At 36.5% G+C, this 72,089-nt stretch overlaps 2 protein-coding genes, 1 long non-coding RNA gene and 1 pseudogene across 6 annotated transcripts; 3 read left to right on the forward strand and 1 right to left on the reverse strand.

Annotated features, from left to right (window-relative positions):
• The first annotated feature begins 6,881 nt into the window (after nt 1-6,881).
• On the forward strand, nt 6,882-48,074 carry LOC131529676 (GTPase IMAP family member 8-like). Of its 4 annotated transcripts, none has more exons than XM_058759493.1 (8): nt 6,882-7,287; nt 8,739-8,827; nt 9,056-9,112; nt 10,859-10,942; nt 42,811-43,090; nt 43,969-44,023; nt 45,096-45,695; nt 45,830-48,074. In XM_058759493.1, exons 7-8 carry the CDS (start codon nt 45,116-45,118, stop codon nt 46,690-46,692), a joined length of 1,443 nt encoding a protein of 480 aa, XP_058615476.1. In that variant the 5' UTR covers nt 6,882-7,287; nt 8,739-8,827; nt 9,056-9,112; nt 10,859-10,942; nt 42,811-43,090; nt 43,969-44,023; nt 45,096-45,115; the 3' UTR covers nt 46,693-48,074. The 4 variants fall into 4 exon arrangements, with proteins under 4 accessions (XP_058615476.1, XP_058615474.1, XP_058615475.1 ...); XM_058759491.1 differs by lacking the exons at nt 6,882-7,287; nt 42,811-43,090 and adding exons at nt 8,490-8,523; nt 26,888-27,062; XM_058759492.1 differs by lacking the exons at nt 6,882-7,287; nt 42,811-43,090 and adding an exon at nt 8,490-8,523.
• On the reverse strand, nt 36,539-42,818 carry LOC131529688 (uncharacterized). The gene is made up of 5 exons (XR_009268168.1): nt 41,804-42,818; nt 41,113-41,198; nt 40,672-40,766; nt 39,359-39,451; nt 36,539-38,608 (listed from the first exon to the last, which is right to left on the reverse strand). It is a non-coding gene; the product is annotated as an uncharacterized LOC131529688 (long non-coding RNA).
• Nucleotides 48,075-53,179: 5,105 nt separating the features above from the next.
• LOC131529686 (GTPase IMAP family member 4-like) lies at nt 53,180-56,498 on the forward strand. The gene is made up of 3 exons (XM_058759511.1): nt 53,180-53,571; nt 54,179-54,248; nt 54,352-56,498. Exons 2-3 carry the CDS (start codon nt 54,198-54,200, stop codon nt 55,315-55,317), a joined length of 1,017 nt encoding a protein of 338 aa, XP_058615494.1. The 5' UTR covers nt 53,180-53,571; nt 54,179-54,197; the 3' UTR covers nt 55,318-56,498.
• Nucleotides 56,499-67,276: 10,778 nt separating this feature from the next.
• Nucleotides 67,277-72,089, forward strand: part of LOC131529684 (GTPase IMAP family member 4-like) — a 6,672-nt pseudogene continuing 1,859 nt past the window's right edge.

Consider the following 72,089-nt stretch of genomic DNA (forward strand, 5'->3'; position numbering starts at 1 on the left):
AATAAATACCGGGGGTTATGTTTGTTTTCTTCTAGAAGAGACAAAAAGTAATCAGATCTAGCAGTTTTTAATACTTTTCTGTAGGATAGGGTACTTTCCCCGCCAAGCTATACGAAATACCTCTAGTTTTATTTTCACGGTGCCGGACAACTTTAAGCCCTGCATTTACACATATTACCTGGAAAGAAAACAATAAACTCCTAGTTTTTAAAGTACACACAGTATGTAGTTGCAGTGGAGCGGTCTGATCACTAGCCAGTGTTTGCTGCCTTTGGAAGAACTGACTGGCCAGCATCTGAAATCCTGCAAAGATGACAAAGCACCAATGAAACCTTTGGCCACACCCTGGTGGAAAAAGAAAAGTATATTTTAAGTTAAAAAAATGAAATGATGCCTTTTAAATCATTAACAATATATCAATATCATTTAATTAATTTGTGATGAAACAGAAGTGGCAAATTTCATTTTATTTTATTTTTTTTGCCACTAATCCATTCCACAATTCATTGCACAACAGGGAACATTGATGCTGACTGGATTTGTAATAGAACATGTACATTTCATGTTAAAAAGTGAAAAGTGAAAGTGATGTGACATGGCTAAGTATGGTAACCCATACTCGGAATTAGTGCTCTGCATTTATCCCATCCTAAGTGCACACACACACACACCATGAACACACACCTGGAGCAGTGGGCTAATTACAGGGCTAAGATACCTTAAATAACATAAAAGTAATATCAAAATATAACGGTCCTGCCTGTTGTTGATAAATACCAGTTGTGACGTACGTTTACAAATTGATTGATCTGTTGTCCCAGTGTTTACTGAGCCATGGTCTCTTTCCCAGCGCAGGGACTCGTGTGCACTATCTAGTGATTCACTACCTAGGGAACTGACTGAGACACTTTGAACGGCCTTGTGAAACGATTCGGTTGTTCATCTTCTTTCGGAACGACGAACATCTCTTTGCCGCGTAACGTTAATCCGCCCCGTTTGAAAAGATCACACTTGAATGACACGCTGGAAGAAAACAATCCCTGCGTCCCAATGTACATACTATCCACCCTATCTGCCCTAAATAGTACTGAAAATTACTAATATCACATAGAATTTAGGATGGAAATGCACATTGGGACGCAGGCAATGTCTCTCACTCTAAAGCACAGTTCATCAATGACCCAGCCAACATTTCCATGTGGGTCCCATGTAGGCTTTTGATGGGCTGCCACTTGGGCCCTGCATGGGCAACCCAAATGGGACCCGTACAATTTTGTCCATCGGCTCCACTTGGGCCCCATGTGTGTTAGCCCATAGGGGCACATGATGGGTCCATAGTGGGCTCTAAGTGGGGCCCATGTAGATTTTCATTATATGGGCCCACATGGGTCCCAAATGGGTTCTTAATAATTGGGGCCAAGGTGGGCCACATACAGAACCCTTATGGGGCCCAAATGGGTGGCCACTCTGAACCCATAAATGGCCCATATATGGGGATTTTGTGGGACCACAGTGGGTCGGAACTGGGCCCCATTTATATTTCTTTATTAATTCCTCTGGATAAAGTTAATGTGCTAATATGCAAAATCATCCTTCAAACCACTCCAACTCTTAAGTTAAAATGTTTTTTTTTTCTTTTTTTTCCCTCAAGTAGTTCCAAACCTGTATGAATTTCTTTGTTCTGTCCGAACACAAAGGAAGATATGTTGAAGAAAGTTTGTAACCAGGCTGTTTTGGGGTACAATTGACTTCCATAGTAGGAAAAAAAAATACTATGGAAGTCAATGGTGCCCCAGAACTGCTCTGTTTCCCACATTCTTCAGAATATCTTCCTTTATGTTCAGCAGAACAAAGACATTCATACAGGTTTGAAACTACTAGAATTTACTAGAAATTACTAGAATTTTCATTTTTGGGTGAACTATCCCTTTAAAAGGCATGTGTGGTTATAATTAAGCCATGTCAGTACTTTATCCCTTTAAGTGACAGTTTTGTCACATAGGGAAGTTATCACTAAAGGTAATATGAACAAGTTAAAGGTGACACTATTCAGTTAAGAAATGTAATTATGTGTAAAATGTTAGCCAAATTAAAAGTAACTTACTGGCAACAATTATCCAGTAGTTGCTGTATTTCATACCACTGTAAAACTAGGTATAGTAGTTTTAATTTTATAGTAGTTTTAAATTATATAAATTAATACTTTAATTTAGCAAGGATGCTTTAAATTGAACAAAAGTGATGATAAAGACATTTATAATGTTACCATAGATTTACATTTCCGATAAATGCTGTTCTTGAACTTTTTATTCATCAAAGAAACCTGAACAAAAATTCTACTCTGCTGTTTTCACAGGAATATATTACATTTTAACATATATTCAAATAGAAAGCAAATAGCATTGGTATAACAAAAATGATGCGACTGCAAGTGTTTTAAAGTTCACCTACCTCCTATTTTAAAGTATTCGTACAGCTTTTCGTCTTCACGAGTTTCCCCGCCAGTCTGCCAGCGCGCTGCGGGAGGAAAATACCAGTTAGCACCGCTTTACTGGGAAAGTGAACAAGTTCACAAGTAAACAAGTAAAATTTTGATTTTCCTGACTTACATGTGTGCATTTTAAGATGTTTTAAGGCTCATAAATTGGATAATAATATAGGTTTAAAACCAAGTCAGTGGGCAGCAGTAGCATCAATTATTTTTCAAGATTTTTCAACAGATTCTTAAGCATGAAAATCAGATTAAATATTGCAATGAATGATCCACTCTACAAACTGGAAATATAGAAGATATAGTTTGTTTATGAATTTAATAAAAAGTTATAATTATCCTGGTAGCCTTCAGTAAAATCAGGTGTCTAAAATGATTAAACATTATATATATATGATATATATATATATATATATATCAGTGGCGGCTGGTGATGGAAAAAGTAGGGGGGGCTGAGGGACAATGTGGTTTTAAAATTTTTATTTTAACAATTGAACAATTTCTGCTGTTTATTTATTACATTAACACCAAAGTAACGATTTAAAAACAAATAGCATCTAATGTAATTATTAAAGTATGAATTTAGAATGTCCTTGTAGATTTCAAATATTGTTCTTTCAAAGACAGAAAGATGTGCCAATTTGAGATTCATTGGAAACCAAGTCATACAAGGTGAACTTATAATTGCTGTAATTTGCGTCAATATTCAATAAACACAAAGAGGTAAATAGTCGCTGTTATTACATGGAGTAACCACTAGATGAAGAAGACTGTGCATTACCAATTGTAATGGTGAGCAAGTCAATAAAAAATGCTATACATTGTCTCCAGTGTTCACATCATGAATCGTACAGCAAACCACCTCTAAATCAAAATCCTCCAAGCACTCAGCATCTCCTCTGCTCCTCCAGAGACACAATATACAAAGTCGATGGCCATCATCCAACTGAGTAGCAATGTTAGCCTTCCCCAGCAACGCAAATTTCAGGCATTTGTCCATATGCATCTTTGTGTGTTCGTGTTTTTTTATTTTTTCCGAAAAATGTTTCATGTCCTGAACACCGTTTTCACACCAGGCTCGATCGGTTGCTGCAGTTTTAAAAAGCAAACAAGGGAAGCAAAACAGCGAGTTAGTTACTCCGCAGCCGGTTAGCCACGGCTTCCTAGTGTACCATGTCCGCGAAAAGCCTCTAGTATAAGACGCTTCCTTGTCTTTCACCTGCTGTCTGATGTTAATTTGTGGCTGGTCCGGTCCCATTTCTTTTATTTTTGGTTTTTCAGCCAGTGGTCTTCTTTCAAACGGAGTTTGAAGAAGAGATTGCACGGTCTCTTTCTCGTGTGACGCCGGCGCCATTGTCAACTCGAATCTCACTGCCACGTGACCACACCAAACTCATGTTATTCTCCGATGGGCGCAAAGGCAAAGCGCCCATCGGAGAATTATTACTGCGCGTCACTGATTGGTTGAATTGATCATATTTAGTGACGTTTTATAGCATATCAGCGCTCCATTGGTTAGATAGCGTGGGCGCCCTTTCTCGGCGCCCCGAGCATAAAACTACACATTTATGATGTTATGCGGCACATGATGAAGCTGGCAGACAAAAGCCAGCTTCATCATGTATATATATTTAAAATATATATATATTTTTTTTTTTTTTTCCCAATAAATTTAAACTGATTTTACATTTTATGGGCATTTTTACCTTTATATAAAGCCATTTTTTTTTCTAAAAGTGTCCATTATCTTTTGAGTCAAATTCTTACATGCAATCAGTTTAGAATAAGAATAAGACAATTAGGCTGATATCAAGCAAATGAAATCAACACAAGAGTCATCTGAAGTGGCATTTAGATGTATTTACACACTGTTTAATGCAGGACATAAATGCATTTAATCTGCAATTATAAATGCATAAATCATGTTTTGATATATTGATATTTGAAATGATTTAAAACTTTCAAGAAAGTTGAAATGTGAAATTAAAATCACCAGTAGGTGGCAGCAAACCACTGTTAATAAGTGAGTCATTGCGATTGAACCGAATCATTTAAACGGTTGATTCATTGAGGAACGAATCACCATCATGTTGCTCAGAGACGCAAAACAGTGCTGTGGCTGTGTTTGGAGTGATTTTTGTTGGCGAAATAGAGCAAAAACAGGCAATACGGCGCCTAAAACTTAAGTCTCTTAATTAACTTATTGTTTATTGAGCTGTTGTAAAAAATCAATATCACATTTGTAATCATGGTAATTTTTGGAGAAAAATGGCACTCTCCATATGAAATTGAGTAACTATGAAGTGGTATAAATATGCATTTTCTGCCGCCTTATCTTTAATTTGCGATCATTGTAAATGCATTTCATTAGACTGACTTCACGTAATGTATGCGTGCTCTCTGTCAGGGTGTTTTGAATGGTTTTTGCAAAATACTCAATGTCAAATCGCACATCGTTAAAACAACAATTACGGTATTATCGCAGACTATATATCGCACACCTCTACCACTGAGGCATCTCAGATGAGTTGATCTGTTATCTTGGCTTTTTATCCTTGTGGCACCAAAGCATAATTAATATTATGTAATTATTTTACAACTTCTGTTATTGGAAAAATACCTAGGTCCGGACCTCGGGGACCTCAATTACGGCCCTGTTGTCATGCCATAACCTATTTTTAATTCGACTGACTTTATATTTAATGTGAATTTAACATTGACATTTAATGTGAATAAAAACATTGTAAGTTAGGCTACAAATCATAACACTTTCATTGTACAGAAAGAGAGCAAAGAACAATCAAAGAACATTTTCACTGACAGTCTAGAGTTCAAGCACTCTCAAAAACTCCCATTAAAATCACTGAAGCCGTTTACACTATGAAATTAATATCTTACTTACATATTCGTAAACACATTTGCACTTTGTTTCTTACGAGAGAATTCGCCAGAAAGAGGTATTCAGTCAGCGAGCGATTGAAGAAAACGCATTTCAGCAATGACTCATCTGAATGCCTCTGATTGGTCATTGCATTCATAAGCTCAACAGAATTGTGTGTGATTGGTTATAATGCGCAGTGCTGCAAAAACGGGGCTGTCTCTGGCTAAGTGCCAGCCAGCGAATGCAGATTTGAATTTAGCAGTTGATGATAGATGCACTGAATGTCCAATCATGCCAGTGTGATTTTATTAAATATAGAAAATAATAATCGGCTACTTTTTGTCTTTTGGAAGCTGCATTCAAAATCCACTTGGCTCAAAAATCTGAGGGGGCACGTGAATGGGCTTTGAATAGGCATGATGCCTCTGACGTCAACAATGTCTTGCAGGCAATCCCGGTGCTCTGTGTTTGGATGTAAGAATCTGACTCTGCTTTAGCCTAGATTTAAACTGCTGATTTTGTCTGACAAGAGGAGAATGACACTATTTTGAAATACTATTTCTCTGTCTAAATACTGTAAAGCTGATATAAAGCCACCCAGCTTTATCAAGCTGATGTAAAGCTGCTTTGACACAATTTGCATTGTTAAATGCGCTATACAAATAATAGTGACTTCACTTGACATAGGAGTCTTCATTTTCTCCCAGCATCTAAGCTGCTGAGAACGCTGTGGATTGCTTTCATTTTTCAAGGTAATGCGCCTCAAAATCTACCTAAATACGTGTATCACTCCAGACTAGAGGTCTTCACGGCTCCACTTGGATCCAACCCGAGACCCGAGCGGGTTCAGGTCCAAAACTTCTCCGAGTGCCTTGGACACGGGTTGGGTTCGGTATTAGCAGCCTCGGGTCTCGGGTAATTTAAAATAAATGTGCTTTTCCCAAATGGACCCAATTAGACCCGAATTATTTTAAACTATCTCGGATGCATCACCTACTTGTGCGTTCATGTTAAGTTCATTTTTGAAAACGCACGTAAAAAAGGAACATACTTTGCAACCTCAGAAATCCATCTTATAGATGAGATCCATCAGGAAATCCACTCACTTCATTACGCTATGTCAATGCAAGGCTTTTCTTTTTTGTGTGCAGAAGCCGGAGATGAGGTAAATAACGTTGCAGACAAAACTAGCAAATCCATGATTTATTAACCTATTGATTTAATTTTTATGAAACTATCACGTTTAGGCTATATTTCAAATCCACTGGTTACAACTGAAAGCCAAACTCAGAAACAACATGTATCCATCAGGCAGGCAAAAATATAACAAATAGGCTAATAAGTAAATAAACTGAATGAAAGTAATGGAGCAGCGGCCAAATCAGTCAGCGGGACCCCGGGATTTTTCCGGACCGATGCACGGCTGCAGGCTGTGCACACTTCAATGCTGTTTACATTCGGGTTCAAAAATAAATGCGGTCGGGTCGACTCGGGTCTAATTTCACTGGGTCTGTCTCGGGTCGGGTTTATCTTTTTAAAAAAAAAAAAAAAAAATATGCACGTCGGGTTCAGGTAAGAAGTGATTTTAACTGATCAGCGCCGTGCTTGTTAGATTAGTTTGTGCTGTTCATAGCGCAAGATTAGTTCGGTAGCACAGTCGAGCGGATCAATGGACCGAGCGCGACCGTGCTACTGAACGAATCTTGCAAGCTCTGTAACATTGTGCTGTTTGGTCCCACTTTCAGTGCATTTGACTTCCCATATGTACGGCTGAACACCAGTTAGCTCGCTCTCAGTTAAGTTGCTTCCATCGGCTGTGTTTATTGCTGCAGATATGCAGTGCAGAGAGAGACACGTATACGCGACGCCCTCTTCTGGAGACGGGGCGGGAATATGCAGCTCATTTGCATTAAAGGTATACACTCCAAATCAGCTCGTTTTAGACACACCACAAAAATGACATTTTTCAGCTGTATAAATGATCTGTGGGGAATGTTGGGCTGAAACTTCACAGACACATTCTGGGGACACCCAAGACCAATATTACATCTTGTAAATAGTATTTACTCTTAGTATTAGGATATGACTACATGTTTTTTTGTTACAGCCGGTGATAATACATTACAAAACATCATCCCACTCCTCTACATCTACTTCTATCATTGCTTGGATTACAGCGTCACGCGCCTTCTTTTTTTAATGTGATTTTTCTCCAATAGGGGGGCGGAGCATATGGCAAATTATGCTACAGCACTTATATTATTGCACTGGTTGGCTATTAACTCTCAATCAATGCATTGGAGAATACAGTGACCATAAATAAAGAAACAAAGTTTCTTGTCAGATTTCCCTACACTGTAAAACCCAACAAGTTAGGGTAACACAAACCGTTTGAGTAAACCGATTGCCTTAAAAACCTGACAAGTTAGGTTAACTCTATGGGGTCGACGGTATTCCCGGCTATACCAGATTGTTTTTTTTGTTTGTTTTTTTTTAAGATCAGTGCACAATACTCTGCTGATTTTGTTCACAAAAATAAGTGTTAGAGCCATCCTTTTAAAGACTTTTCTTGACGACTTTACAAACTATAATATCCATAAGAAGGGCATTTCTATTTTTTTATAATACACAATGCATCATATATTCTCATTTTTTTAACAAAAGTTATAATGCATTATATTGCTACATTCATGATAATGGTATTCAATGCATTATATGGTCAAAAACATAAGATATTATACTTAGTAAAGAAATTTGATGAAAATGTTTTAATACTTTTTAATATATTTAAAGTTATAACAAATAAGTAGGCCTAAAATTCAGAAATATAAGTGTTTCCATAAGTGTTGATAATTTAATTAAAAGTAATTACGAATGTATAAAAATATTTAAATATTAAGAATAAATTATATATACACAATTAGCATTAAAAGTCTATGAATTAAAAACAAACTTTGATGTGCATATATAAGCCCGGCTCATTGAAGAGTTCTAAAGAACCGATTTGCGACATGACTCGAATCATTTCGAGTTTGATTAAAAAAAAAAAAAAAACTGCAGCGATTCAAATCTATTCATTCAAAAGAGATTCATTTGCAAACCGGAAGTTACTAAACAGTGAGCGCAAGGAGGGTAAACGTTCATCCATGAGGTAAGTCATTAACAGGTTTAGAAAATCAATATAAGCTTTTAACGTTTAACGTAGCGTTGGCGCAGACAGACATTTTTACGTCAGTCGACATCAAAATTGCTTCATCGAAATGTACCTTTTATCAGAAGCTTTTATATATATATATATGTGTGTGTGTGTGTGTGTGTGTGTGTATGTACATGTACATGGTTGCTCACTAAAATGTCTCTGTATAGCTGCCGAAACGAAAATATAAAAAATACCTGGAGCCTGGCAGTGGGTCCATCATACCAGACAAAGGCTTGAGAAGAAGTCTGGTTTTGAGGTAGCTATACATGTTTCTATTAATTATCCAAATAATAACTTCATATGAAATAAACATACCTATTTATGTTGGTCTCCATTTTATTAGGTGTTATTGTACAGCACATTGGTCAACCCTGCGTTGTTTTAATTGTGCTCTATAAATAAATTAAACAAAGAAAACAAAACAATGTAAGTTATAAACTGTTACAGTAGTGCATAATTTCAAAGTCCTTATATTGTTTTATAGGCAGGAGATCCATCATGGGCAAAAACCTCACATTCATACCAGACCCCTGCTGACATGGTACGGTACCCTTCTGAAGCTTCTTTGCTCCTAGAGTTTAGACTCAGAGGTAGCCAAAATTCTGGATTCATAATTTTTCATAATTATAATCTGTGTTGGGTAAATTACTAAAAAAAAAGTAATCAACTACAAATTACTAATTACTTCTTTAAAATTGTAATTTGATTACATTACTGATTACTGCATTTAAAAAGTAATCAGTAGGGGTGTGACCAGACACTTATCCCACAAGACGAGACAAGACACGAGACTGGGTTCACGAGAACGAGACGAGACGAGATTTTTTAGAATTAAAAAAAAAAAAAAAAATCCTCAATGATGAAATATATAGGAAAATAGTATTTTATTTAACTGAAAAACACAAAATGCAAAAAATGTAGGTGCATTTTGAAATCAACTTATACTTTATGAAATTAAACTTATATTTTAATGAATTATATGCAGTAATAAACAACATGTAAACTAGAGCTGCACGATTCTGGATAAATTGAGAATCACAATTTTTTATATAAATTCGAGATCACGATTCTCTTACAAAATAATGTAATTTACTAGTTGTTCTGACAAAAGGTTCATTGCTTAAGTCTCAATATATATATATATATATATATATATATATATATATATATATATATATATATATATATATATTCATATTCATTTGAACAAAGTTTAAAAAATCAATGGAGTCAGTGTCTCACTTCATAAAGACTTGTTTCACTATAGGAATCTCCTGAATGAATGATTCAATGTCAAATACATTTTTTAAATGGGTTGTCGCCACCTCCTGGCGGAAGATAAGCGTTACAATACAAGTGTTAAGATACATTCGTTTTGATCGCTACTGTAGAGAATAAGTGTTTATACCCAAACTATAAACTTGTATCCCAGTACTTCTGTTATTTAAATGTCTGTAACACAGAAATAATTATGTGTGGTTGAAAAGACTGTTTGTGTTGCTCTATCTGGATCAGCAGCAGCATGAATGCAGATTTGAATGTCTATAACACCTGTTTCACATCGTAAGCGTCAGTGGAGCGTGAGCAGCGCGTGTTTAGTCTGACAGCGTTCACATCGGAAGCGTGATGATGGTCGACCCTCTGATTCATCAACATCTCACGCTTCACTGACACTCGCGATGTGAAACAGTCTTAATAGACATAGCTGAATCATTCCCTGTGTGAAATCCATGCGGGCCAGATGTGGGCCGGATCTGGGCCGACACTGCTTGCTGTCTGGGTTGTCATTCAGGAATAAGATATCGTGGGTGTTTGAATCAAGATCGCTAGCGCAAATTTTAATGATTAATGGTGCAGCTCTAATGTAAATATTGCAAAATATTTTGCGAGGATATCGTCACATCCCTAGTAATCAGATTACTAATTAATTTACTTTCAAGTTACTTTTAACTTTATTTTCCAAGGTATCAAACCTAAAAAAATATTGTGACTTTCGGTTTGTCAAATGTTAGTCGAAAATGTCCATAGTTAATGTTATTAACTTCATCTGTGGTACTTCATACTAAGCATTACTTTGGAACCAGTTGGTAAAAAATAATGGAAAATTAATTTAGTTATGAGAAAAAAGGTCTGAAATAATTTGCTTGCAGATGACACTTTGTTTGGTATTTTGTTTTCGAATGCATGTAAATTCGTGGAGTGCAAGTGTCAAATTTCTTTTTAGACATACACAAAGAACGTCACATTTTAACAATTTAAAATTAATGTTTTTTTTTTTTTTTTTTAGGTGGAAGGCATGGAGACAAACACAGCGCTTTTGGTTACAGACCAGACCCGTTCAGATACAGATGAGTTGTCTTCGGATTCAGAGGTAGTTACACTATATCCCACTGATCTCTGTGTGATCATAAACTGCCATCAGGTGGTGAAGTGACAAAAATGATTCCCATCCGCAAAGAGGGCATTAATTACCAATTACCAATACCAATACTGTGACCTTAAATGCCCTAGTGTGCAAAGTGTAAGTCGGACAAGTTTAGTATAATGTTTACAGTTATTTTGCACAGGGTAAGTGAAATATTAAAAATCACTAAGATCAATGTGTCTACTGCACGCTAACAGACCAAGGTAATTTACCTAACTTAAAATATATACCTGTGTTTAGTCTTAAAATTTCACAATCAGTGCTACACTGTGATGATGATTCTACATAATATTTGTTCAAAGTCCCACTGATATGCTTTGAAAGTGCCTTGAGTTATTCAGTGTGTTAATGTAATTTCCACTGAAACAGGACGTTATGGACAATAGCGTTTCATTCATGTCACATAATTGTGTAATCCTCATCTACTTGTGGATTATACCCTATGTAAATCACATAGGATAATTAGTCAGAATTAGTCTAGAAATGAATCAAGAATATTAATGGCTTATCTGTGGTTTCATAGGTGCACTGTAAAAAGTGCTGTAAAATTTACAGTAACTTACTGGCAATTTTGGTTGCCAGTAAGACTGTAAATTTACAAGAGTACTGTAAATCAATAATTACAATTGTACTATAAAAATACAGCAAACTCTTGCATGCTGTAAAATTGTTATGATGGTGTGTAAACATTTGGTAAACTTATTTCATTTGAGTCCACTAAGAAGGAACATTTCTTAATATAAAACTGCAAACACTTAATTTGTAATAGTAAAGCTACTAAAAACATGACTTTAACTCAAATCGTTGCAGTTTATCATCAGCTATAGCACACATACATGTGTTAAAGCACTTAACAAAGAGATCATCACTGTATCAGCAACTCTACAGTTACTGTCTTTAAATAAAGCAACAGAACATCAGTGTTTGTGGCTCATCATTGACTGAAGCACAGGCTCTACTCTCCACCACAATGGTGACCCACAAAACTAAATTAAACCAACAGATCTCTCTTGTGCAAAATAATACAGTTCAGTTAAATATTTACTCTCCTTATAGATAACACCTGCTGTTAACAAGCGGAACCACTGAATGAAAGAGAAACAAGAACTACAACTGACTTCAGACACAGCCTTAGATGAACTCAACTGAAATACAAGACATCAATAAATCTCTCAAGATCTGATCAAACAACTCCACAAACAGCATTACCAGCTTCACACATTACAATTTGACCTTATTTCTGTCATATGTCTATGAAAATCATTTGAGAATTAACAGAAGTTTATTTGTTTTATTTGAAAACGTTTCGTTTGACCTCACCATTGTGGCAGTCAGGGTTTGCTTTAGTTGGGCTCTTGACCATCAAATTTTAATCTTAGTTTTTTTCTGGCTGCTGTAACTGTGTTTGTAGAGCACATTTGTTATAGCATAAAAAGCAAGGAAAATGTGTGATTATATGCTTGTGATTGACTATTGGTAATGCTATAATCATTATCTATTGGTATGATTCACTGATCTCATTCAGAGGCTGATCTTTAAGACATGGTGTGGATTTTTTTAGTTGTTAGTTTGGTGTTGTTTACAGCTGCTATATGAGATGACAAACTGCTACTGAAAAATTTTAAAAACATGTTATGCACAAAGCCTTTAGTACTACGGCAGCAATCAGACACACACAGACATCAAGAATCAGTGTATGAATCTCAACAATGGTGACAATCAAAAGCGTAATGCTGCAATTCATGCTGGGTACCAGCACAGTACAAAACTCACCCATGAATCCCAGCATGCATTGCAGCATGAATAAATTATGCCGCTGAATTGTCCACTTACTGTCTTTAATTCTTACTATGTGCTTTTATTTTTTTGTATTGAGTTTTAGTAGCATGTTTTGTGATATTCAGAGTTGATCTGTTTATTTATTTTGTTGATTGTCACCGTTGTTGAGATTCATACGCTGATTCTTGATGTCTGTGTGTGTCTAGTTGCTGCTGTAGTACTAAAAGTTTTGTGCATAAGACATTTTTAAAATTTTTCAGCGGGTAGTCATCTCATACAATGATTGTAATCGCACACAAAAAAAAGACCATGTCTTTAAAGATGAGCCTCTGAATGAGATCAGTGAATCAGGCCACTAGATAATGATTACATTATCATTAGTCAACATTTTTCTGGCTTTTCATGCTGCAACAAATGTGCTCTACAAACACAGCTACAGCAGCCAAAAAAAGCTAAGACTAAAATTTGATGGTCAAGAGCCCAACTAAAGCAAACCCTGACCGCCACAATGGTGAGGTCAAACTAAACGTTTTCAATAAAACAAATAAACTTCTGTTAATTCTCAAATAATTTGTATAGACATATGACAGAAATAAAGTCACATTGTAATGTGTGAAGCTGGTAATGCTGTTTGTGGAGTTGTTTAATCAGATCTTGAGAGATTTAATGATGTCTTGTATTTCAGTTGAGTTCATCTAAGGCTGTGTCTGAAGTCAGTTGTAGTTCTTGTTTCTCTTTCATTCAGTGATTCTGCTTGTTAACAGCAGGTGTTATCTATAAGGAGAGTAAATATTTAACTGAACTGTATTTTTTGCACAAGAGAGATCTGTTGGTTTAATTTAGTTTTGTGGCTCACCATTGTGCTGGAGAGTAGAGCCTGTGCTTCAGTCAATGATGAGCCACAAACACTGATGTTCTGTTGCTTTATTTAAAGACAGTAACTGTAGAGTTGCTGATACAGTGATGATCTCTTTGTTAAGTGCTTTACCACATGCATGTGTGCTATAGCTGATGATAAACTGCAGCAATTTGAGTTAAAGTCATGTTTTTAGTAACTTTACTATTACAAATTAAGTGTTTGCAGTTTTATATTAAGAAATGTTCCTTCTTAGTAGAATCAAATGAAATAAGTTAACCAAATGTTTACACACCATCATAACAATTTTACAGCATGCAAGAGTTTGCTGTATTTTTACAGTACAATTGTAATTATTGATTTACAGTACTCTTGTAAATTTACAGTCTTACTGGCAACCAAAATTGCCAGTAAGTTACTGTACATTTTACAGCAATTCTTTACAGTGTGGGAGACCAATTAAGGACAAACATTGACCAAACCTCAATGGACCCAGGACAGACCCATGCAGACATAGACGAGGCCCCCACTCACATGTCTACCTCAGACTCAGAGGTATTTTATTTTTCACCAGTGGAAGCCTGCATAAACATATCTGTGCAGGGTTTTCTTTACTTACTCGCATCATTCACTCACCCTTAAATTGTTCCAAACCTGCATGAGTTTCTTTCTTCTGCTGAACAAAAGAAGATATTTTGAATAATGTGGGTAACCAAACAGTTGCTGGTCCCTACTGACTTCCATAGTTTGAAAAAAAATGTTGTGGATTATACCCTATGTAAGTCACGTAGGAACGTAGGATTAGTCAGAATTAGTCTAGAATTTAATCGAGAATAGGGCTGCAACAACTAATCAATAAAATTGATTATTATCCATAATGAAAGTAATTGACAATTATCATTATTTATGCCGGTGAACATCTTAATCTCAGTCAATTCACTATAAGCAGAAAGTGAAAGTAAAAATGGAATGATGGAGCTTTCGGCATCTGACGCCGCTTATTCTCTCAGAGACAATGAGAGAAGAATCTACTTCAACATATGCTGATAACGATATAGCCTATAGCTGTTTTCATTTATTTCCCTTATATTTCTCTAGTGGCCCATACATAGTGAAAAAAAAAAAAAGATAAGAAACGTATTTCGTATTAAACAGGTTGTTTTTGAAAGTCGGTGCTTGAAATAAAAGCTTTTTATTTCATTGATTTTTATTGATGACTGCAGTATTTTAACATTTTAATTTAGGAATATAATTTATTGTAAAGTTTAATAGGCCTGTTTTAAAACACCTTTTTAAAAAATAATTTAATTGAGGAGTAAATAGCCTAATCTTATCCTCGCAGCATGTCTGTTATGTGGTAATTATTGCTGAAGCAACCCCCTGGCGTGTAGCCCAAGAAAAAATGGGGGGGTTGGGGGGTGCGGTGTTAAAAATAAATAAATGGAAATTTTGTAACAAAAAATAAATAAAACTCATTTTATTAATTTGTATATTCATTAAAATAATAGGATTGACACCTAGAGGTTGAACTAGGTATTGCAGTCCAAATTCAAAATATTGGAGAGGGTTTTTTCTCACCAGGCACCTCCTGCTCAGACAGATTAACTACACCAACAGAAACGAGCGCACATAAAATGAATGAAATTAAGTAAGCTGTGTTTTCCTCCAACTGGCAACCCAGGGTGCTGAAATACAACTGGGTAAACTGGCAGTGGGCGGGTTTCACAAACCATAACAAACACAGACATTCCGGGCCGGAATGCACATTTTCATTGTTAGCATTGTTTTTCAGATAAACAAGTATGTTAACTTAGCATGTTTCTTAAATATCTGCAAACATATTATGGTATTTTTATGCTTTAGTAGATACACCTTTAACAATCATTTCTACAGCCATTGCAAACACACAGCAGAGAAAGATTGAGAGCGTCTGTTTACCTCAGCAGCAACTAATCTTGCATTCACACATCTGCAGCGCTTATTTTGATCTTTAACATTAGATCTTCCCTATTCTTGGAACAAAATTAATTCTTAAGTTTGATTCAGTATTACTCTTAATGTAAAAAACAATCCCACACACAACATCAGCAATAGGCTACTACAATGACAAAGTTGCTTATATTAAACTTAAAACTTTTATTAACAGAACGAATACGACATACCTAAGGCGCAACAAATAAATAAAAAGTTTTGGGATTTCCCCCTTATTTCAAAGGAATGCTTAGTTTGGCTCATTATTATTAATAATAAAAAAGGCTTTACAATAAAACAATACAATGACAACTTTATTTATATTAAACTTTTAAATTTTATTAACAATATGAATAAGGGAAATGTTTTACCTGCATTAACACAAATAAATAAACGGTCTTTGGATTTTACCCTTTCTTTAAAACGATCGTAGTTTGTGGTTCATTATTAGCCTATTAATTAAAACACATCAGCAATAAAATAGTGTAGAGTGCCCGTGCATCAGACAGACGGAACACAGTAGAGAAGGAGACAATTAATACTCAGTGCAAAAAAAAAAAAAAAACATTCATTGTGCTGAAATATCGGTTATTGAACATTAAATTTAGGTTTAAAAGAGCATGTAGTGAGAGTAGGAGCTGTAAAAGGAAAACAGCGTGTAATTGTCTGAATATAAATATCAGACAATTCATAGCCGCCTTATACGGGATAAAGCAATGACAGTAAGAACTGACTGTGATCAAAGTGAACGTGTGTTCCTGCAGAACATTACTCTTACCTATTGGTTACCACTAAGCAGAGCTGGATAGTAACTGATTACATGTAATCTGGATTATGTAATCAGATTCCAACAATTAAGTACTTGTAATTATAGATTAAATTACATTTTAAAATACTCGTAATGAGACTACAGTTACTTTTTTATGTATTGCATGATTACATATTATTCACACAATAGCAATACATTATTCATAATTCATTGATTCTCCCTAATTCCTTCTGTGACACCCTCTTGTGGAGGGTATCAGTGATTGTCTTCTGGACCGTTGCCAAGTCAGCAGTCTTCTCCATTATCATGGTTTCAAAGAACAAGAGATACCCGGAATTTAGGTCATTTAATTAAACTCAACTGTAAATATTCTAATATTTTGAGATACTGGATCTTTGACTTTCATGAGCTGTAAACTCTAATCATCAAAATTAAAACAAAAGAACTTTTGAAATGCTTTGCTTTACATGTAATGAATCTAGAATATATGAAAGTTTCACTTTTTGAAATAAGTTACAATAATTTGCACATTCATAATTCTATTTTATCTATATTTTTATTACCATAGTTATTGTTTTTTAATGCATTATCCATTCTGTTTATTATTAGCCTTATATTTCATTCTAATACCTTAAATTATATGCATGACTACACTCTCTCTGTACTTTCTCCACTGGTTGCTCCTGTCACCAAGAAGAATTTCTTGTGTTTTTATGTGTGTAAACACACTTGACAATAAAGCTCTTTCTGATTCTAACATTTAAAATGCATTTTGAGGTCTAGAAGGATTGATAGCTACAGTATAAAAGCTCAAATTTTAGATTTCGATATGGCAATAGCCTATTGTCCCACATAGAACTTGAAAAGCCAGTCAAATATGTATATAATCAAAAGCGATTATTTATTTTTGATAATTATTACTTTACTTCAGTTTGGTTTTCAATAACTGCTGTTAGTTTCATTTCATTTTCGTTTTTTATTTCTTTGACATTTTTCTTTCTTTCTTGATAAATAAATGTCTTTATTTTCGTTAAATACAGTTCCTAATACAACATATTTTACGAATTTCAAACCTATGCTGATGAAAACAATACGATCGCGCTGACTGACATTTGCAAAGCGAGTGCATAAGACGCGCCTTTCCTTTCTTTCTGCTTGGGCGAGCACTTCTCGGACAGTTTACCTCGCGCATGAAATCAGCCGCATACCAGCTAAACACTGAGAACACGCTACAATCCTGAGAGTCATAGCCACAGAGCGGAGGCGCCAAAGCTGCGGAGAATCCGCTTACCCAGAAGCTTCCGTTACTGACTAGATTTACAGGAAATTACCGCTGTTTTCAAATAAATATTTTTACATACTTATTCCCAACACTTAAGCTTTAAGTTTTAAGTCACATCTCAAATGGCAAGGGATCAACTTCCCAGCCAGCAATCTTATGTGGGGCCCAGATGGGTGGCACCTGGGCTATCTAACTGGGCCCCAGCCAGTTTTGTCCTCGGTTTCCATGAGGGCCCCACATGGGTCAGCCCAGATGAAACAATGAAATGAACTCTGCTCAGTATGCATACTACAGAGTGCTAAAAATAAGACTGAAGCAGCACTGCAGTTCATTTGATAATTAAGTGATTAATCTAGTACTGATTGAGCATTAGTGACGAACACCTGCTAAAGAAAAAAGAGACGAGCAGAAACACAACAACTACTATTGACTTCCAGCCACAGCCTGCAAAACAACTGCAAATAAAAGATATTAAATCTCTGAAGATCTCAGCAGAGGAGGATTAAACAACTCCACAAACAGCATCACCAGCTTCACTCATTACTAACCAGACTGATGTTATTTCTGTCAGATTGTCTAGAGAAGCTCTTATTGAGAAATACAGAGGTTCAGATGTTGATGTTTTATTGAAAGTAAGAGTTTGGTTTGAAGTCACCATTATGGTGAATAACGTTTTCTTTAATAGAGCTCTTGACTCTTCTGCTACTCTACGTGCTTGTTTTCTTTGCCACAATGTATTTAGAAAACATGTTGTGTGCAAAGACAGTTAGACTCAAAGATTATCAGCTGATAATAGTTGTTCATTGATAGTAGTATAGATTTTAACATTATAAAGCAGTCTTTCTCATCGAGCTCATCACTGTTTGGAAATGGCTTATGATCAACAGGTTAAATTTTCAAATTACTAATCCTGAAACAAACAAAAAAAAAAACTAAATTCTGAATTTGGGTATGTAACTGTCAACTCTTTCAGACACACAGACATCAAGAATCAGTGTACGAATCTCAACAACGGTGACGCAATTCATGCTGTAATGCATGCTGGGAACCATGGTTGACTTTTGTGTGCTGCACCCAGAATGCATTGCAGCATGTTGTTGAGATTCATACACTGATTCTTGATGTCTGTGTGTTTGTGAGGCAGGAGCTCAAAGCATTTTGTGAAAAATATATTTTAATATTCTTCTGCATTGTTGAATGTGTACATGTACACTCACATGTCAAGTGTTATTAATGTGAAGTTATTATCACATCATCTGTACCATTAGAAATCAGTCTCTAGAATCATAGATGATTATATCTTCATCATCACAGTTTTTCTTGCTTGTCTTGCCATACAAACACAGCTAAAGCAGCCAGAGAAAAACTAATGTTAAAACTTTAAGGGCCAACCACCCAAGTAAAGCAAACGTTATTCTCCATAATGGTGACAAATATACTTTTCAATAAAACCAACATCTGTACCTCTGTAATTCTCAAAAACTTTTGTAGAAGTCTGACAGAAATAAAGTCAGTCTGGTTAGTAATAATGATGCTAGTAATGCTGTTTGTGGAGTTGTTTAATCCTCCTCTGCTGAGATCTTCAGAGATTTAATGTCTTTTATTTGCAGTTGTTTTGCAGGCTGTGGCTGGAAGTCAATAGTAGTTGTTGTGTTTCTGCTCGTCTCTTTTTCTTTAGCAGGTGTTCGTCACTAATGCTCAATCAGTACTAGATTAATCACTTAATTATCTACTGAACTGCAGTGCTGCTTCAGTCTTATTTTTAGCACTCTGTAGTATGCATACTGAGCAGAGTTCATTTCATTGTTTCATCTGGGCTGACCCATGTGGGGCCCTCATGGAAACCGCGGACAAAACTGGCTGGGGCCCAGTTAGATAGCCCAGGTGCCACCCATCTGGGCCCCACATAAGATTGTTGGCTGGGTTATAATCATGTTTATATTCATTAGCCCGTGAACTCATTCTCTCAGAAGGCCTGGGTATGCGGCGCATTCGCAGTTTATATGGACGGAACGCCACTGATATATATATTAAATGTATATGGCTGTTGTAGCCTAAAAGTTTATGAGTTATACATTCTAAGCTGAATCAAATAAAATATTTCTTATACTTTTTGAATTGCCTATTTGATGCTTTTTTTCATTTAACACAGTGACTTTATTATTTTTTGGCTGTAATTTCTCAGCAAAATTTAATGTGGTTAGATTTAAATCAATTAATCAATTAATTAGATTAATTGCCACATTGTGTAATTAATTGGACTAATTAAAAGTTTTAACTGCTTGACAGCGGCTGCACATATTTGAGAATAAAAAGCATATCAAGAAACACAAAATTAATACCCGGTCTTGTTGTCTTGTGAAGTGAAACGTTCAGTCTGAGCAAGAAACTGAACATTATTTACAATATTATTACCTGCAATCCAAAACCTCAGGCAAACTGAGAAATCTGATTATTTTCTGCACACTGGTTCTTTCAGACAGTTCCATTCAACGAACTGGTTCAATTCACTAGTTTCAATGAAATGACTTAAATACATATGCAATTATATTATTAAAGCACTCAAATTGGATGTTTTACATGTCTAAAGCATATAAAGTGAATAAACTAGTCTCCATCAGCTCACATTTTTACATAAACAATGAGAAAATTTTAAAACATTAATTTCACCCCTTCATTGAAGTGTTCGGTTCACGTATGTGCATATCAGCAGCTCATGTCTTCAGTCTGATTCAAACTGTTTCCTCAGTTCAGTGACTGTTGGAGGAACTGGAGCACTAAATCAGTTCATTCATCACAGGATCAGATACACCAGTATTTTGGCTCAATTCGAGTCGGAGTGACTGTTGGACATCCAAAAGTAAGTGTTGATTGAGTAACTTGTAGATCTGTGCTGCTCGAGGTGTGAACCGTTTCAGATGCTTCAGTCTGATTTGATGAACTGGTTCATCTAGTTCACCAAAAAGAACCGGTTCAAAAGAATGATTAGATCCCAAACCGAACATCAACTCCAGACCGTTTGCCTGAGGCTCTGGATTTCAGGTAATAATATTGTAAATAATATTCTGTTTCTTACACAGACCAACTGTTTCACTTCAACAAGACATCATTATTCTGTGCAGCCGCTGAATTACATTTTATGAATCACCAAAGAGCACGGTTTCAGCTAAAAATCTTCTTTACTCTTCAACTGAAGAAAAAAACATCACCTACATCTTGGATGGTCTGACGGTGCATAAATGAACTGCAAACATTTCAGTTTTGGGTGAACTATCCCTTTAAGACACAACCTGACTGTTGAAGAGTATACTCGCTAAGATGGCATTTTGGCATAGTTCTGTGTATATTTGTCAGTTCAAGAGTAAGTAAACACAACTTGATTTAAAGCCCTTAATATAAACATGTCATTTGATTATGCACTTTCTCCACAGCAGCTCACTCTGTGGCGTCTGCTAATTTTCAGATTAAAGTACAGTATATCGATATAAACGGTATTGCCTCATACCATATCGCTTATAAAGAATATATCGATATATCGTTCAAACTCAATGTACCACCCAGCCCTATTAGCGAGAGCAAAAACCTAAATCTTTCTGAAAGTATATTTCACTTAAAATATAGGATTATCACTACTTGGTTCTAATAAGGGCTTTTGCATTAACCCAGGTAAGTAAAAATGTAGGTAAGTAAAGAAAACCCTGCATAGATATGTTTATGCAGGCTGCCACTGGTGAAAAAAAAAAATACCTCTGAGTCTGAGATAGACATGTGAGTGGGGGCCTTATCTGTGTCTGCATGGGTCTGTCCTGGGTCCATTGCGATTTGGTCAACAGTGTGGCTGTTTATCCTTGACTGGTCTCCCACCTATGAAACCACAGATAAGCCATTGATATTCTTGATTAGGGCTGAAACTAACGATTATTTTGATAATCGATTAGTTGACCGTTAATTTTTTCGATTAATCGGGTTAAAAAAAAAAGTTACAAAAAAAACACTTCCACGTTCTGTCCAATGTCCTTCAAACAAACGTGCTGCTCTGAATACTATGGAAACATACAGTGCTTAACAAATGTTATTGCCATTTACTGGGCAAATAACAAACTGAAACAAATAAAAGTCTTTATTCACATAGTAAGAAAAATAGCCTCCTATGCCTTTCATAAGAGCTTGCATTCTTGCTTGTTTAGGTACTTTTTGACTGTAACTGTCACGAATCCTGTCCCTGCACTTCCGTTCATTCACCATCAGAGGTTAATCGCTCACCACATTGACTCTCACAGCACACATCACACTGGACTCAATTTCCCATCATCCATTGCACTGATTGCACACACAGCTGAAGGCACTGATCACACAGCTCTCACTAATCACACACTCTATTTAAACCCTGGACTTTGTTTCCCCTCACTGCTGAGTATTGTATGTGTTTACTGCTCCCCTAGCTGTAGCAACTCTACAGAGCCCCTGATAGTTTTCCTAGTCTTGCCCTGCCTGTTTTGGATTGTGTTTTCCCCTGCCTGGACTATTGCTATTTTCAGATACCTCTCTCGTCAAGCCCCTTCGGATACTGTTCGCTGTCGACCGACCTTTGCTTGCCCTTGGATTACTCTTTGTCTTGTCCCCGCCATACCTGTTTGCCATTGCTTGACCCTGCCTGTAAATAAAAGCTTGCACTTTGATCCGCATGTCTCACGTCTCGTCAGCCCCGTTACAGTAACTGTGCATTTGGAAAAAAAAAAACAAAGTGCTTGACTAATTTTTCTGCCTTTCTTTCATATAACAGCAATAATTATAGCATTAGAAATAGCCTACTACTGTTACTAAAAAGCTTACACAAATTTGAGAACTAACCAATACAGAAAGCTAAAAAATGTAATCACTAATACTGTTAGTTTAGAGCAGCAGTGGCACAAACCTTACGTAATTTGTCAAAAACCTTGCATAAATTTGTTTTAATAAATGACCAAAAGGAGTGAACCGTCTTTGTATGTCTATAGACTTTGTTTTAAATAAAACACTTTCTAAAAAAAGATGAAATATTTTTATTTACCTACATGCCATGGGATCATTAATCAACATCAAAGAAACCGTGAACATGCAAATGTGATACTTAATTATTGAAATATTTATTTTAAAATCTCAGGTGTACTTAAAGCAAATATATTTAGCGAATAAGGTTTAGACGACAAAAAGTGTTGGAATGCCTGCATTGCATGTGACTAAGAAATAACGTGAATATGTGCATTTTAATTAGTTATAATTAATAATACATGGTTAAAAACCTACAGAGTAATAATTCAAATAAAAATGAATGTGTTTATCAGTAGTTGATGCAATGTTGAAACCCTTCTTAAACCTGACATGATTTGTAAATCCAGAGCAGTGTTAATTTCGTTGACGAATAATTTTCATCATTATTGTCATCAACTACATTTTTTTTCACCGACGACAACGAGACTATGATATGGAGGGGGTTGGTGTAATATTTATACGTATTTTCATACAGGAGATAAGATAATTCTAGAGCAAGAACATAGAGATGAAAGCGCGTTTTATGCGAGAGTGGAGGAAACCCACCTTCGTACATTCATATATTCACTCTCATGTTACAATAATACGTTTTTGGCTTGACAGCTGTTGTTAAAATAACGCGACAGAAGCTGCCTCAAACTCAGAAATATAAAGAAATGAAGAATATTGTGTCTGAAAGCTGTGCGCCGTCCCCCTCCGCACCTGCCCGGCGGTAATGGTACCGTCCAACCGCGAGCGCAAAACACAGAAATGGAGAATAATCCCAGCCAACAATCTTATGTGGGGCCCAGATGGGTGGCACTTGGGCTATCTAACTGGGCCCCAGCCAGTTTTGTCCGCGGTTTCCATGAGGGCCCCACATGGGTCAGCCCAGATGAAACAATGAAATGAACTCTGCTCAGTATGCATACTACAGAGTGCTAAAAATAAGACTGAAGCAGCACTGCAGTTCAGTAGATAATTAAGTAATTAAACTAGTACTGATTGAGCATTAGTGACGAACACCTGCTTAAGAAAAAAGAGACGAGCAGAAACACAACAACTACTATTGACTTCCAGCCACAGCCTGCAAAACAACTGCAAATAAAAGACATTAAATCTCTGAAGATCTCAGCAGAGGAGGATTACACAACTCCACAAACAGCATTACTAGCATCATTATTACTAACCAGACTGACTTTATTTCTGTCAGACTTCTACAAAAGTTTTTGAGAATTACAGAGGTACAGATGTTGGTTTTATTGAAAAGTATATTTGTCACCATTATGGAGAATAACGTTTGCTTTACTTGGGTGGTTGGCCCTTAAAGTTTTAACATTAGTTTTTCTCTGGCTGCTTTAGCTGTGTTTGTATGGCAAGACAAGCAAGAAAAACTGTGATGATGAAGATATAATCATCTATGATTCTAGAGACTGATTTCTAATGGTACAGATGATGTGATAATAACTTCACATTAATAACACTTGACATGTGAGTGTACATGTACACATTCAACAATGCAGAAGAATATTAAAATATATTTTTCACAAAATGCTTTGAGCTCCTGCCTCACAAACACACAGACATCAAGAATCAGTGTATGAATCTCAACAACATGCTGCAATGCATTCTGGGTGCAGCACACAAAGTCAACCATGGTTCCCAGCATGCATTACAGCATGAATTGCGTCACCGTTGTTGAGATTCGTACACTGATTCTTGATGTCTGTGTGTCTGAAAGAGTTGACAGTTACATACCCAAATTCAGAATTTAGTTTTTTTGTTTTAGGATTAGTAATTTGAAAATTTAACCTGTTGATCATAAGCCATTTCCAAACAGTGATGAGCTCAATGAGAAAGACTGCTTTATAATGTTAAAACCTATACTACTATCAATGAACAACTATTATCAGCTGATAATCTTTGAGTCTAACTGTCTTTGCACACAACATGTTTTCTAAATACATTGTGGCAAAGAAAACAAGCACGTAGAGTAGCATAAGAGTCAAGAGCTCTATTAAAGAAAACGTTATTCAGCATAATGGTTTACTTTCAATAAAACATCAACATCTGAACCTCTGTATTTCTCAATAAGAGCTTCTCTAGACAATCTGACAGAAATAACGTCAGTCTGGTTAGTAATGAGTGAAGCTGGTGATGCTGTTTGTGGAGTTGTGTAATCCTCCTCTGCTGAGATCTTCAGAGATTTAATGTCTTTTATTTGCAGTTGTTTTGCAGGCTGTGGCTGGAAGTCAATAGTAGTTGTTGTGTTTCTGCTCGTCTCTTTTTTCTTTAGCAGGTGTTCGTCACTAATGCTCAATCAGTACTAGATTAATCATTTAATTATCTACTGAACTGCAGTGCTGCTTCAGTCTTATTTTTAGCACTCTGTAGTATGCATACTGAGCAGAGTTCATTTCATTGTTTCATCTGGGCTGACCCATGTGGGGCCCTCATGGAAACCGCGGACAAAACTGGCTGGGGCCCAGTTAGATAGCCCAGGTTCCACCCATCTGGGCCCCACATAAGTTTGCTGGCTGGGATTAGTCATTTGTATGTTTGTTCAAAAATCATATTCTGACGGAGCATTCATCTAGTTCATTTTGATAGTGCAAATTGAACAAAGCACTGCAAAGCCTTACACGGAGAGTGGTTTTCTATGGTGCGAGAAAGTCAGAGTTGTGAGATATAAACTCGCAATTGCGAGAAAAAAAGTCAGAATTGCGAGATAAAAAGTCGCAATTGCGATTTTATATCTCAGAATTGTGAGTTTATATCTCAGAATTGCGACTTTATATCTCAGAATTCTGAGGAAAAAAAGTCAGAATTCTGAGATAAAAAGTCGCAGTAACCTTTTTTATTCAGTGGCGGAAACGGGCCTCCATACTATGACGAACGAAACTATGACGAAAATCTATGACGAAAATCTATTGACAAAATGTTAGGGAGGGACGATTCGGGAAGAGATTCATTCAGAAGGAATCTGCTGCGTAGTTAGGAGGTTAGATGCATATATGAACCGGCGGCGGCAGGACATAAAACGTCTCATAAAACGTTCAAAAATGTCAGTATGTGGGAGTAAGAGAAGAGCAGACATATGGATAAATATGATGATGCAAGAGAGAATTCGATTCGGTCCGGTTTTCTGAGCGCAGACACTGAGGCATACAGTACACACAGAAAGCGCGTCTCACAGCGCATGAATACTCTCCCGTCGCATGAATGGAGAAATACACACAAAATTATGTTGAATTGTCCGTTTTGACGAGCATTCACATAAACACAGTCGATTAAGTCTTAAGTGAACGTAAACAGTATGGAGAACGTGTACCGGTACATTGCATCCATTGCAGCTGTGCATTCGGTTTTAAAGGGATAGTAGTCTAATTAAGTTGCTATTGTCTGTGGCATTTATGTTAATCAAGCAACAAAAGAAAGACAAAAAATCACTCACTGCTCTTGATTGAAAAACTTTAGTAGCCCTAAAAATTAATCTAAATTTATTTATAGAAATAAATGTGTGCTTGAAAGAATGAAGAATATGGTAAACAAGTTGCTATAAAAAAATGCATACTTATCCTATGTAACAATTGATATTTCATTAAAAAGAAGACCATGTTCTTGTTCTTTATGAGAAGTGTTTTTATTTAATTTTAACATTAAGGCATGTTGTGTGTCACCGCAGTTACATCGGTGTCTATCATGATAAAACCTTAATATCAAACTTATATAATGAGTTTGGAAATTTTAGAGAAATGCTTAATAAATAACTAAACCCATTAGATTTTAGCCAACAAAATTTACTGTAGATTTAGTCGACTAAAATGTTAAAACTAGACTAAAACTACAAACAATTCAAATGACTAAAATATGACTAAAACTAAATGGTATTTTAGTCAAAAGACTATGACTAAAACTAAATCAAAATTTGCTGTCAAAATTAACACTGATCCAGAGCTCAAATGCTGTCGCCACCTGACTAATGACTGATCTCTGTGTGAATGTCCACAAAACTGGACTATATACAGGTGCATCTCAAAAAATTAGAATATCGTGAAAAGGTTTTCAAAATATAAAAATGTATGGCGGATATTTAGGCCAAAGTGGGTGAAGATAAAAATTGTTGTCATTATTTTATCTTTGTTATTAAAAAAAATGAGAGCAAAGATACACATTACAAATACACACAATATACAAATAAAATAAACCGTGTTTTATTTTCAGGTAGGTTTTCAGGTACGTTCTCTGGAGGGCATGGTTGGCTGAGTCAGTAACCCGGGCTTAAGTGTGGGAGTCCCGGGTTCGGCTGGAGAACAGGTCGGGGTGGTTCTCCGGAGGTAGCCCCGGGGAAGGCGGCGTTGGATAGTGGCCCTGGAGGTCTGCTAACACCCCGAGTTTGGTAGAGTTTGTCCACGTCTGGGTTGAGTTATTCCACGTCAAAGTTTCAACTTTGGGGGGCGCTATCTCCGGCCCTCGAGGGACTTTGGGCTTGGGGAAGGCGGTGTTGGATAAGGGCCCTGGAGGTCTAATTTTGCCCCGAGTTTGGTGGAGTTTGTCCCCGTCTGGGTTGGGTTATTCCCGGTCAAAATTTCAAGTTTGGAGGCCCGTATCTCCGGCTCCCGAGGGACTTTTGTATTTAGCAGGAGCATTCAAGAAACTGAATGAACAAATATAAAAATAAAACACTATATAGATTGATTCCTATTAAAGCAACTGTATTAAAGTTTTTCAGTCAAGAGTAGTGAGTGATTTTTAGGGGTTCAAGTACGAAGTGCTGAAACCCTCTTCTAATTGTAAGGATTTTTTTTTTATTATTATTTTTCTTCGGTAAAACTGATCGTGCAGCCCAAATCGTAAGGCGAGAGAGCTGAAACTTGGTCAGATCGTAGTAGTATTGCTCGCTACTCAGATACAAAGCCTCGCCCCAATTGGCCTAACGGTGGTGCTACAGCGCAAAAAACTAAAAATTTACACATTTTTGGCCGTAGCTTGTACACCGTTTATCATAGACTCAAAATTGTAACATTGTTGCGATCCTTGGGTCAGCCCGAAGAAACTGCACTGAGACAGATTTTCTCTAAAACGCAAAAACGTTTTTTTTTTAGCAAAATTGAGTTATATCTGAGACCTACTTTTGCGAACTAGTCCTAGGTTTTTAACCTGATCGGAATCAAGCCACTTCAGAAATATACCCTGGACTATTCCCTGAACTAAATATTTTTTAGCTCTGTAATCACGTGGCGTTTCACAAATCCACACAATATGTATATCATTTCTATGGAAAATGATCTCAAACTGTAGAACATGTTCATATATTCACACAAACACTAGATCTTCATATCATGTGATAGATCTCCTCATTATGAACAAATTTGCCTCAAGAACCATTGGCGTCAATCAAATTGTTTATTAATTATTCACAAATATGTTAAAAACCTACTTTTGCAAACTATTCCTAGGGTTTTTTCTTGGAAGACCTACTTTTGCGAACTAGTCTCTGGTTTTTCACTCAATCAAACCACTGCAGTAATATTCTCTGGACTGTCTAGATCAATAATTATCAAAAAAGTTGAATTTTGTCCTTTGGTTAGCTATAACGGGTCATTTGGAAAAGGGGCGTGGCCACGTATACCCAAAAACTTATAAAACCTAAACGAAAACTCAAAATTTTACAAAACATGGTGAAAATATGTGTCAGATGACTCTTAACAAGTATGCAAAGTTTCATAGAGATCAGACCATAGGTGGCGCTATAACAGTTAAAAAGGTTTCAAAAACACAAGATTTCTATGGTAAATGGCCTCAAATTGTTAAAAATTGCTCATATATTCACACAATCACTAGATATTCATATCATACGATAGATCCTCTCATTCTGATCAACTTTGCCTCTAGGATCACTGCTGTCAATCAAACTGTTATGTAAATATTTGAGATTATTTAAAAAAAACTACTTTTGTGAACTAGCCCTCGGTTTTTAATTCAAAATAAATAAAAACACTGCAGTACTATTTTCTAGACTCTCTAGGTCAATTATTATCAAAAAATGTTAATCATACATTTGGACAACTGTAAACCGGTCATTTTATAATATGTTCTTTACATAGTGTACCCAAAGGCCTATAATTCCAAAAAGAAAGCCTAAAACTTCTCTACAAACTGTGTAAAATGATGCATAATTTCATTCTAAACAAACAAGCAAGCAAAATTTAAGAGAGATTGGGCAAAAGATAACACTATAACAGTTATAAAGGTTAAAACACAGTGTTGTATGAGAAATTGCAATTTATAACCACTAGATGGCAGCGGAAGACCACTAATGGACTTATTAAACTTTAAAACAGTACTGTTCATATGTTTACTTATGAATTCATACAAACTTAAACATTATGAAATCACTGTTATAACATTTTAAATCTCATTGAGTCAAAGTTTACCATTTTGTTCATACAGACATATCAGTTTTTACAATTTTGCCAGATTACAGTGAAACCTGAAAATGACATATAAACTCTTAAAAAGAAAAGACTTGCAATAAGTTTTGTGTCACCTATCACTTATTTCAAATATCTATATCTGCAACAAAATGTGTGTGCATGTATGTGTGTGTGTGTGTGTAAATTTGCTTATAGAGTATTAATATGCTAGTTTAATCATTTAATTTCAATTTGTGTGTGTGTTGTGTCTGTGAGCCTGTTCTCGATTTTGAATGTGTTTAACTGTCAGCCATACATCCAAGTGCTTGAACCCCAGTAATTGCTGCTTGCAGCTATATTTAGGGGCCAAGCACCGAAGGTGCGGAGGCACCTATTGAAACCGTTAGATTTATTATTAGGGGCCAAGCACGAAGGTGCGGAGGCACCTATTGAAACCGTTAGATTTCTTATTAGGGGCCAATCAAGGTGCGGAGGCACCTATTGAAACCGTTAGATTTATTAGGGGCCAAGCAATCGAAGGTGCGGAGGCACCTATTGAAACCGTTAGATTTCTTATTATTAGGGGCCAAGCATCAAGGTGCGGAGGCACCTATTGAAACCGTTAGATTTCTTATTATTCTTCTTCTTCTTCTTCTTCCGTAGTGAAGTCAATGGCAGCCCATAAAACCGATTGCGGGAAAGTTGTATAATTTGGCACACTGATAGAGGACAGTCTCAATAGTAACCACAGCAAATTTGGAGTCTCTAACTCAAACTCTCTAGCGCCACCACTTGTCCAAAGATTCACTTTTGAAATGCTAATAACTTTTGAACCGTAAGTCACAAAATGAAAATTCCTTTTCCTCGTATTCTTTGGCTCAAGCCGAGTCGAATGAAGTCCAAAATTCAAAAATCGTAAGGTTTAGTTTTTTCGCTATATTCAATTGTTCAGTAAAACCTACTTTGTCGAACTCGTCCTAGACGATTAGTCCGATTCTCACCAAATTTGGCTCAGATCATCTACAGACCATGGAGGCAAAAGTTATGGAATTCAAGTCGATTCGTCAAGCGTTTTGAAAAACATGCTAACGAATTTGCCGAAAACCACGCAAAATGGATCTGAGGCTATATCTCCGCAACAGTTTGGCATATTGAGACGAAACTTGGTGGGTGTTATAACAAGCATGACCTGAGGCTACCTGCAGTGTTTCGGCACTGTGCCCCTAGTGGTCAGGAGATATGAAAATGCATATTTTTGCTTATAACTTGTGAACGGTTAGGCTAAAATCACAAAACTGGTCTCTTTAGATTCGTGCATCATGCCGAGTCCAACCATATAAAATTTTCCCATGTCAGCCATTTTGGCCGTCGGCCATGTTGAATTCGTCGTAAAATGCTATATTTTACGAACGCATTAACTTATCGTCACGAAACTCAGTGTGGTTCTTCGCCCCACGCCTGATGGTACTCAAAAGTTTGGGGACAGCGCCACCTTTTGGTCAAAAGTTATAATGAAATTTCTAAAATGCTAATAACTTTTGCTTACATTAGCCTATTGTAATCAAACTGATGTTGATAGATTCCTTGGGTCATGCCGAGATCATCGATACCAATTTTGCAATAATTGGCTAAACTTCCTGTCCGCCATTTTGATTCATGTTGAAAACCTACTTTTTCGAACTCCTCCTAGACCGTAAGTCGGATTTTCACGAAATTTGACTCGGATCATCTTCAGACCATGCTGGCAAAAGTTATGGATTTTGTGTCGATATATTTCACGGTTTTCGTTTGGCGCATCAACGAATTGGCTGGAAAGATGCTACACTGCATCTGAGGCTGTATCTCAGCGAAACTTTGACATATTCGCACCAAATTTTGTACGTGACATTGTGACCTCACACTGACCACGCTACATAAGTTTGGTAACGGTGCCACCTATTGGTCAAGAGTAATAAACCATTAATTAATCATTAATAATGAAATTTCCAAACATGCTAATAACTTTTGACTGCATTAGCCGATTGTAATGAAACTGTTCTCAAATTATTCCTTGGGTCATGCCGACAACATACATACCAATTATGTCATAATAAGCCGAACTTTCTTTCCGCCATTTTGATTTATGTGGAAAACATACTTTTTCGAACTCCTCCTAAACCGTTTGTCCGATTTTCACCAAATTTGAATCATATCATCTCCAGACCATGCTGACGAAAAGTTATGGATTTCGTGTCGATAGACAAAACCGTTTTCGCATACAACAGCAACGAATTTGCGGCATGATGCCAAAATGACAGTTGAGACTGTATCTCTGCAATGCTTTGGCGTATTGACACCAAACTTTGTGTGTGCCATTGTCACCTCACACAGAACACACCACATCGATTTGAAAATGGTGACACCTATTGGTCAAAATTGATAAGCCAATAACTGATATTGCTATAGCTTTATATGTGATTTTTCAGCCGTTTGACAAAAACATCCTAAAATGGCTTCAATTACTCATTTCTGCATACAACAGCAACAAATTTGTGGCATGACGCCATTATGACACTTGAGGCTGTATCTCTGCAATGCTTTGGCGTATTGACACCAAACTTTGTGTGTGCCATTGTCACCTCACAAAGAACAGACCACATCGATTTGATAACAGCGCCACCTATTAGTCAAATGTGATAAGCCAAGAAATCATATTGCTATAGCTTTATATATGATTTTTCAGCCGTTTTGACTAAAAACATCCTAAAATGGCTTCAAATACTCATTTCTGCACACAACAGCAACGAATTTGTGGCATGACGCCATTATGACACTTGAGGCTGTATCTCTGAAATGCTTTGGCATATTGACACCAAACTTTGTGTGTGCCATTGTCACCTCACACAGAACACACCAAATCGATTTGATGACAGCGCCACCTATCGGTCAAACGTGATAAGCCTATAAATCATATTGCTATAGGTTTATATGTGATTTTTCAGCCTTTTTCACAAAAAATATCCTAAAATGGCTTCAATTACTCATTTCTGCAGTTGGTTTGTTGTTTGCTTCTGTACTGCTTGGCCCCGTGATTGCTGCTTGCAGCTATATTTCTTCTTCTTCTTCTTCCGCCACGAAGTCAATGGCAGCCCATAGAACCGATTGCGGGAAAGTTGTATAAGTTGGCACACTGATAGAGGACAGTCTCAATAGTATCCTCAGCAATTTTGGAGTCTCTAACTCAAACTCTCTAGCGCCACCACTTGTCCAAAGTTTCACTTTTGAAATGCGAATAACTTTTGAACCATAAGCCACAATATGAAAATTCCTTTTTCCTCGTATTCTTTGGCTCAAGCCGAGTCGAATGAAGTCCAAAATTCAAAAATCGTAAGGTTTAGTTTTTTCGCTATATTCAATTGTTCGTAAAACCTACTTTGTCGAACTCGTCCTAGACGATTAGTCCGATTCTCACCAAATTTGGCTCAGATCATCTACAGACCATGGAGGCAAAAAGTTATGGAATTCAAGTCGATTCGTTCAAGCGTTTTCGAAAAACATGCTAACGAATTTGCCGAAAACCACGCAAAAATGGATCTGAGGCTATATCTCCGCAACACTTTGGCATATTGAGACGAAACTTGGTGGGTGTTATAACAAACATGACCTGAGGCTACCTGCAGTGTTTCGGCGCTGTGCCCCCTAGTGGTCAGGAGATATGAAAAATGCATATTTTTGCTTATAACTTGTGAACGGTTAGGCTAAAAATCACAAAACTGATCTCTTTAGATTCGGTGCATCATGCCGAGTCCAACCATATAAAATTTTCCCATGTCAGCCATTTTGGCCGTCGGCCATGTTGAATTTCGTCGTAAAATGCTATATTTTACGAACGCATTAACATATCGTTACGAAACTCAGAGTGGTTCTTCGGCCCCATGCCCTGATGGTACTCAAAAAGTTTGGGGACAGCGCCACCTTTTGGTCAAAAGTTATAATGAAATTTCTAAAAATGCTAATAACTTTTGCTTACATTAGCCTATTGTAATCAAACTGATGTTGATAGATTCCTTGGGTCATGCCGAGATCATCGATACCAATTTTGCAATAATTGGCTAAACTTCCTGTCCGCCATTTTGATTCATGTTGAAAACCTACTTTTTCGAACTCCTCCTAGACCGTAAGTCCGATTTTCACGAAATTTGACTCGGATCATCTTCAGACCATGCTGACAAAAAGTTATGGATTTTGTGTCGATATATTTCACGGTTTTCGTTTGGCGCATCAACAAATTGGTTGGAAAGATGCTACACTGCACCTGAGGCTGTATCTCAGCGAAACTTTGACATATTCGCACCAAATTTTGTACGTGACATTGTGACCTCACACTGACCACGCTACATAAGTTTGGTAACGGTGCACCCTATTGGTCAAGAGTAATAAACCATTAATTAATCATTAATAATGAAATTTCCAAACATGCTAATAACTTTTGACTGCATTAGCCGATTGTAATGAAACTGTTCTCAAATTATTCCTTGGGTCATGCCGACAACATACATACCAATTAGCCGAACTTTCTTTCCGCCATTTTGATTTATGTGGAAAACATACTTTTTCGACCTCCTCCTAAACCGTTTGTCCGATTTTCACCAAATTTGAATCATATCATCTCCAGACCATGCTGACTAAAAGTTATGGATTTCGTGTCGATAGACAAAACCGTTCTCGCATACCACAGCAACGAATTTGAGGCATGATGCCAAAATGACAGTTGAGACTGTATCTTTGCAATGCTTTGGCGTATTGACACCAAACTTTGTGTGTGCCATTGTCACCTCACACAGAACACACCACATCGATTTGAAAATGGTGACACCTATTGGTCAAAATTGATAAGCCAATAACTCATATTGCTATAGCTTTATGTGAGATTTTTCAGCCGTTTTGACAAAAAACATCCTAAAATGGCTTCAATTACTCATTTCTGCATACAACAGCAACAAATTTGTGGCATGACGCCATTATGACACTTGAGGCTGTATCTCTGCAATGCTTTGGCGTATTGACACCAAACTTTGTGTGTGCCATTGTCACCTCACAGAGAACACACCACATCGATTTGAAAATGGTGACACCTATTGGTCAAAATTGATAAGCCAATAACTCATATTGCTATAGCTCTATGTGATTTTTCAGCCGTTTTGACTAAAAACATCCTAAAATGGCTTCAATGACCAATTTCTGCAGTTGGTCTGTTGCTTGCTTCTGTAGTGCTTGGCCCCGTGATTGCTGCTTGCAGCTATATTTATTCTTCTTCTTCTTCCGCCACGAAGTCAATGGCAGCCCATAGAACCGATTGCGGGAAAGTTTTATAATTTGGCACACTGATAGAGGACAGTGTCAATAGTAACCACAGCAAATTTGGAGTCTCTAACTCAAACTCTCTAGCGCCACCACTTGTCCAAAATTTCACTTTTGAAATGCTAATAACTTTTTAACCGTAAGCCACAAAATGAAAATTCCTTTTTACTCGTATTCTTTGGCTCAAGCCGAGTCGAATGAAGTCCAAAATTCAAAAATCGTAAGGTTTAGTTTTTTCGCTATATTGAATTGTTCGTAAAACCTACTTTGTCGAACTCGTCCTAGACGATTAGTCCGATTCTCACCAAATTTGGCTCAGATCATCTACAGACCATGGAGGCAAAAAGTTATGGAATTCAAGTCGATTCGTTCAAGCGTTTTCGAAAAACATGCTAACGAATTTGCCGAAAACCACGCAAAAATGGATCTGAGGCTATATCTCCGCAACGGTTTGGCGTATTGAGACGAAACTTGGTGTGTGTTGTAACAAGCATGTCCTGAGGCTACGTGCAGTGTTTCGGCGCTGTGCCCCCTAGTGGTCAGGAGATATGAAAAATGCATATTTTTGCTTATAACTTGTGAACGGTTAGGCTAAAAATCACAAAACTGGTCTCTTTAGATTCGGTGCATCATGCCGAGTACAACCATATAAAATTTTCCCATGTCAGCCATTTTGGCCGTCGGCCATGTTGAATTTTGTCGTAAAATGCTATATTTTACGAACGCATTAACTTATCGTTACGAAACTCAGTGTGGTTCTTCGGCCCCACGCCCTGATGGTACTCAAAAAGTTTGGGTACAGCGCCACCTATCGGTCAAACGTGATAAGCCTATAAATCATATTGCTATAATTTTGTACGTGACATTGTGACCTCACACTGACCACGCTACATAAGTTTGGTAACATCGCCACCTATTGGTCAAGAGTAATAAACCATTAATTAATCATTAATTATGACATTTCCAAACATGCTAATAACTTTTGACTGCATTAGCCGATTGTAATGAAACTGTTCTCAAATTATTCCTTGGGTCATGCCGACAACATACATACCAATTATGTCATAATAAGCCGAACTTTCTTTCCGCCATTTTGATTTATGTGGAAAACATACTTTTTCGAACTCCTCCTAAACCGGTTGTCCGATTTTCACCAAATTTGAATCATATCATCTTCAGACCATGCTAACCAAAAGTTATGGATTTTGTGTCGATAGACAAAACCGTTTTCGCATACAACAGCAACGAATTTGAGGCATGATGCCAAAATGACAGTTGAGACTGTATCTCTGCAATGCTTTGGCGTATTGACACCAAACTTTGTGTGTGCCATTGTCACCTCACACAGAACACACCACATCGATTTGAAAATGGTGACACCTATTGGTCAAAATTGATAAGCCAATAACTCATATTGCTATAGCTTTATATGTGATTTTTCAGCCGTTTTGACAAAAAACATCCTAAAATGGCTTCAATTACTCATTTCTGCATACAACAGCAACAAATTTGTGGCATGGCGCCATTATGACGCTTGAGGCTGTATCTCTGCAATGCTTTGGCGTATTGACACCAAACTTTGTGTGTGCCATTGTCACCTCACACAGAACACACCAAATCGATTTGATGACAGCGCCACCTATCGGTCAAACGTGATAAGCCAATAAATCATATTGCTATAGGTTTATATGTGATTTTTCAGCCGATTTCACAAAAAATATCCTAAAATGGCTTCAATTACTAATTTCTGCAGTTGGTTTGTTGTTTGCTTCTGTACTGCTTGGCCCCGTGATTGCTGCTTGCAGCTATATTTCTCTTTGTGTTTGGTGTTTTATTAACATTAAAGGAATAATTCACCCCACAATTAAAATAGACTAGTGTTTTATTTTTATACCTTCATTTACTCAAAAGTTGTTTTAAACCTGAATGAGTTTCTTTCTTCTGCTGAAAATAAATGCTGTTTTGAAGAAGGTGGAAAGCCAAACAGTTGCTGGTCAACAGTGACTTCCATAGTACTACTTTTTTCCTACTGTTAAAGTTAATGTGGACCAGCAACTGTCTGGTTACCCACATTCTTCAAAATATCTTCTTTTGTGTTCAGCACAAGAAAGAAATTAATACGGGTTTGGGACAACATGTGAGTGAATAAATAATGGCAGAAATAAAATTTTAGGGTGAACTATCCCTTTAATTACAGTAGGCAGCATGTTTAGTTCTGTCCCTTTAAGACCTGCACGCATCTAATATACAGGCACGCATCCTTCTCTCTCGTCTGTTTACTTTAATTTTAGACATAACCAACTGAGTCTATATGTAAACCTTGTGTGTTTTGACAGTATTAGCACAAAACATAACTTAGTTCAGTAATCAGGCGCTGTTTGACGGGCTTTTTAGAATTTGGGTAAAGTTGGTTTTATATTCGCACATTCACAACATTCCCAGACAGCATACGTACGTCTGGCCGACGTCGGCCCGATGTACAAAATTTCGTCGGCACGATGTCGCTCAGGGATCGTTTGCTAATCGGCAATACGTCGCCGCGACGTCGGCCTCTGATGGGATATGCCCTCCGGCCGATGTTGGGATGACGCAGCTGTAAATCCCGGCCGCTCTGCGTGGACGCGGTTCACCGGCGTTTTGCTCATCGTTACGGACCACCTGCAGCTGCCGCCGCTGGTTTATAATAAAACAATACACACCACTCTCAAGAACAGCTGCAACTTTATTAATATTTTCATTTAACACATTACACATACAAATACATTTACATTTACCAGATGTTTTGATCAAAAGCGGATAATTCACGATTATTTGTAGTCTTTTGAAAATTAACCATGATTTTACCACAGCATTTGCAGTAAACCATAGTAAACTCAAAATCAACCATAGTTTTACTACAATCACCATGGTTTAACTATGACTGTTGCAGTAAAACCATAGTAAGTACAAAATAACCATTACTATAGCATTTAAAGTAGTAAAACCATAGTAAAAATAAAATCTACCATAGTTTTACTACAGTAACCATGGTTTAACTATGACTGTTGCAGTAAAACCATAGTAACTACAAAATAACCGTTACTACAGCATTTGCAGTAAAACCATAGTTACAACATTTACCATAATTTCAAAAACTATGGTCACTATAGTCATAGTTACCAGTTTTACTGAAGTATTACTACAATGTTACTATAGTAGAATATGACATCGAAGCATGGTTTCAAAAAAAAAAAAAAAAACACATGGTTACTATAATCATGCTTGCTACAGTTTTACTATAGTAAAACCATGGTTAAATATTGTATAAGTATAGCACTTTTCACAATACTTATCATTTCAAAGTAGGTTTACAGAATATGCATATTTCAAGGTTACAATTTAAAAACATCCTTTAATCAGCCAGAGGTGACTGAGACTCACTGGGGAAGACCATCTTCTGGCAACAAAATAATGTCCATATGACAGTAGTTCATAAAACAAGTCAAACAGCACACTGTCAGCATCGAAGGCTATCTTCATGGCAAAAACTGAGTTACAATAATACAACAGTTGCATAAACACAAATTAAAAACCAGGCAAACAATAAATAAGCAGTTAAAAATTTTAAATAGCATGATAAAAATTCTGAAATATTTTTATTTAAAGTCTCTATTTTTGTGTTCAGTTAAACATTATCCTTCAACATTATTAAAGGGTAAGTTCAACAATTTTCAGTCCATTTTGTATTGTTACAATGTTGGTAACATATGTAAAAGAACAATGTTTATTCTTTCTCCAAGATACCCAGTGTATTTGTCAGCAAAACTGATGCAAAACAGCATTTTTTCATTTAGATGCTGCAGAAGTGTTTGTGTCATTTTGTCAAAACTCATTTCATTTTGCGTCATTTTGCGAAGTGCTGCTTACAAATAAAAGGGGACAAATAGGGTCTATTTAACTCAGAGAAAGAGTAAATATTGTTCATTTACAGATATTACAGACGTTGCAATAATACAATAGCGGGTTGAAAATTGTCAAACTTACCCTTATAGGCAATATAGGGATAATATTTGTTTTGTGTGTCCAGTGTTTTGTGTGTCCATGTACAGTTGCCGTCATCTGTAGTCTTTGTGAGTGTTGGCATCTTCACAAGTGAGTTTGGATCCAAACTGGAGCTGGCTTCATCTCTAGTAACCTCAGGATGGGCATCCTAAGATAGAAACAGGAAATCAAAAGAAGAAAGTTTAGCATAGCTGCTGTTCATATTATTCAGACATATAACTGGAGTGCAAGGTTATCAGATGTGTTGTGTGAATACTTGGCTAAAACTACACATGCCACAGTATATTTAAGTGGGTGGAACATCATATTTGTAATTTACACTACTGTTAAATGTTTGGGGTCAGTAAGATTTTTTTACGTCTTTGAGAGAAGTCTCTTCTGCTCACAAAGGCTGCATTTATTTGATCAAAATGAAGTAAAAACTATTTAACAACAGTTTTCTGCATATTATGCAATATAATTTATTTCTGTGATCAAAGCAGAACATTCATTACGCCAGTCTTCAGTGTCACATGATCCTTCAGAAATCATTCTGATACGCTGATTTGCTGCTCAAGAAACATTTCTGATTATTATCAATGTCAAATGCTGTACTGTTTTAAAACTTTATTCACCAAAGAATCCTGGAAAAATGAAGCAGCACAGCTGTTTTCAACGCTGATAAGAATCAGAAAATTAAAATGATTTCTGAAGGATCATGTGACACAAAATTCAGCTTTATCATCACAGGAATAAATTATATAAATAGAAAACAGTTATTTTAAATTGTAGTAAATTGTAATAATTTCATACATTAAACTGTGGTTGGCATAAGAGACTTTCAAAAACATAAAAAAAACAAAATAATCATACCAACCCAAACTTATGAAACGGTGTGTATGTTCGAGACTTTACTTACTAGTCCTGCGGTTTATAGCATCTTGGTGATGTTGTCTTACAGGAGTTCACACTGACTCTGCTGAGGTGCAGCAGGCCATCAGCACTGAAGAATCTAGGAACAAAACAAGCAATTTGACACAGAGCAAACAATATTTAGTTTGCAACTCCAGATTTATTAGAAGGAAACGAGCTAGAGCAGCAGTAAAATGCAGATAAAAGAAAGAATAATATATATAGCAATATAATAACATATACATATATAACTAATACTACTAATAATATAATCTTAAGATAACAGAATCTATGTTTTTAGTTTTAGGTCGAGTGTCACTTATGTTCAGATAAAATCTTACTAAACAAGTCTCTAGTTTTGTGTTCAGTTAAACATTATCTTCAACATTATTAAAGGGTAAGCTAAAACATTTTCAGTCCATTTTGTATTGTTACAATGTTGGTAATATATGTAAAAGAACAATGCTTATTCTTTCTCCGAGATACCCAGTTACAAGCATTAGTGACAGAATCATCAGCCAATCAAATTTTGAAGTTCAATGACAGCCCGCCCTCTGGGTCTAGTGATGTGCCCAGTGCTACCCCCAGCATTATACCGCCCTTTTAGTCAGGGATTTCCAAGGTACGAAAGTGAAATTCAATGAAAAGAAAATGACAGCTGCAGTCATCGGCGCCTACACCAGATCTTGTTGCCTAGCTACTAAAAACACCTTTTCAAGGCGCTCTTTTGAAGACAAACGAGAATAACTGAGAAAGGAAGGCCTACACCCAAACTGAATTCACTAACAAAGGCCAGCAAAGTTTTTATGCGCCATTTCAAAGATTGCAACTATGAGTGGCTAACAGCTAGCACCGAGCACAAGTTATTTTGTTGACGTGTTTACTTTTTAATCCAAGTAAAGAGGCATGGAATGATAGACTCAGGGACTTTATTTACACGTGACAGGCGAGTGCTTTATTATTTGATGAGTATTGTATCATGCACATTGTTATGGAGGTGTACATGGTGCGTTGATAATACTGTGGTGTGTGTGTGGATGTCCAGCATTTGTACAGTTTTGCTGCTTTGGGCACGTTGTCATTTTAGAGTGACGTGAATGTGCATAGTGACTTGTGTATTGGCAGATTACTTTTACTGATCATGATGTAGGAAATTTACTCTGCATTTAACCCACCTAATCTAGCCTACTGTTGAAATTGTTGATCAGCAGTCATTGTTGTTGAGAGCCTGTGTGCGGCATAATATGTGCATTACGCATATGCTACATTAGCTGTAACAGAGATGTGTAAAATGTGTACATGTAGTTTACAGTTGCTTACTGAAGGCCCTGACTGAAACCCCACGGTACGCCGCTGTCTGACAGTAGGTTCACTCCAACTCTGCTGGGTGCAGCAGGCCATCAGCACTGAAGAATCTAGGAAAGAAACAAGCAATCTGTCACAGAGCCAACAATATTTAGTTTGCAACTCCAGGTTTATTAGAAGGAAACGAGCTAGAGCAGCAGTAAAATGCAAATAAAAGAAAGAATAATATATAACAATTATTAACAAATATATATATACACACATACACACACAACAAATTCTACTACTATACTACTAATAACAACATAATCTTAATATAACAGAATCTATGTTTTTAGTTTTAGGTTGAGTGTCACTTACGTTTTGATGTCAAGGCCTTCTTAAAATTGGCTAAATATATTTTGAAAATGCACATTAATATATTTCATGATCTATATTTCAGCTTCTTCAGTTCACCTGTTTTTTTCTAAGTCAGTAGCTCCTTCAGAAATGTTGAAATCTTGGAGCTTCCCTTCTGTTATGTAGAGTTTCTTTCTGTCCTCCTGAAATCACAGAACAATTTTTATTAATATTTGTTTACCATGAAATATCAAAACTTGTTTTCAGTCGATTACACTCTCCATGTAAGTGATGTCATCGATTCAGTAAAGTCTTTTCCAACAACCCTTGACAAATCGCCAGCAAAACCTTTACAGAGCTAACAAAATCTCTCATATGGGTAGCTGACATATCAATGTGTCCTATGGTGTGACAGCCAAAAAAATTTAAAAAAATTAAATTAAAATAAACTAACATTGAAGATAAACCTCTCTCATGCTATTTGTAACTCTAAGAATGAAGATACATTTTTCTCAAGTTATTTGTAGTTTTTTCTTCTACATTTTTGCTGTCACACCGTAGGACACAGTCCAATTTTTATTTTATTCGAATATTTGATTAAAAGCCCAGAGTTTCATAAACACGAGCTCAATCTAGAGTTAGCCTACCTGAAAACTGCTAAGATGCTAACAGACTTTTTCGAAGACACTAAACCATTTCTATAAAATAAATATTTAATTGAAACATGTCAATAACAAGTAAGAAACGTGTCAGGGACGTTTGTATGTAATATTTGTGTGATTAAGTGTAGGGACTATACAGTACTTACCTGAAATCAGTGAAAACCGCAGCGCGAGACGGAGATTACTGTTCGCCAGTAGTTGTGTCAAAGCCCCGTTTCCATGGCAACTCTGCTCCCCGCTCGCGCAGAGCTCAACGCGCACACAGCATTTACACAAATAAACATATAGGATTAAAATATTACATTAATAAATTACAGTCTCGTTCAATTAATATTCAATAATGAACTTAAAACTCAATTTGTAGTTCAAAAGCAACAGCAACAATAGCTCACCGTATAGAGACGGATTCTGCCTGTAAAAGAGTGAAAAACACGGCGAAAAAGCAGTTAGGACTTCTCTTTAATAATCCGCTTTAACATTTCCCCTCAGAGAAATGGCTGGAAACGCATTAAGGCATAAATATTAATTTTAAAAATCGCTAGCGTGACCGTTAGCTAAACAAGTTAGTTGGAAATTAGCCACAGTCTCTTCACCTGTGCTGTAGCACACCAAATGTGCCTAACTAGTACCTTTTAAGTGTCACAGAGTTAACAAAGTAGTATTTTTTTTGTAATTTAGCTGAAGTGAAATCTTACCTGAAAGCACAGATGTCACCGGGATGAGTGTCTTCTCTCTGTGGGTTGCTAAGAGACGAATAACTGGGCTCGAGCACAAACAGAAAAGCGCGGCATCGGCCTGCGGTCGTGAACCGACTCAGAGCCGACGACTGATGAGCTGGAAAACAGAGCACTGACCGAATTATATCGACCTACGCCTGGCCGATGTTTATTAGATGTTTCAGGTAGTGAGGCCGACGTTTCGATATTGGGCCGACGTCGGCCAGACGTACGTGTGCTGTCTGGGATTCACACATTTCCACGTTCAATAACTTTCTAATTATATGTGCAATAAAGTTTTTTATTTTTATTTTTGCAAATTCTAATCAGCGACATCATTGTCAACCTACTAATTTTTTTATTTTTTTTATTTTTATAAAACCAACTTTACCCAAGTCCCAAGCTGACTGAAAACGAAAGTATTTTCCATCTTTCAGACGCTGAGGTCTCTGCAGAGCAAAAGTGGGTGTTTCTGAATTGCTGGGTGTTTTCAAGCTGCTGGGTGTTTCTAAATCATGCAATCAAAATGATCCCCCTGACCTAACCCCACCCCTAAACCTACCGTCACTATGACGTCAGCCAATCAGGTAACATGGTCGAAAAATGCCCCGATCTGGTAACTCCCATTACTTTGCTGCAGAGACCTATACTTGGACTATTCGAAGCTCGAGCTCAGATCAAAACCGTTATACGATCCCAGATTGCTTTTTCTGTAAGGTAAGAGTCAAGAAGTCTGAATCTGTTTGTACCTCAACTCTAATGGTTTTATGCTGTGAAAATGACTGCTGTGAAAGTGAATTTAATGTTGCCTACAGCTGATGAGTGAAGTGCGTCATCACATCTGCTGGTGTGAAAAGCTTAACGTGAATCATATTTACTGGGCAGATGAGCCCAAAATATCTACACTACCTAAATTGCACGTTGCTTTTCTTCCCATAGAAGCCCATTATATAAAACGTTTAGCGTGAAGGAGAAAAAAAATAGAAATAAAATAAATTAAATAACGGATTTCTGTACGAGAAAAACTTTTAACGAGGAATATAGCCTAACTATTGGACTTGGGTAAAGTTGGTTTTATATTCGCACATTCGGACTATTGCATTCAGTTACTTTGTTAATCTCACTACATTGGACATTCAGCGGACATTCACAAGTAAATATAACATTAAAACAACACTTGGCCATTTTGATCGATTGTGAAAAAAATGTAGTAGATTACAATGATGTCGCTGATTAGAATTTGCAAAAAAAAAAAAAAAAAAACTTTATTGCATATATAAATAGAAAGTTATTGAACGCAGAAATGTGTGAATGTTGTGAATGTGCGAATATAAAACCAACTTTACCCAAGTAACTATTGGGACTCTCCATGTGCCTTTCTTAAATAAAACTAAAGTTTTATTATGTTTTTATTTAAAGAAGGAGTGTTGAATTTGTGTGTTTAAAATAAACTTGGCTATAAACAGTAATAACAATAATAATAATAATAAACATAAAAAAATGTAAGGGTCAGTGGTATTTTGAATGAACATGACACTTCTAAACAAATCACATGCTTCCTCATCACAAACTGCATTTTCTTCATCTCTTTCTAGGATTTCAGAAGGGAGTGTCTATACAGAGCCCTTGTAGAGGATCATTTTTATTGAGGTATGATAATCTGTGCCCACACTCTAAAAACTGCTGGGTTAAAATATAACCCAATGCTGGGTTAAAAAGGGACGAACCCAGCAGTTGGGTTATTTTGACCCAGCAGTTAGCAGAGTTGGATAGTCCATGGGTCAGAAAGTAAAAGTCCTGCCATGTGTTTATTCCACCCATGAACTCAGCAGCTGATTTCACCAGAGGAGGAACCAAGTCATTCCTTTCAAGTCACAAACGAGTCTCGAGTCAAATCCCAAGTCCTCAAAGAGTTAAAGTTAATGAGATAATTAAGTGTCTAATAAACACATGGCAGGACTTTTACTTTCTGACCCCTGGACTTTACACCTCTGTCTGTAATATATCTGCTTGTTTTACACTCTTTGGCCACCAGATGGTATTGTGAGCAAATGAAGCCTCCAAAAATTAACCCTTTTGTGAACCACTTGACTGAAAAGCTTAATGCTTCATGAAGCTTCATTTCACCATCACTAAAAATAACCCAACCGCTGGGTTCCTCTCTTTTTAACCCAGCGTTGGGTTATATTTAATCCAGCATTTTATAGAGTGCACAGTGTTATGATCTGAATTCTCAGGTTGTAAACTGAAATTTCTGATTATGCTTTCCTTTAATACACAATATCCTATAAAAATGTTTGCTAAGCAAGCATCACAAAACTGTAAATGGGATGCTGAAATTTTATCAAAAATATTCTTAGATCTTCAGGATAAAGTAATATATCGATTTTAGAGAAAACTGTCTACAAATATGAAGGTGCAAATAGCAAAACTGAAGATACAGTTTTTAAATCCCTATCCTAATTTCATTTGTTTTATTAACTTCACAAATGCCAAGATAAGCACATTTTGCCACAGCCTTTAAGAATGCTTTGTTACTGTAATTAGGTAGCTATTAGATTTACCTGCAGACAGCTGATGGTCTGGTGTTAATCTGTGCCTGTCAACAGGAGAAGATTCATACGAGTATTCAAAAGATTCTTCAATGTTAAACATCTAATAATGATTATTAGAAAACGGATATAATACTTGATTCTGTCTGACACTAAGTCGTATTATTTAGTTTTAGGCTACATACTGAAAATGGAACCAAATACACGTTTTAATGTGGTGTTGCTGGGAAAAACCATGGCTGGGATAAGTGCATCAGGAAACACAATCCTGGGACGAGAAGCTTTCGTCTCAAAGAAAAGTTCCAAATCTATTACTCGAGATGTTGCTGTTCAATCTGGATCAGTTGGTGACATTGAAGTCACTGTTTATGACACACCAGGATTATTTAACACAGAGATGAGTGAAGATGAGATTCAGAAGAAATATAAAGAGGTTCTTCAGAGATGTGAATCTGATCCCTGTGTGTTTCTGCTGGTGATCAAAGCTGACAAATTCAGTGAAGAAGAGAGAAAAACTGTGGAGAAGATTGAGCAGCTGCTGGGAGACGAGCGCCTGAAGAAAACCTGGATTCTCTTCACCAGAGGAGACGAACTGGAGGATGGAAACGTGACTATACAAGAATTCATCAATGAAACTGAAGCACTGAAGAACCTCATTCAGAAATATGATCAGAGATACCACGTGCTCAACAACAAGACAAAGGAACAAGCTGGACAAGTTCAAATGCTGTTGATAAAAATAATTAAATCATACTTCAACATCAACTTCAGTGAGTCTTTTATAGCAATATTATATAAATATACTGTGCATGTTTTAATCTTTTTTTTTTTTTTTTGCAGTGTGTTAAAAATGTTATTATTTATTTATTTATTTTTTTATTTTTATTGTTTCTATATTATGTAGAAGAAGAAGTATCAGAGATTCAGAATCCAGCTATAAGAAAAGGACTCAACGATTGTGAACAAGACAAGTCTGAACAAGTCTCCAGTCTCTCATCCAGACGGATTGTTCTTCTGGGTAAAAGTGGAGTTGGGAAGAGTGCAGCTGGAAACACAATCCTGGGACAGAGAGAGCTTATATCTTTACAGCGAATTAATTCAGTAACCAGTGAATGTTCAAAGGAACACACCACTCTTTCAGGCAGATCTGTGACTGTAGTGGATACTCCTGGACTCTTTGACACACAGATGAAACCTGAAGAGTTAGCTGAGGAGATAGCCAGAAGTGTGTATATATCCAGTCCTGGACCGCACGCTTTCCTCATTGTGTTGAGAGTAACAGACAGATTCACTGAACAGGAGCAGCAGATTCCTCAGATGATTGAGATGATGTTTGGTCAGGAGGTGTTAAAATACTCCTTCATTCTCTTCACTCATGGAGATCTGCTGGAAGATAAGTCAGTAGAGAAACTCATTGAGCAGAACTGCAGATTAAGAGATCTAGTTCAGAAGTGTGGAGACAGATATCACGTCTTCAACAATAAAGATCTGAATAACAGAGAGCAGGTGAATGATCTCCTGCAGAAGATTGACTCAATGATAGAGCAGAATGGAGGAGGACACTACAGTAACCAGATGTACGAAGATGCTCAGAGATTCAGACGAGAGGAAGAAGAGCAGAGACAGAGAGATGAAGAGCAGAGAAAACAACAAGAGGAGAAACAAAGACAAGAGGAGATTGAGAGAGTGAAGAAAGAGACAGAGGAGAGACTCAGAGCAGAGTATGAAGTTAGATCTGAACGAGCGAGCAGAGAGACAGAGAGATGAAGAGCAGAGAAAACAACAAGAGGAGGAACAAATACAAGAGGAGATTGAGAGAGTGAAGAAAGAGACAGAGGAGAGACTCAGAGCAGAGTATGAAGCTAAGCGATCTGAACTAGAAAGACTCAAAGCTGATATACAGAGAGAAGAGGAAAGAAAACAAAAAGAGGAGAAGCAAATACAAGAGGAGGTTGAGAGAGTGATAAAAGAGACAGAGGAGAGAGTCAGAGCAGAGATAAAGTCTAAATCAGAGAGAGAAACAATGAACCAGAATGGATTTCTTATTTTTTTCTCCAAGTACAAGAGTTATTTTCAAATGGCAGCTTTTGTTGCTGGTGGAGTCGTTATTGGAGCTTTGATTTTAATTGGTGTTTGAGCTTTAGCTGGAGGTGCTGCTGGAGCTGTTGGTACTGGAGCTCTTGTTGGAGCTGGTATTGGAGGTTTAGCTGGGGCTGTTGCTGGAGGTGCTGCTGGAGCTGTTGTTGGAGTTGCTGCCAGTAACGATACCAGATGAGCTGTCACTGTTGGTGCTCTAGTCTTTACTCAGAACTTGTGTAATGAATGATTTTATAGATACACATAAATGTATGGGGAAAAAATATCCAAATATTATAATTTGAATTTTCCTTTAGTTTACTTTCTATTTTGTTGTAACTGCTCAAGAGACTTTGATTTTTTATTGTGATACAAAAATCACTGATTTTAACTGACCAGCCTTTCTGAAAAGCGTCTTATATGTTTATCTGAGAGGTGACTGAGGGTCTGGTCCATATTCTGAGTGCTGTAACAGTATTTTACTCCTTTAACCTGACATTCAGAGATGGATCTCTGTTGCTCCTTCTTGATGATGTTTCTTTGTTTTCCTGTATATTATTACTTAACACGTGTACTTGTTTTACTAATCTGTATATTCATTTGTTATATCTGTTTTTACATTTAAGCTTGATTTGTTGTGGTATCCGAAAGAGAGACAATGTTGCTGAAATTCTATGTAATCATGCATTTGTAGATAATAACTGAACTGCAAAAGTAAGACATGAGTCATCAGTTTAATGGCCATAGCAGTACATTTCCTTTTCCTTTTCCTTGTTATATTAAAACTAGTTATAGGATATAAAGATATCAGGATACTCAAATGCAAACTGTGCATTGCTTCAAGAAATCAACCATGCACCTGTGTTGTTTTACTTTTTTTTCTTTTATATGTATTTATTCTTCATTCTAATCATTTATCATTTTATTATTCCATTTAATCATATAATCATTAATAATAATAATTTAAACTATTTATATACTCTTTTCATTCGCAAATTAGTCATTTTGGATTAGGATGTGTGCTGATCAAACAAAGTATGACCACTGAAACATACTCTATTAAAATTATTCAATAAACCTCCTGTTTATTATCATAACTTTGTGTCCTTCTTCTGCTCTTCTATGTCTTTACTCAGTCAGCTTCTTGGCTGATAGAATAATGTTAATACAGTTTTGAGTATACTGTCACAGCGCGGTTGCAGCAAGGAAGAAAAAAAATGCTTACAAATGTTTTTTAAACTTTTATGTTATCATGCCCTTGTTTTAAAAATTCAGCCTATTTACACATCCTTCAGATAATTTCTTACAGTTTTTCTCGATTGCTAACACACTATAACTGATTCATTTTGCACAGTTTTCCAAACCATACATACAGTTCTCAAAACAAAGATACGTTTCTCAAAACTTTTAACACATTTCACCTGTTTTCACTCATGTTCCAATTTGCTCAGTGTTTTCTGCAAAACTCTACACAAAAACACCATCATTTTGCACAGGTTTAACCATGTTCTCATTCAGAAAACACAAACACACAATATAATTAACTCAAGCATAAAAAAATGATCTCAAACAGCACGTTTATCCATGCGTGAACATTCAGTAGCAAAACTGATGACACACAGGTCAAAATATCAGAATGTTATGAACAAGAGCACAAGTGATTATGTGTTTTGGAAAATGAATCCAATAGAGTTTCAATACTACTGACACATACAATATAATTACAGTACATAGCAGCAGTACTTCAGATGAGACAACTTTCATTATTGTGTTTACAGTAAATACTGTAGCACACACCCTCAAACTCATTACTGTTGAATTGATTTGTAGCCAAGTAGTCCTTACATTTACTGTATTTGTGCAGAACTGAGAGTTGTCTGTCGAGGGGAGGCAGAGAAGTCTTTTCTCAGGAGAATAAGAAACTGCTATAAAAAAATGAGGATACTGCCAATACTGTAATGCAGTTTGGCAGAGGATGCTGAATGAATTTATTTATTTATTCTTTTATCCATTATTTATTTATTTATTTCTGTAAAACAACTGACAGTATATTCCAATGTGTATTTACGGTATATACAGTTGTTTGGTCTTTGAATTTTTCTCTTGTAGTGCTTTTCATCTACTGTAAGATCTCTTTACAGTAGTGTAATGAAAGTAAACTTTTCTTAAAGTTTATTGCATAATTTTACTGTATCTGCACCCCTTTATTTATGCTGTATACTGTAACAGACATTGACTATCAAAAGGATTCCTATTTCCCAAAAGGAGGTTTTGGTAACAGTGTTTTGAATTGATCTCACTGGTGTTTTCTAGACAGTGGAGCAGTCTGTGTATTTGGTAGGTTTGTGCATCATCTGAGGCCAAAGTTTGATTTTGACTGAAGATAATATATTTTTGATTAGAATATTTGGTTTTGAACTGGAAGTTTGAGGTTTGTGCAAGTTGGTGTGTAGTTTAGAGATTGTGTTTATAGTTGTGAGAAAATGATGAATTGTTTCATGAATTGTGTGTTAGCGATCGAGAAAAACTTTAATCACATTGAGCAAAACTGCAGATTAAGAGATCTAGTTCAGAAGTGTGGAGGCAGATATCACGTCTTCAACAATAAAGATCTGAATAACAGAGAGCAGGTGAATGATCTCCTCCAGAAGATTGACTCAATGATAGAGCAGAATGGAGGAGGACACTACAGTAACCAGATGTATGAAGATGCTCTGAGATTCAGATGAGAGGAAGAAGAGCAGAGACAGAGAGATGAAGAGCAGAGAAAACAACAAGAGGAGGAACAAATACAAGAGAAGATTGAGAGAGTGAAGAAAGAGACAGCGAAGGGAGTCAGAGCAGAGTGTGAAGCTGAGAGATCTGAACGAGAAAGACTCAGAACTAGTAATGGGCAGATGAAGCCTCATTCCACATAGCAATTTTTCTCTGGCCCAGCTCCGGCCCACACAATCAGCTTTTGCTTGGCCCACATACCGCAATGACTTACAGTCCTAGTGTGGATCAGGTCTGGATTCCAGACAAGGGCCACACATGTGTATGGGCCATAAAAAAGGGGGAAAAAAAGGGAAGGGATGGGGAGGGGAGGAGAGTTTTGCCAGTAGCGAAGTTAAGTGTGCAATAGACAGGCTTGGTCCTGTAGTCGGTGTTACAGGGCCTTTTTATAGAAATAAAATCAATTTAGTTCAGCTGGACATTAGGCTTGCCGCTTGCTGCGATACAGTGTTGGCGGTGATACCGGTGTTATGCCTCAATTGCCCACTGCGGCACCGTCCCCCACCGTCGTTTTGATTTTTTTTTTTTTATAGTAATACAATTATTTTAGTTCAGTTAGAGGACACTACAATTAAAACTGAACGTGGCTGCTCAATGCAGCACACCGAAAGAACGTCAGTCACGCATCACAGATCAGATTTAATTTATCACGTGAGGAGAGTGAGTCGAGCTGACTGACAAGAAGTGTGAGGTGAGACAGACAAGACGATGGCAGAAGAGTTTCAAAGTGAAATGTGTGTGTCAAATTGTGGGTGTACTCAGTAACAAACTATGATTTAAAAGTAAGGAAGTAGATTATTTTGCTAAATTTGTACTTAAGTACAAGTAAAAGTACATCTTTAAAAATATACTCAAAAAAGTACAAGTACCCGAAAAAACTACGTAATTACAGTAACGTGAGTAGTTGTAATTCGTTACCTCCACCACTGCAAATCAGGACATAGATGTGTATAATGACGTGGGTATGACCGGTATTACAAGGTGAAGGTGATCTCAGGACATTGACCCATGTCCCCACTTTTCAAAACGCTTATAAATCACACAGAGTGAGGTTTTTTTGGGGAAAGTTTGAGATGCACAGTCTCCTGTAAGGGGTAGGTTTAGGTGTAGGGTAGGTGTAGGACAATAGCGCATACAGTTTGTACAGCATAAAAACCATTACGTCTATGGAGAGTCCCCACTTTTCACAAAAACAAACGTGTGTGTGTGTGTGTGTGTGTGTGTGTGTGTGTGTGTGCGTGAGTGTGTGTGTGTTAGTCACCTATCTTGGGTGTTTCTCTGCTTACAGCTGAAATGCTGGAACAGGCTTCAATATCCTCACGACACAGAAGACAAGCAGTCTGGAGAATGGATTAATGTTATTAATAATCATTATTGTATGAATGAGTAAAAATAACGTTTCTAGTTTCAAAATAGAGACCAAATGTTTATTTTGTGAAATATTTTTGCATGAGAGTAATTAGAATGGTTTTTGTTTAATATTTTACTTTCTTATTACAGTTATAGAGCAACAACAGTCTTGAGTCTCAAACAACAGCACAACGCATCTTTATATTACAATAACACATATTACCTATGAAGTCCTGACGATGCTATGAATGTTTTATCAATAACACTGTGAAGCGTTAAATAGCTTTCATCATGTTCGCATATTTGATGTAATGCGGTGTATTAATGTAGCATGCAGCTGTTTTTTGAAGGTTTCTGGCAGATAATGCCAGGATCATCATAGCTTTAGTCTTCAGTTTGTTGAAACAGATCTGCGCCTCACTAACATCTCTCTCACACAGCAGACACTTAATAAACTAAACTTAATAAACTGTATTTCTACTCTGTTATATCGGCTACTTTTCAAATTTCATCTGTTAATAGTCCTGTGTAAAATACATGTTTAATGTCTGCTGTAAAGTTGGTTTAATTTTCGCACATTCAGACTTTTGTGTTCAGTAGCTTTGTTAATATGCATCTAAAAAGGATACTTACAATTAATTTTCACTACCGACTATAATGAGCAGTACCTTCAATACATTTTATTTAAAACGTTTCAACGTTTATATAATACATTTATTATTTATATCTTTCATAAATAATTTGTGCCTCAAGTGTAAATTTTATTTTGCTATTACTGTGTTAATTACTGCGGTTTCTTCAATGACACATGATTAAGTTAAATAGCTTTTAAAAGGCTTGATGGAGTGTTCCTGAACACACTGGAAAATCTTAACTTGACCCTAATAAACATACTACAACTCTTTATTGTGCAATTATGTGCTTTATAAGGCCAATTGCATCTCCCAAACTCTTTAATGTATGAGTTTTTTTTTAATTTTCACAGCAAATTTCCAATGCTATGTTTTGGTAAAGAGTAGTATTTTATAGTAATAAACACACTGTAAAAAAAAAAAAAAACTGTGAAATGTGTGGCAGCACAGGGTGCCTAACGTTTAACATTAATAGAAATAATGGTTAAAGAACGTTTTTTAAAAACGGTCAATGACTGGCAGAAGCAGCTGTCAAACAAAAACTGTAAAATTAAGATACAACATCCTATTTTTTTTAACTGTTACTTTACAGGTATTTTCTGGATTATCATTGTGAAACATTCTCTTTGAAACTTAAACTCACTTGTGAAACTTGTGCTAATCAGCAACAACAGCACACATGCAAAAACTAATAGCTATCACTACATCAACAACACAGTTACTGCCTTTAAATAAAGCGACATGCAGCATAACATCAATGCTTCTTGGTCTTCTCCTGAACTGAAGCACACACAAAACACAGACACAGATGGAGGTACACAAGCATGCAAAATACAAATGATTTCTGAATGATTTTAAACATTATATTTCATGTTAAAATGTAGCATTAGACATTGGGCACATGTACAAATGCTATATTTTCAGTGTTTTAGGTAGTTTTTAATATATGTATTTTTAAATTATATTTTTTTAAATTTGCAGTTAAATTAATGTGCAGGACACTTTGCTTAATAAAATATATTTTATAGTTAATTGTTATGCATGTTTGTATCTATAATGTCCTGGGGACAGAAATGGCACCCATTCAGTGGAATGACAAGATAATGTGAGTGATATTTGTGTGTCCATCTGTAGTTGGCGAAAACGTAGTTGTCTGTTATTTGCACACAATGAAAAACAATTAGAACTTTTTTAGAGGTCCCCGCACTACATTAGACATACAGAGGACATTCACAAGTAAATATGCCATCAAAACAATATTTGGCCATTTTGATCGATTGAGAAAATAAAAATGAAGTAGGTTGACAATTATGTCGCTGATTAGAATTTGTAAATAAATAAATAATAATAATAATAATAATAACTTTATGACCGCGGGAATGAGTGAATGGTGTGAATGTGCGAATATAAAACCAACTTTACACAAGTCTGATCTGGGGTTTTACACGCTATTACCGTAACGCGTAGTATATGCGCGCACATCAAAATAACGTGGCCGCTAGAAGGACTGTGTTGTTCAAAGTGCACAACGGTAACTTCACAAAACTCAGACAGAACAGAAACACTTTAATCCCAACTGAACATTAAATCATCTTCACTTCTTACACGTGAAATGATTAATGTTATAAATATTTTATGTAATGACTCTGCTTCGTCTGCTGGAATCACAGCGCCTCCTATTGGAGACAAACAGCGTCACATGATTCAATAAGAGACGCTGCTGAAAGTGAAAGTAACATTTCAATACGGACATTTTGTTGAAGCTCTTTTCTGACAGAAGACATCTTACATCGGCCGTTTTGTGAGCATCTCTGTAAGTTCATTTACATTAATGTATATTTAACAAACGTGTTCTTCTGGAAATACGTGAATTAGTTTGACAAATTCTCCGCTGATTCATTGTAGCTAGAACTTAAAGAAACGTTTGTGTCTTAAGGCTTGTCGGTGCACTAATGCTTTCGGGTTTGGGTAAGTTAACGGTTTAAGCTAAAACTAACCAGGACTGCTTTTCCCAAAAGCATCGTACATGCCTAAACCATCCACAGAGACCATAACCGTCCATTATGATAGCAATTAATGGCCTAAAATCAAATTAGGCTCGCTATGCTTTTGGGAGAGGCATCCCAGAATTTGATACAGGCCTTTGACTACTTTTCTGTGTCTTTTTAAAACACAAGACTGAAATGGTAATGTACCACAGGAAGCCATTAGCCTGCCTCGATTTCTATTTTTATCCTCGTAACAGCCTTTAAACGCTATGCAGATTTCATGCATAAATGTAGTGGCATCTTTTGCATCTATGTAAATCACATTTCACAATACAAAAAATACATAATTTGCAGAAATCAAATGCAATAACTATCATATTGTATGCATAACTATTTGTATTGTATACCTTCAACATTTGTTGTTGTTTCCAGTCTCGATGGATAAACTGTGATGGAAAGACCTGCGTCTTTGAAGAAGCAAGAAGAGAACATGATGTATCAGGTGAGCAACACTTTATGAGGACATTTGTATTTATTTATTTTTAAAGCGTATGTAATTGTGGCTGCTTCAAGTGACATTCGTTGTGTTGTTCTGTGTTCTTCAGAGCTTTGAGAACACAGTGTTCAGAGGAGAAGCAGATGATGCTGATCTCCAGCTGCTGCTGATCGGTAAAACCGGATCCGGGAAAAGCGCCACAGGAAACCTCATCTTTAATGATCGGGTGTTTGAGTCAGAAAAGAGCTCTTCATCAGTGACCAGAGTCTGTAAATCACACACTGGATCTGTTCATAACAGGAGCGTGACAGTGATCGATACTCCAGACTTCAGATTCTCCACTCACACTGACTTTGATTCAGACTCGGAGCTGAAGAGAGCTCTTGAATTATGTTCAGCAGGAGCTCATGTCATCCTGCTCTTTCTGCCTTTAAGCACTTTCACTGAGCAGGAGATGGAGTTCATCAGCTGGTTTGAGCAGAAGTTTGGAGCAGAAGCTCTCAGATTTACTCTAGTGCTCTTCACTCACGCAGATCAGAGACACATGAGATCACTAGGAGAGATGATCAGGGCAAATCCTCAGTTATCTGCTTTTATTGAGCGATGCGGTCAGAGATATCATGAGTTTAACATTAAAGCTCCAGCAAACAGACGGCAGGTGACTGAACTCATAGAGAAGATCGACAGATTGGTGTCTGAGAACAGACACTCCTGTTACACACTAGAGATGATGCTGGAGACGGAGAGGAGAAGAGAGGAGGAGAAGAGAGCAGAGGAGGACAGGAAAGAGAGAGAACATCAGATGTCATTAGACAAAGTCAGAACAGAGACAGAGGCATGTGTGAGAAAGGAATATGAGCAGGAGATAGTGGAGAAAGAGAGGAGAGAAGAAGAGGAGAGGAGAGAGAGACGAGAGACAGAAATGCCTGTAAGTGAATATGAGGATCGATGTGAAGAGAGAAGAGGCAGTGGGGTCAAACACTTTGTAACTCAGTATAAGTACATCATTCTGGCTTTAGTTGTGGGTGCAGTGATTTTGTTAATAATCATTCTTGCAGTAAAACTTTCATCCTGAACTCAACCTTTAAGGATAGTTCTCTCAAATATGAAAAGTTGCTGACATTTTAGCTGAAACCGTGGTCCTGCTTCATATATAATCCAAGTCAACAGCTATCATCACTTTCAGAATCAAAATAAAAACATGAATAAAAAGGTTTACTCTGCTGTAAATACAGTATCAGCTCACGTGTGAGTTTGCTCTCACACAAACATCATTACGCAACAGGAAGCTCGCGCTGCAGTCTGTCGTAAACTGTGCCTTTAACAGAATGTAGTAATATCTGGTGTTTACACTGACCTGCTCCATTTACAATATGCTTTACTACTGAAGCGTTTATACCTTTTATTGATGTTCCACTGTGGATGTTGTGCTGAGAGAAAAAAATCATTGAAATATCATTTCTGAGGTTTGTTGTTGCTAAAATGATTTAATGATGAAATGACTAATGATTATGATGAAAGAATTATTAAATGCAGTTTAAACATGCATTTAACATATTGATCTTATCTAAACGATAATGTAACTGAATATTATTTATTAGTTATATTTCCATTGTATTACAGATGCATGTTTCATATTACTATACCTTTGTTCATTTTGGAGGGATATGATCAAGATACGTTCATGTTAAATCAGTTGATGTGATATTGATACTGTACATGTTCAGGCATCAGTTCCTTCTCTGTTAAAATATTACCATCATAACCCAGTACATATTTGTGATGACCAGAATGACTGTCATCAGAACTCGCTGTACATTTGAAGAAATTATTAAAGTTTATGACTGAAAAAAAACAAAAAACAGGTTTAGTATATTTCATTTATTTGACAAATTTATGCTAAAAATAAAAGTTAAATAGCCTGTGTATCCACATAGGCCTACACAGTGTGTACGCAAAATTACACTCTCAAAAAGGATGTGTTAATTTTGTGTAAATTTAAATTGATCATGTGTAAAAAGAAAGAGAGAGAGAGAGAGAGAAACCAACACAATATGTGTTATCTATCATCCAATCAGATTGCTGCCTACATCACTCCACAAGCTGTTAACCAAATTCGTGCCTCTTTTTCATTGGTGGATGATGTGTATGCACACATGTCAGGTAAATGGATTTATAATGTATATGTAATATATCTGCTTGTTTTACACTCTTTGGCCACCAGGTGGTATTGTTGTGTGTACTGGGGGTTTTACTGTGAATATCAAAATAGGAAAATAGTGTCAATAATGTAAAATGACAAGATTAAACACTCAATTTTCATTTAAAGGCATTTCATTATTGAATGCAATGATGTCATCATCCAGCTCAGTTCAGTTTAAATAGTATCTGTGCAATCAAGTTGACGGTATTGCTAGAAATTAAGTGTCCCCAACTAAGCAAGCCAGAGGCGACAGCGGCAAGGAACCAAAACTCCATCGATGACAGAATGGAGAAAAAAACCTTGGGAGAAACCAGGCTCAGTCGGGGGCCAGTTCTCCTCTGGTCAGATGAACCAGCAGCTCAATTCCAACTGCAGCAAAGTCAGATTGTGCAGAGGACTCATCTGGTTCCCGTGGTCTTGTCACGATGGCTGTCTAGGTGACAAGGTCTTCACTGGGGATCTGTCTCTGGGCCTCATCTAGGTGTCCTGGTCTCCGCTGACGTTCAGGGCTGTAGAGGTCATCTCTAGGTGTTGATTCACCATCTAATCGGATACGGACTGGATCAAGTGGATACGGTGATCTCGGAATAAGAAAGAAACAGACTAATAGTACTGAGGAGCTAAACCATTCAGGACTTTAGAAGTAATTAACAAGATTTTAAAATCTATATGATGTTTAATAGGGAGCCAGTGTAGTGTTGACAGAACCAGGCTAATATGGTCATACTTCCTGGTTCTAGTAAGGACTCTAGCTGCTGTTTTTTGGACCATCTGGAGTTTGTTTATTAAGCGTACAGAATGACCACCCAATAAAGCATTACAATAGTCTAACCTTGAGGTCATAAATGCATGAATTAACATTTCTGCATTTGACTTTGAGAGCTTAGGTCACAATTAAATATATTTTTAAGATGAAAAAATGCAGTTTTACAAATGCTAGAAACGTGGCTGTCAAAGGAAAAATTGCTATTGTACTAAATTGAGGGCCAGTTTTGACTGTTCATGCAGTTATTTGTGTAATAGTTGTATTCATTGTGTAGTCTGGCAGTTAGTTAATGACCTATAGTTAGGACCCAGACCGCGTTAGAGAGCCGGATACTGGCGCAGTTTAGAAAAGATGTAAGCACTGTTATTTAATAAGCGCGAGACCGTTGGACCTAACGGTGATAATAACATCATTTCATCCACGATGCTTTGAGTAATCGCATGTGTGCATGCATCAGCGAAACCATACAAAGTAAACTGTTCAAATTCTGAAATAGTGGTCTGTGAGTGGTGTGTGCTTCTAACTCCTCCAACTGACATAACTTAATTGTTCTGACTGGACAATTTTTGGTGGTTGCCACCGGGTATTAATTAGCACCTAAGAGCTTAACAATTCTTTACAGCTATCAAATAGCACACCTAGATTCCTAACTGATGACAAAGAATTTACAGAGCATTACATGTGGGGGTGTTTGGTCCAATAATTAACACCTCTGTTTTTTCAGAATTTAGCAGTAAGAAATTACTCGTTATCCAGTTTTGTATATCAACTATGCATTCTGTTAGTTTCTGAATTTGGTGTGTTATCATTAGCATAACAGTGAAAGCTAACACTGTGTTTCCTGATGATATTTCCTAAGGGTAACATGTAAAGTGTGAAAAGTAAAGGCCCTAGTACTGAGCCTTGAGGTACTCCATACTGCACTTGTGATCGATAATGATACCTCTTCATTCACTACTACAAATTGATGGTAGTCAGATAAGTATGATTTGAACCATGCTAATGCACTTCCACTAATGCCAACAAAGTTTTCTAATGTATTCAAAAGAATGTTGTGGTCAATAGTGTCGAACGCAGCGCTAAGATCCAGTAGTACAGAGAGATACAACCACGATCAGATGATAAGAGCAAAGCAAAGCAAGGCAAGGCAAGCTTATTTATATAGCACATTTCATACACGGTGGTAATTCAAAGTGCTTTACATAAAAGGAAGTGAAATAGTCATTAAAAATAATAATCACAACAATAAAAACAAGAAATTTAAAACAAACATTCAAATTCTTCCGCACTAAGTGAAAAAACCTCCCAAAACTCCTAACTATTCCACTACTTCACCCCCTACTTACTTTGACCATTATAAACCAAACAAATTCTACTTTTAACTGATTAACCAACACACTTGTCTTTCTTTGCCCACATTATCTTTACCATCACAGTACTTACTTTAAAGTGCCCCTATTATGCCATTTTTAAGGTTGCTAATATTGTTTTATGAGTCTCCTAAAACAGGTTTACATGAGCGCACTTGAGAAACAGTTTAGAGAGGAAAAATCAATCTACATATGAAATATTGGTCACAGGTCACTTTCTAAACACTTTTCTAAACAAAGTCTAGCATATCCACTTGTAATTATAAATAGTTTTTACCGATGCAAATACATTAGAAACGATGCATTGCAATATAAATGCCAACTTGTATCTGATACACACTTTTTAAAATCTATGCATCGCATCGTTAACTTTTTATGCCAAAGCAAATCGGTGAATCTTTCCATTTCTGGTATTTAGAGGTTTATTAAAGGTGCTGCAGTGATCCAAAACAAGAGCAGTCAAAACAGCTGTTTCTTATCATTTGCACCATAATGCCATTTGCACTGATGTACTTAACATGCTAGTTATTTAGTCCCATCAGCTTTCATCCCCTTTAGCTGACTGTTTATATGAATACCTCGCCAAGATGGCCATTATGACCAGGAAATGCGTTTGACTTCCTTTTGCATATTGTTAACCTGTGAAGTGAGAAGTATTACACATCCACTCAGGAAAATGTCTGTAAGATGATGATAGATCCGTTATGAACACAAGTCACATGCGTTCATCCAATCAATGACACTGACCAAAGTCAGTTAACTCTCAGCACATAGAATCTTTTTCATCTAGATATCACGCTATAGAGACTGTGTCTGTTCCCCGAACTAGAAAATACAGAAAACATCCAAACCAAAGTAATAGTAACAATTTAATTGATGTTCAACAAATAAAAAACCGATATAATACAGATAAACACATGATAAAGCTTGGCTTATTGAATATTAGATCCCTTTCTTCAAAAGCACTTTTTGTAAATGATATGTTCACTGACCATAAACTAGATGTGCTTTGTTTGACAGAAACCTGGCTAAAACAAGATGATTACATTACTTTAAGCGAGTCTACACCCCAAGATTACTGTTACAAACATGAACCGCGTCCAAAAGGTAAAGGGGAGGTGTTGCTACAATTTATAGAAATATTTTCAGTATCTCTCAGAGGTCAGGTTTCAAGTATAATTCGTTCGAAGTAATGGTGCTTCATATAACGTTATCCAAAGAAACAAGTGTTAATGATAAATCCCCTGTGATGTTTGTACTGGCTACTGTATACAGGCCACCAGGGCACCATACAGACTTTATTAAAGAATTTTCTGATCTTCTATCGGAGTTAGTGCTGACTGCAGATAAAGTCCTAATCGTTGGTGATTTTAATATCCATGTTGATAATGAAAGAGATTTGTTGGGATCAGCATTTATAGACATTCTAAACTCAATTGGTGTTAAACAACACGTGTCAGGACCTACTCATTGTCGAAATCATACTCTAGATTTAATACTGTCACATGGAATTGATGTCAGTGGCGTTGAAATTTTGCAGCAGAGCGATGATATCTCAGATCATTATCTAGTCTCCTGTATATTCCATATAGCTAAAGCTGTAAAGCCAACTTCTTGTTACAAATATGGTAGAACCATTACCTCTACCACAAAAGACTGCTTTATAAATAATCTTCCTGACTTATCTCAGTTCCTCAGCATATCCAATAGCTCAGAACAACTTGATGATGTAACAGGAACTATGGACTCTCTCTTTTCTAGCACTCTAGATGCGGTTGGTCCTTTACACTTAAGGAAGATTAAGGATAAGAGTCCAACACCGTGGTATAATGAGCACACCCGCCCTAAAGAGAGCAGCCGGAAAATGGAGCGCAGCTGGAGGAAAACTAAATTAGAGGTATTTCGTTTAGCTTGGCGGAAAGTACCCTATCCTACAGAAAAGCATTAAAACTGCTAGATCTGATTACTTTTCGTCTCTTCTAGAAGAAAACAAACATAACCTCGGTATTTATTCAATACAGTAACTAAATTAACGAAAAATCAAGCATCAACAGGTGTTGGCATTTCCCAAGAGCATAGCAGTAATGACTTTATGAACTACTTCACTTCCAAGATCGATACTACCAGAGATAAAATTGTATCCTTGCAGCCGTCAGCTACAGTATTGCATCAGATAGCGCACTACAGATCCCCTGAGGAACAATTTCATTCATTCTCTACTGTGGGAGAGGAAGAATTGTATAAACTTGTTAAATCATCTAAACCAACAATATGTATGTTAGACCCGATTCCATCTAAACTACTAAAAGAGCTGCTTCCAGAAGTCATAGATCCTCTTTTGGCTATTATTAATTCATCATTGTCATTAGGATATGTCCCCAAAACCTTCAAATTGGCTGTTATTAAGCCTCTCATTAAAAAACCACAACTTGACCCCAAAGATCTAGTTAATTACAGACCGATCTCAAATCTCCCTTTTCTGTCAAAGATACTAGAAAAGGTAGTATCCTCACAATTATATTCCTTCCTAGAGAAAATGATATCTGTGAGGAATTCCAGTCAGGATTTAGATCGTATCATAGTACTGAGACTGCTCTCATTAGAGTTACAAATGACCTGCTTCTATCATCTGATCGTGGTTGTATCTCTTTATTAGTTCTACTGGATCTTAGCGCTGCGTTCGACACTATCGACCACAACATTCTTTTGAATAGACTAGAAAACTTTGTTGGCATTAGTGGAAGTGCCTTAGCATGGTTCAAATCGTACTTATCTGACCGCCATCAGTTCGTAGCAGTGAATGAAGAGGTATCATATCGATCACAAGTGCAGTATGGAGTACCTCAAGGCTCAGTACTAGGGCCGTTGCTTTTCACGCTTTATATGTTACCCTTGGGAGATATTATCAGGAGACATGGTGTTAGCTTTCACTGTTATGCTGATGATACTCAGCTCTATATTTCTTCGCAGCCCGGTGAAACACACCAAATTGAGAAACTAACGGAATGCATAGTCGATATAAAAACTGGATTACGAATAATTTTTACTGCTAAATTCTGAAAAACAGAGGTGTTAATTATCGGACCTAAAACCCCACATGTAATAACCTAGAACATTATCTAACACTTGACGGCTGCTCTGTCAATTCTTCTTCATCAGTCAGGAACCTAGGTGTGCTGTTCGATAGCAATCTGTCATTTGAAAGCCATGTTTCTAGCATCTGTAAAACTGCATTTTTTCATCTCAAAAGCATATCTAAATTGCGACCAATGCTCTCAACGTCAAATGCAGAAATGTTAATTCATGCGTTTATGACCTCAAGGTTAGACTATTGTAATGCTTTATTAGGTGGTTGTTCTGCACGCTTGATCAACAAACTACAGTTAGTCCAAAATGCAGCAGCTAGAGTCCTTACTAGAACCAGGAAATATGACCATATTAGCCGGTTCTGTCAACACTGCACTGGCTCCCTATCAAGCATCGGATAGATTTTAAAATCTTGTTAATTACTTATAAAGCCCTGAATGGTTTAGCTCCTCAGTACTTGAGCGAGCTCTTATCGCATTATAGTCCTCCACGTCCGCTGCGTTCTCAAAACTCTGGCCGTTTGATAATACCTAGAATATCAAAATCGACTGCGGGCGGCAGATCCTATTCCTATTTAGCACCCAAACTCTGGAACAGTCTACCTAACACTGTTCGGGAGGCAGACACACTCTGTCAGTTTAAATCTAGATTAAAGACCCATCTCTTTAGCCTGGCTTACACATAACGCATTAATACGCTTCTATTATTCAAATCCGTTAAAGGATTGTTAGGCTGCATTAATTAGATCAACCGAACCGAACACTCCCCATAACACACGATGTACTCGTTACATCGTAAGTTGAATGGCATCTGCGCTAATGTTTGTCTGTTTCTTTCCTAGTCTGTTTCTCGGTCCGTGTCCGATCAGATGGTGGATCGGCGCCGGGGGTTGATGTCTGCGGCCCTGATCGTCGGCGGAGACCAGGACACCCAGATGACCCCCAGAGATATATCCCTAGATATATCAACCAAAAATAACAAAATAACTAAAATATAATAAAATACCTAACTACATAATACTACTATTGTTAGAAATTGCAACAAAATTAAAATAGAAATATAAACTTTTGAACTGCGGGTTTCGTCTGGTCAGAGGAGAACTGGCCCCGACTGAGCCTGGTTTCTCCCAAGGTTTTTCTCCATTCTGTCACAGAGGAGTTTTGGTTCCTTGCCGCTGTCGCCTCTGGCTTGCTCAGTTGGGGACACTTAATTTCTAGCGATTATCGCCGATTTGATTGCACAGATACTATTTAAACTAAACTGAGCTAGACAATGACATCTCTGAATTCAATAATGAAATGCCTTTAACTGAAAATTGAGTGTTTAATCTTATCATTATACATTACTGACACTCTATCCTCCAATTTGATACTGTTAAGTGCTTTGACACAATCTGTATTGTAAAAGCGCTATATAAATAAAGGTGACTTGACTTGACTGACAACTCAAATATGCAAATAAGAGCGCTAACCTGGGTAAGGACTGTAGTGTGAAATGTCAGCTTATGAATACCCAGGATTCTAGTGCTGACAAAAAGCACAGTACATTGTAAAAAAAAAAAAAAAAAAAAGTTGAGCCAACTTAAAATTTTAAGGCAACCAGCTTCAGCAGATTTTGGAGTTTTCTCAACTTATTTTTGTAGGAGATTTTTCATTTGTCTTAACTTTTTGTTGTATAAACTTAAAACAACAAGTTGAGAAAACTCAAAAATCTGCTGAAGCTAGCTGCCTTAATCTTAAATTGGCTCAACTTTTTTTTTTTTTTTTTTACAGTGTATAAGTTATCAAAATAAGCAACATTTATTAGAGCAACAAACGACAGTATTTACACTTATCTCACACTCTCATACACATCATAACAGACAAAAATGTGTAATTCGTGCTCAAACATTGCACAAGGTTGATAATGCACTTTCCTTTGTGTTGCACTTTAACTTCAAACACAACGGTCTTCAGTTTCAGTGTTGAGTCACTCGCCCAGTCTTTATGCCTCTTTGGCATTGCAGACACTTGAATGTACAGATACAAGTTCAAAGTCTGATCGCTTCACACACTAAAAACATGTTACTCGTGAATCAAACTAGCCTGTAAAATGTAGAAGAACTGCTGAAATTATCACAGATTTTGTCCACCCACTCAAATCAATTTTGACACACAATCAAATTCACATCCACCTGATGGAGAAGAAATCCACCCAATCTGGCAACACTGGTACTGCTGGAATTTGCACAAGTGAAACATCGTATTTATTTGTACTTTTTTGTGAGTCACAATGGGGCTGTAATGGTACATCTTGTCTTAAATTGTAACCCATATATGATATTTCATAAGGTGCTGTTTAAATAGTGTTTAATTTTATGTGGGAATTTTTTTATTTCCCATCTGTCTCTCTCAGTTCTGTTCATGAATTGTGTAAAGTATGTGTTTATATAATAAAATATACGAGAGAGATGATCTGCCTCTACGTTTGGAAACACTTTTGTTCTCTTGTGAATTTGTCTTACTCTATTATCCTATATATTATCTTATGCTCGATAGGATTTAGGGACTTCAGTGATACCTTTTTTTTTTCCCCCTCATGTGAGTGTGACCATACGTCTTCTTTTTTCTAGCCGAGATTTCTATATTGCCTGAAATTTCCAGGTCTTGGCTTTGTTTTCCTGTTTTCATAATTGCTGAAGGTAATGATCGAAAATTAGTCTGACCAATAACATGTACAATCGACCAATCATGGCGTGTGAGAAGGTGGCATCTCCAGAGAAAGGTCTCAGCAATGAAAAATATGCATACATTAGGTGTGTTCGACTTGAAGCGGTCCTACACAGATGGATCGTTGTATGATAAAGTCTGACACAGAGGGAGAGAAACAACTTCAACAAAATGATCACTCTCAGAAGTTTAGAATCACTTTGTTTAATCCACTCACTGTACAACACACATATGTGGTCTTGACATACTTCACATAATCCTGCTATAGTCAAACTGTACATTTTAAATTATACATATTTAACTCGTTTCCCACCATTGTGATCAGAAAACATGTGAAACACTATTTGGTTGTACATTTATGAAGAGGAAGGTATATATGATTATGAATTTATATACAGTGCCCTCCATAAGTATTGCTCTGTTTGCTGTGGAGTCAAGACATCTGTAGATGAATATGAGATGAATGTCACATTTTATTATTGGGTGATTCAACACACAGATGTTTTACCAGCTGAGAAGATCAGCTCTTCTAGAGTTCATCCTCTATCTGATGTGAGCATTAGTTCCTCGCAGGTCTTTCTGAGTGATCAGCTGTGTCCTGCTGCATTCATTCTTCAGATATTAAAAGCAGGGAATGTCATATCAGTTATATCCATTGGTCGCTTTGAATTTTAGAGCCTTTATGATTATACATTAAGAAACTAAACGGTGTGCAAATAAAGTGTACTATGACTGTGTGAATTATGTAACAACTTACGTTTAGCTGGAACTGGTTTGACACCGTTTTCTTCTTTGTAACCCTGCAGTCATCTAAAGTGAATTGAAATTAATTTAATCATCGGTGATTATAATCTTAATAATAATAGCATGCTTTACAGTGCATATGTGGGGCTGAAAACACATAGCATTCTCCGATATGAAATACTGTTAGTCAATGTTAATGTATATGTGTAATACATGTTAGTCCTGTGAGAGACTGGACATCTAGCAGGGTGTTTGTCTGTCTATGGCCGAGATGTTGGCAGAAGGTTAATGAATAAGAGTTAATATATGATTTTCAATGAGATTTCTTAATATATTGTTTCATTTGTCTTAATTATGTCACAGTAATTTCATTTACAGAAGGTTATTTCATTTCAAATGACGATGTTATTGTAAATGAAGAGATGGAAGTGAGTTTCAGCTGACAGTCAGTCTCTAAAGCAGACTACATGAGAGACAGAAACACAAACACTCTCAAAACAGGACAGGCAAGTCTGGTATTAGATGGAAAATACTACGTCCACGTCGACCGCAGTTTACAACATCTAAATATAACTGATAAACAATGCACACAGCACTTATTACAACTTTTCAATGTTTTCAATCGCATAAAGTTTATTTTAGTTTTCAGACATTTAAATACACATACATAGGCCTACTATATATGTTTTGTTTTGCTACTGTGTTAAATGCACACTGATGTCTGAAAGTGGCAATAATATTCCTTTCTAAAAAAATTAAATAGGTTGACAATTATGTCGCTGATTAGAATTTGCAAAAAAATAAAAATAAATAAAATAAATAAATAAAAATAATAATAATAATAATAACTTTATTGCACATATAATTATAAAGTTATTGAACGCGGAAATTACTAATATCGCATAGAATTTAGGATGGTTAGTATGCACATTGGGACGCAGGCCAATTTTACCCAAGTCTAATCTGGGGTTTTACACGCTATTACCGTAACGTGTAGTATATGCGCGCACATCAAAATAACGTGGCCGCTAGAAGGACTGTGTTGTTCAAAGTGCACAACGGTAACTTCACAAAACTCAGAACAGAACAGAAACACTGAACATTAAATCATCTTCACTTCTTACACGTGAAATGATTAATGTTATAAATATTTTATGTAATTTCTCTGCTTCGTCTGCTGGAATCACAGCGCCTCCTATTGGAGACAAACAGCGTCACATGATTCAATAAGAGACGCTGCTGAAAGTGAAAGTAACATTTCAATACAGACATTTTGTTGAAGCTCTTTTCTGACAGAAGACATCTTACATCTGCCGTTTTGTGAGCATCTCTGTAAGTTCATTTACAGTAATGTATAACAAACGTGTTCTTCTGGAAATGCGTGAATTAGTTTGACAAATTCTCCGCTGATTCATTGTAGCTAGAACTTAAAGAAATGTTTGTGTCTTAAGGCTTGTCGGTGCACTAATGATTTCGGGTTTGGGTAAGTTAACGGTTTAAGCTAAAACTAACCAGGACTGCTTTTCCTAAAAGCATCGTACATGCCTAAACCGTCCACAGAGACCATAACCGTCCATTATGATAGCAATTAATGGTCCTAAAATCAAATTAGGCTCGCTATGCTTTTGGGAGAGGCATCCCAGAATTTGATACAGGCCTTTGACTACTTTTCTGTGTCTTTTTACAACACAAGACTGAAATGGTAATGTACCACAGGAAGCCATTCCCAGTCAACAATTTGATCTCACAGTGATGTCACCATGATCTCACAGGATACTCGTGATGAGGTCACAATGTGAGGTAACAGTGAGCAAAAAGTGTAACCTCACAGCGCCCTCACTGTGTGCTCATACTAATGTGAGGTCAAAGTGCATTCACTGCACAGAGACTAGATATGCATGCATTGCAGCATGAAGCTTTTGACTGTCACCATTGTTGAGATTCATACACTGATTCTTGATGTCTCTCTTTGTTTTTAAATGACACCATAGATCAAACTGTTTGTGACTTATGCTTTTTAACTCATTAATAAATTATTACACTGTTTGACCCTATACTGTATAATCAAAAAGGCTGTTATAATCAGGGCTGGAAATGGGGGGGACGGAGTCCGGGGAGTGAATTTCGACGGGGGGCGGCGTTTCATTTCCAACCGGTTGGGTTTATTTGGAAATTAAAGTGATTTCTATATTTTATCCGTTCAAAAGACTACGAACGCGATCGTATATAAACGTAGCGCGGTGTTTATGGTTCGCTGCGCGATGCCATCTTTTGCCATTTAATCTGCAGACTGCAGCCAATAGAAATGCTTCTCTATCGCTGCGCGTCCTGCTCCTCACATCACAGACCGTGAAGGCAGACTGCAGTTGGTGTCATTCATTGTAACAAACAAAGTGTAGAGAAGATGTAAATAATATATTCAGTGTGCAGTGTAGAGAGCTTCATTCATTAAAATGGAAGTTTGTGAGATAGTGATGAATGGAGGCTTTTAATGATTATAGAGAGTTTGCAAATGTGAAATTGAATTTATACAACAGTTTATACATTTTTTTATTTTATACAAAAGTTAATATTAAGTGACTTACATTTTAGGAACACTGTTGTCTATTTTGCTGTTATTTTGTCTACAAAAATATAGTTAAAAAAACAAAGTCACAGCTGAGCCTCTGCGCAAGGCTTTGACACCGCGCTGTTTAGTTTATGAATGAATCTTTGCTTTTGAACAAATCTAGTGAGTCAATGATTCAATGACCCATTCATAAAGAGAGTCACTTGCTTCGTTAACTAAATGAATCAGACATTTGAACGAATCGATTGAATGAATGATTCAGTGACAAAGACAGTGACTTGATGCCACCTACTGGCAGTTTCTGTTTGAGTCGTTGAATCCATTGAAATTTATATATTTAAAACATTAATTTCATAACATTGTTATTATGAGATGCATTAATGCCACCTCTGAGTCTTGTCAAAAATGTCTTAAATTCTGTAAATATTGCTTAATGCCACATTTGTGCTCTTCTGTGCCATGCAAAGATGAATTATTGATGCTGATTTCATTTGACTGGAAACTTATTCTTCTGTTATATCTTATTATTTTAATTGAATTTATTGTTTAGTTAAATTTTTTGATAGAAGTTTATAAATCTATTTTTTGGCACAAAAGATGACATACATTTAATAAAGTTAGAAAAATGGCATTATAAAGGTTTTAAAAAAAAAACTTTAAGGAGTCAAATATAAATAAGAAGGTTCATTTCTGGGTCATTCCTGGGATTCGGTAAATTTCAGTCCCCTAGAGTATCTAAAGTGGTGGTTCACCAAAATGAATTATTAGAAGCTTTTCACAAAACTTTGGGATGCCCATTATAATTAATAAAAATAATTATTGCATTTTTATATTTTTAGCATAAAATAATGTTTTATATCTATCTTGAACCAAGCATTTTGTAATGTCTCTGAGTTTGTACTTAGAAAATTAATAACAAAATGTGCAGAGTGTCTGTGAACTGTGGCGACAGTTTAAGCATTTACTTGTGTTCCTTTCTTGTATAAAATATTTTCTAAAACAATGTGAAATATTTGATTAAAAAAAACAGACTGTAAAGTTATGTCCCTCAGTCTGAACTCAACCCCGTCACACTAACCATTCTTCGCCCAAAATAATTTAGTCTCCACTCATACGTGACTTCATTCAGGTCTCTTTAATAGTGGTGCAGAAAATGGTTAATGGTATCATACTGTTTATTCATATTTTTGAGGCATGTTATAGTCAGGGAGGGTACTGTCAAGCTTAACAACTCAACCCCATCATATAAAATTAAGATGGAAAATTATTACTTTTACAACATTTTATTTTCATTCATAAGTATATACAATGTGTTTATTTTATTGCTGCCATATATGCTCTACTCTGCTATGCTTCATGAGCAGCAGTGGCCACAACCCGTCACACTCAACCCCATCACAAATATAAGTATTTCTCATTGTTACAGGGTTGTAAACTTGTGACAGGGTTGAGTTATTTGCTTCATTTATTAATAATTTTAATGAAAAGATATAAAGTAGTCATGGTTTCAGTGTATATATATATACTCCAAAATCATGACAACTCATATTTTTGTTTTAAATAGAATTTTTGACATAATATGTCCACTTAAACATGGACAGGCATCATACATCAGAAATTGCGCCCACATTTTCAGCAGAAAGACAATGCAGATATGTAGACCCAGAAACAAGGGGACAATATGAGAGAGAAACACAACCAAAAATTTAAATTTAAGGCAATATATCCCTTCAAATGTGTTACAGACTTCAACCCCATCACACCTTGTCACATTAATATTTTTAGAAAAATATAGGGAAGACAATTAAGAACAAAAGTATGTCTTGCTGATTACCATCTGACATGTTAAGGGCTAAAACAATAACATTGTGGTTTTAGTTAATTTTAAATTAAAAATATTTTTTACAAAAATAAAGAGACTGTAGACACACAATTTGTGTATTTTTAGATTCAGTCCTATAAAATTGTGAAAATGATAATGAATGTTACATTTGTTATCATTAAATTGTTATCAGGGACACAAGAGCAGTAGGTAGATGTTTGTTTTATAACGATTTCTGTGTAAAATCCTTTTTAAACCAATCCTACTTTTGTCCTTTACGGGGTTGAGAAAAAAAAAAAGCTGGAAAAAAACTCAAATTGATAAAAGGTCTTTAATGCCTGAGGTGGGAAAATATTATATTTTGAATATGATATATTAAAATATGATGAATATTTTTTGGAGGTTTGATATGTGCCTAATGATGTGGGGTATTTAGAAGTTGAAAAACATGTATAATCCAAGTTGAAATGTTACCGAATCCCAGGAATGACCTTCCTGTCATTGATCAGAAGGTCTGTTCCTATTTTTTTTTTTTAAGTAGGAGCACTAGTGCTCCTGAAAATAAATGTAAGCATAGAGTCCTCAAGAACTAAAAACTAACTGCAAACGTTTTTGCAAAGTAATATGTGCAAATTCACACACAATGTATCTTTAATTTGGCAAGAATTGCAGGTGCTTGTCTAAATATAGACAAGAAAGTTTAGAGAAAATATTAAATACGTTGTTAATAAATGTTGTTATAGATTATAAAGTGTTTTATAATTAAATACATCTGAAAGATCATCTAAAATTGGTTATAAATAAAACACTCAGATTAATAACACTTCACAAAGACCGCATATTAAATCTAAGTGATGATTTTGTTATCGACAACAAACCAACATCACCTGGTTGTAGTGTCTTTTTGGTGTTTCTTGCCATAATAAATGTGCTTTACAAACACAATTACAGCAACCCAAAAAACATAATGTTATAAAATCAAGGGTCAAGAGCCCAACTAAAGCAAACACTAATCACTTTGATGGTAACATCAAACGAAACAATAAAAACATCCAATTCTCAATAAGCGCTTTTGTACATATCAGAAATAAAGTCAGTCTGGTTAGTAATGAGTGGAGCAGGTGATGCTGTTTGTGGAGTTGTTTAATCATTCTCTGCTGAGATCATGAGAGATTTAATGTATTCTTTTGTTTCAGTTGATTTCATCGAAGGCTGTGGCTGGAAGTCAGTTGTATGTTTGGAGAAGGTTCTTATAACAGAAATCTGTTAGCTGGGCGTGCACTCATGAGCTCATCATGTGAGAGCACTGTGATATCTCTGTGATAGTGTTGAGAAACAGGAAGTAGAATGGCCTCCTCTCAACCTGCTCAACATTTTGAGTTCACAATGAGTTCACATATTACTCACACTGTGAGTATCACCGTATGAGAATGGTGTGATGTCACTGTGATCATCGCGTGATCTCACGTGTTGACTGGGATTTGATCAAATTATTAAATAAATATGTATTCGTTTTTGTCATTTCAGTCGCATCTGAAACGTCATATCACTGATTAAATATTATTACTAAATAAGTTAGAAAACTGCGTGCTCTCAGGGACGCGTATTTAATACATGTGCGTAGTCACACACCGGACGAGAAGCACAGCACTCACGGGTACAACACTTTCGGGTTTGGGTAAGTTAACGGTTTAAGCTAAAACTAACCAGGACTGTTTTTCCCAAAAGCATGGTACATGCCTAAACCGTCCACAGAGACCATAACCGTCCATTGCGATAGCAATTAATGGCCTAAAATCAAATTAGGCTCGCTATGCTTTTGGGAGAGGCATCCCAGAATTTGATACAGGCCTTTGACTACTTTTATGAGTCTTTTTAAAACACAAGACTGAAATGGTAATGTACCACAGGAAGCCATTAGCCTGCCTCGATTTCTATTTTTATCCTCGTAAAAGCCTTCAAACGCTATGCAGATTTCATGCATAAATGTAGTGGCATCTTTTGCATCTATGTAAATCACATTTTACATTATTAAAGCATTGATTTGGTGTTTAAGCTAAATAATGTTATAAATAAAAATACAAAAAGAAACAAATAATACATAATTTGCAGAAATCAAATGCAATAATTATCATATTTTATGTATAACTATTTGTATTGTATAGCTTCAACATTTGTTGTTGTTTCCAGTCTCGATGGATAAACTGTGATGGAAAGACCTGCGTCTTTGAAGAAGCAAGAAGAGAACATGATGTATCAGGTGAGCAATACTTTAAGAGGACATTTTATTTATTTGTTTATTTATTTTAAAGCGTATGTAATTGTGGCTGCTTCAAGTGACATTCGTTGTGTTGTTCTGTGTTCTTCAGAGCTTTGAGAACACAGTGTTCAGAGGAGAAGCAGATGATGCTGATCTCCAGCTGCTGCTGATCGGTAAAACCGGACTCGGGAAAAGCACCACAGGAAACCTCATCTTTAATGATCGGGTGTTTGAGTCAGAAAAGAGCTCTTCATCAGTGACCAGAGTCTGTAAATCACACACTGGATCTGTTCATAACAGGAGCGTGACAGTGATCGA

The sequence above is a fragment of the Onychostoma macrolepis genome, chromosome 22, assembly GCF_012432095.1.
Source record: "Onychostoma macrolepis isolate SWU-2019 chromosome 22, ASM1243209v1, whole genome shotgun sequence".
Lineage (NCBI taxonomy): Eukaryota > Metazoa > Chordata > Actinopteri > Cypriniformes > Cyprinidae > Onychostoma > Onychostoma macrolepis.

Excerpts from the sequence above, each read along its gene's own strand:
- LOC131529676 (XM_058759493.1), top strand. The coding sequence starts at position 45,116 with ATGGAACCAAATACACGTTTTAATGTGGTGTTGCTGGGAAAAACCATG. Across the intron at positions 45,696-45,829 it reads ATACTTCAACATCAACTTCA|AAGAAGAAGTATCAGAGATT; the intron begins GTGAGTCTTTTA and ends TATATTATGTAG.
- LOC131529686 (XM_058759511.1), top strand. The coding sequence starts at position 54,198 with ATGGAAAGACCTGCGTCTTTGAAGAAGCAAGAAGAGAACATGATGTAT. Across the intron at positions 54,249-54,351 it reads AAGAGAACATGATGTATCAG|AGCTTTGAGAACACAGTGTT; the intron begins GTGAGCAACACT and ends TGTGTTCTTCAG.